General features: G+C 56.2%; 2 protein-coding genes across 6 annotated transcripts; one reads left to right on the forward strand and one right to left on the reverse strand.

The window, feature by feature from the left end:
* Positions 1-3,499: 3,499 nt before the first annotated feature.
* On the reverse strand, positions 3,500-21,727 carry LOC123371368 (RING finger protein 145-like). 5 transcript variants are annotated; one of them, XM_045018905.1, is made up of 11 exons: positions 18,219-19,258; positions 17,594-17,702; positions 17,144-17,235; positions 15,630-15,860; positions 12,834-13,009; positions 12,356-12,496; positions 10,686-10,825; positions 9,923-10,070; positions 7,328-7,684; positions 5,576-5,854; positions 3,500-5,443 (listed from the first exon to the last, which is right to left on the reverse strand). In XM_045018905.1, exons 1-11 carry the CDS (start codon positions 18,478-18,480, stop codon positions 5,246-5,248), a joined length of 2,133 nt encoding a protein of 710 aa, XP_044874840.1. In that variant the 5' UTR covers positions 18,481-19,258; the 3' UTR covers positions 3,500-5,245. The 5 variants fall into 5 exon arrangements, 4 of the variants coding, with proteins under 4 accessions (XP_044874840.1, XP_044874842.1, XP_044874839.1 ...); XM_045018907.1 differs by lacking the exon at positions 18,219-19,258 and adding an exon at positions 21,291-21,727 and having other exon boundaries at positions 3,507-5,443; positions 10,686-10,868; positions 15,630-15,865; XM_045018904.1 differs by having other exon boundaries at positions 3,507-5,443; positions 10,686-10,868; positions 15,630-15,865.
* Positions 21,728-22,777: 1,050 nt separating this feature from the next.
* LOC123371827 (tigger transposable element-derived protein 6-like) lies at positions 22,778-24,261 on the forward strand. Its single transcript, XM_045019684.1, has 2 exons — positions 22,778-22,890; positions 23,055-24,261. The coding sequence occupies exons 1-2, from the start codon at positions 22,778-22,780 to the stop codon at positions 24,259-24,261; spliced, it is 1,320 nt and encodes a 439-aa protein (XP_044875619.1).
* Positions 24,262-69,659: the final 45,398 nt, after the last annotated feature.

Raw genomic sequence — 69,659 nt, forward strand, 5'->3', positions numbered from 1 at the left:
TCCACTGGGGCATAGGGAGCCGCTCAGCTTGTGGGGTGAGCCCCCCCGCTGAGCCCCCCCTGCCCCGGGTACCGCTGCTCCGTGCTCCACTGGGGCATAGGGAGCCGCTCAGCTTGTGGGGTGAGCGCCCCGGCTGAGCCCCCCCCCTGCCCCGGGTACCGCTGCTCCGTGCTCCACTGGGGCATAGGGAGCCGCTCAGCTTGGGGGGTGAGCGCAGATCTTGCAGCAACCCAAACTGGGGAGGGGTCCGAAAGGAGCCCTGGGATGACGGGAGGGTTAGAAAACCTGCGTCCGGGAGCTCTCGGGGGCGACCTGGCCCCGGCCTGCCGGTACCGGCCTGGGGACACACTGAGTGGCAATGGGCTCCTCAGCCCAGCAGCCGAGGGTCCAACACGCTCCAAGCGCTGGAAGCGGAAACTAGACAAACTCAGCCTGGAAACCAGGCACCCGTTTGTAACGGGGGGCGGGTGGTTCTCCAGCACTGGCGCTGTTCCTCTACCAGCTGCTCCGGGGATTACTGGGGGCAGGGCTCTGGCCTGGGCGATGCGGGAGGCCAGCCTGGACCAGTGGTTCTCACCCAGGGGACCGGGCCCCTGGCCGGGGGGCTGTGAGCAGATTTCAGGGGGGCTGCCAAGCTGGGCCGGCATTAGACTCGCTGGGGCCCGGGGCAGAAAGCTGAAGCCCGGGGCCCTGAGCCCTGCAACCCAGGGCTGAAGCCGAAGCCTGAGCAATGGAACTTTATGGGGGCGCCTGTGGGGTGGGACCCCAGGGAATCCCCCTGCTTGCTGCCCCCTAACGCCAGCCCTGGCTTTTACATGCAGAAACCCAGCTGCTGTGGCCCAGGTGGGCCGGGGAGTTTTTATATCATGGGGCAGGGGGCTCAGAAAGGAAAAGGTTGAGATCCCCTGGCCTGGAGCATCCCGCCGGTCCCTGCTGGCCGCGGACGCCATGGAGCCCGGGGCAGCCACGCTCGGCCTCTGAGCCCCGATGGGGACATTACAGCCCTAGCTGAAATGAGCCTGGGGGGACGGAGCCACCATTTCACACCTCCCCCCCCCCCCGGTCAGTCCCTGTCTGCTCAGCCTGGGGCGCTGGGCTGTGGGCACGTCCCACCCGCCCAGGCACAGGCCAGGCAGCCGGAGCCACCCGGGGCCGGGTTTATGGGAGAGCCAGAGGCAAAAGGCTCCGTCCTCTGCGCCTGTGGCTCTGTCCTCCCCGGGGCGGCTGCTCCCAAACCAGAGCCCAGCGTGGGGGGGGGGGGGGGGAGGCTGAGCGCCTGTAGCGCCCCCGGCAGCTGAGCCATCAGCCCCTGTTCGCTCTGGTGCCGCCGGAGGAACAGTTCAGCCCCTGCGCTAGGCAGGGCCACGTGGCCCCGGGGCTCAGTACGGCTGGGCCGGCCCAGGGCCGATGGAGAGGCTGCAGCTGAGGCCCTGCCCTGGGATGCCGAAGGGCTGGGCTGGTTCCCAGCACCCCCCGCCCCCCCCCCCCGAGCACGCAGCAGCTTCACCTCTCCCTGCCAGGTCCCCCCAGCGCCAGGCGAGCCGGGGAGCCAGCCCTGCCCGGGGGAACCGCGGCCTGCGGGCGCCTGGACCTGCGAGTGTCGGGTCACTGGGGACCCAACAGCGCTGGCAGCTCGCGGCCCGGGGGGGCCTTGCCACGCGTGGGGAGAACCCGACGCTCAGACGCTGCCTTGGGGCAGGTCCCCACGGACGCCCAGGGCTGTAACCCAGAGGGGAAGCTGGGCCCACTCTTGCAAGCGTTTTGGAGCTCCCAAGTGCTCCTGAGGCCTTGGGCAACATCCTGTCTCCCCCCCCGCCGGCTGGCGGCCAAGCTGCTGACTCGACTAGTTCAAGTGCCAGAAAAGCCGCCACCCGCAATTCGCTTCCCTCTGTAGCGGGGCCTCTCCCCCATCTAGTGGCAGAAGCCAAAACGACACAAGGCCGCGCTGCTCTGCCCAGGCCTCTGAGGGGCCCGCCGGTGCCCCCCATCTAGACGAGGCCGTTAGCGCTGGGGTGCACCCAGCACTGCACGGGGCCCGCTGGGAGCTGCCGGGAGGCCAGGCAGCCGCCGCGGAGCGGGCCCACGGGGACAGGGGCTCAGAGCTCTCTGGGGCACACAGGACCTAGCAGCCCCCCACTCTCGGTGCCTCCACCCGAGCAGGGCCATGCCGGGGAGCCGACGCTGTCAGAGCACCCCCAGCGCTCTGGCCTTTAGCCCCAGCTGCCAGGCCCAGCCCGTACCCTCAACCGGGGATGGGGGAGACGCAGCAGCACCGGGGGCGGGGGGGGGTTACAATCAGGAGGCTTGGGAGCCAATGCTTGGCCTGGTGGCAGCCCCAGGAGTGACCCACTCACAGCACCATCACCCTGACCTGGCTGCACCTCAGCCCCTGCGGCGGGACAAGGCAGGTGCCCCCTAGTCTAGGTGTGCAGCCACCTCTGGGGTGGAGTGTGGCAGCTGGAACAAGGGACTGAAGGGGGAGATTCCAGAGCAAACCTGTAACCTGGGCAGGACCTTTCACGTCCATGGCGAGCACAGAGGGCCTGCAAGGGTCACACTAGTCATTATTCCCCCCACCGCAGCCCGAGGGGCACGGTCCGGGGAATCCCCGTCCCAGCAACTTGAGTTCCACCCGTTGGGCTCAGAGACCCAAGGAGGCCACTGCCTGCCCAGCCCCTGCAGCGAGGGGCCAGGAGATCTGGCTGCTTTGGCCTTAAACAAACAGCCCCCACCCCCCAGCACAGTGCTGGCGCAGAGGTTTAGCCCAGGTTTGGGGGAGGGGATTCAGGGGGAACTGGGAAAGGAACCAGGTCAGCAGCCGACACCCCCTCGGCAGGGCTGAGGGAGCCGCCACAGAGTCGAGGGGGGGAATCGAACTTGCTCCAAGAAACAAGCAGGAACATGGCTGCAGAGACCTCCCCCCGCCTGCTCCTCAGCATGGCCGGTGGCAGGGAGAATGGCCGCCCAGCGGGGAAGAGGCCAGCTGGACCCCTCCAGCCATCTGGGATGGGGAGGGGGGACCCTGCTTCCCCACTCACCCGGGCAGGGCGAGCCCCACGGGAGGAGCAGGGACAGCGACGGCCCCAGGCGTGTCGGTCAGTTTCTCTGGCCCAGGGCCTGGCCCCACGGGGTGCAGCAGCCCCTCGGCTCGTCCCTCCCCTGAGAAGGGGGATTACTCCGGGACGCTGCGCCAGCTCCACGCCCCGGCAGGAGGGCAGTGCTGTCTCCCCTCCACGGTCCCGCCAGCCAAGAACCTGCACTGAGCCCATTGCCTCTGCTCTCTCCAGAGCCCCGGGCCCGCAGCTCTGAAGCAGTGGCCAAGGCCCGGCTAAGCGACTTCAGCAGCAGGGAGGAACAGGCCCACGCAGGGGCAACCCTTGGCATGGAGCGGGACGGGCGACAGCCTCCACGGCCCCTGCTTCACCCCCGAGCCCATGGCCCTGCGGCTGGCTGAGCCAGGCAGCACGATGGGCAGGGGGACTGGAGCAGATCAGGGACTGGGGCACACGGAAGAGCTGAGAAGAGGAGGGGACCTGGCGAGACCAGCGGTGCCGGAGCAGGTTACCGGCACCAGGCAGTCCTGGCCCCTGGTTTATGAGGGCAGGTGCCTGTTTAGGCTGCAGCCATTCCCTTTGGCTCAGGGTTACCCACGCAGCGGAGCAGGGCCCCCCCAGTTCACAGTAAGTGACGATCCACACAAACGTTCCCTGTGTTTTTAATGGCACTTTCGTAGCCACCCTGTGCTGGTCGCCGGTCCGAGTGCAAACGGCCCACGCAGCACGACAGCTTTAATGGGAATCTGCAAATTCCAGGCGCTTTGATCGGCCAAAGGTACCACGAATGAGGCTGGACGGGTCCCTTCCAAAGGGAAGAGAGAGCTGACGGTGATCGAACACCTCGCTCCAAGCGGATCCGACACGCCGCGCAGACCTGCCCCGCCTAGCTGTGCGAAGGCCCGTCCGTCTCCGGGAGAAGCCACAGCTTCCTTGGAATTACTAATCCCTGAGGCTTTAAAAACGAAAGGGGGTTTCTGTTCAAGTTTCGTCACATTCCCTTGGGGCCTTGCATGGGACCTGTGGTGGATAAATATTTCACAGACGGCAGAGTACAGAATGGGGGAAGACTTCCCGGCCTGGCCTTGCTTTGCCCACCACTGGTATGCAGCCACCTCTGGGGTGAGCCATGGCTGCTGAGTGCATAGTTGTGTGTCCTTGTGTCACAGCAGCAGCCTGGCCCCTCCCGCCAGGGCGAACTCCTCTCAGAGCAGAACTGGCCTGGTACAGGGAGAGGCTCTGCGGGGTGCTGCAGGCTGAACCAGCAGAGGGAACGGGCACTTTGCCCTGTCCAGGGTCCAGTCCTGGGATGGGCCGAGGTCCCGCCAGGAGCCTTGTCATACCGGTGGTGCAGCAGGCCCCTCCGGCCCTGCCCGAGCAGACAGGCCCGGCCTGGAGAGCACAGGGCCCACCCAGATGGGTTCCCTCCCCCTTCCTGCACATGGTCCCAAGCAGCTGCAGGACGCCCCCGTCACCCCAGAGCCATCAGGCCAGTGCGTCTCGGCCTCTCCCACTTCGGCAGGGGGAAGGGAAGGGCGGGTGCGCCCAGCTGCCTTCTGGCTGAGAGCCCCGGCGCTGGGGCCGAGCCCACACAGATCTGGCACCCAGCTTAGCAGCAGCCGCCGAGTGACTAGGGAGCCAGCGGCAACACCCCCTTTCTGTAACCGTGGGCAGCCCAGCCCGGTGGTGCCCGTCCGTAACGGAGCACGAGCCAGCCAAGTGCCTCCCGGTTGTTTCCGTGCAGCCGGAGCAGGGGTGGGCTGGGCCCTGCTGCCTCCCCCCCAGCGCTGCGCACGGGGTGGGCACTGCACTGGGGGCTCCGGAGCTGAAGCAAGTCTGCAGACTCAGGCCCGTCCCGTGGGGCTAAGTGGGCGTGTTCCAGGGCAGCGCAGGGGCAGTTACACTTCCCAGCCTGGCAGCGGCCGTCACGCCGCCTCTGCTGGCACCGACTCGCTGAGCACTCGGGTGGCAGGGATGCCCCAGCCCAGGCTCTGGGGATGGGGGGCCGGCGCTGCAGGCTGAACACTAACAGGGGCAGTGGCTGCCATCAGAGCCCGTGCCGGCCCCGGCTCCTGCCCCATTCCACGTTCTCTGCCCCACTCCGTGCTTCCACCTGGGCGCCGGGCTGGGGCTCCCCAAGGAGCCTGCTCCTCGTTCCTGAGGAGGGCTGTGCGCCCCAGACTGGCACGCAGCTATGGAGTGCAGCCCCGAGACACTGGCGGGGGAGTCCTGCTCCCAGCTGGGTCCATGGGCTCGTCCTCTCTGCTGCACACAGCTTCTGGGAGCAGCCCGGCCCTGCTGGGCTCTGCCAGTGCTGGGTTCTCCTGCTGCTGCCAGCTGGGCTCCCCGCCCTCAGCGGCCCTGCTGGGCGCTGCCAGTGCTGGGTTCTCCTGCTGCTGCCAGCTGGGCTCCCCGCCCTCAGCGGCCCTGCTGGGCGCTGCCAGTGCTGGGTTCTCCTGCTGCTGCCAGCTGGGCTCCCTGCCCTCAGCGGCCCTGCTGGGCTCTGCCAGCGCTGGGTTCTCCTGCTGCTGCCAGCTGGGCTCCCCGCCCTCAGCGGCCCTGCTGGGGCCCGGGGTCCTTGCCCTTCCCGCAGCCTCGGCAGCTGCATCCTCAGGCGGCCCCTCCTCTGGGACGGGCTCTGGCTCCGCCTGCTCTCCCCCGATTGGCTGCGGCCCCTCGGTGGCCGAGGGCTTCACCGGCTGGTGGCACATGGGGCAGGTGTCCTGCACGTACAGCCACTTGCGGAGGCAGCCCGTGTGGAAGAAGTGGCCACAGTCGGTGATCACGGCCACGTTCATCTCCTGCCGGCAGAGGAAGGAGGGTTAGTGGGGAGCTGGGACAGACACCGCTGTCCCGGCTGGCACGGGACGGGAGGACGAAGATCCAGTCTCCAGTTACCCGGGGCAGAGCCTGGTTCAAGAGGCCGTTCCAGGCTCCCTGGTGCCATCAAGGGCAAGGGGGGGTTATAGGGGTGTGGTCAACCCTCACACCAGCACCCCAAGACGAGGCCAGGAAATGCCCCATCACCCAGCACCTCTCTGCCTGCCCACTGGCCCTCGCATTCAGGGACCCTAGGAAGTCACCAGGAGACGTGAGTCACCCATCCTGCTGGGCAGCTGCGCCAGGAGGCACCTGCCAGCCTAGGCTGTCACCTGAGGCCCCCTCACTGGCATCCTTTGTACCGCACAAGTCATGGGTCTCACCACAGATCAGCGAGCTCCTGTTCCAGGCTGTCTGCAGACTCAGGCAGTCGGTGCTGCATTCCTCCCCCTCAGGCCAGGGTTCTAGGTTCCCCTTCTCAACGGTAAGGGCTCGAACCCTTGTCAGCGTGCAATTCTACTGCCCGCCCGTGGCCATGGAGCCTGGAATATGTGGGGCTGGATTCCAGGGCAGGTACGCACATGGCCTGGGGCAGTTACGGGGCCCACGTGGCATAACCAGACTCAGCCGAATCTCATCAAAGAATAAAAGTTTCCTTGGAGCACACATGCCAAACGGGCCCACGTGTAACGGGAGCAGCAGCGTCCGCCTGAGTCTGCAGGCAGCCTGAACCCAGGAAACTCCTCTGCCCCCTAGTGATGCTGAGTGGACGAAAGAACTGAGCAACCAACCGCCCAGGGTTTAGCCCAGCGGGTCCCACACTCTGGGTGGCAGCCCGCGTGGGGTCGGGCCAGCTGGGGAGGGGTCGCAGCAATCACGAGGGGGCGGAGGGTAGCATTTTACACACTGGCATCCTTCGCACATCGTGACCTCGCACCGACGGTGCACGCCAGGTCACGCCGGTGTTCTCCAGGCTGCCTGGGGCCGCAGGGAGCAAGACATCCGACAAGGGGGCCGTGCAGGCGGCAAGCCTGGGGTCTGCTGGGTCAGTCACTGCCCTTGAGCTCAGGGCAAACCCCTCAGGGATGCACTCCCCGGCCCTCGCAGCCTGTTCGAAGTGGATCCACCCCTATCCCTGGCCTAGGGCACGCGGAGGCCAGCTAGGAGCTCGGGTTGTACAACGCCCCGAGAAGCCATCTCCTGGCGCAGAGCAGGCTGGGCCGGGGAGGGGGCCCCTAGGTACACGCAGTGCACTCAAGGGGAGAGGGGTTTCTGAGCTGCAAGAGAACTGGCCCCGTCCCCCGCACACGCTCATCGAGGAGCAGGGGAAGGCGCCCCAGCAGGAGGAGGGCGCTGGAGACCCCCTCTGCCCTGGAGAGGGAGTCCTTGTCCCTGCTGGTGAGCGCTGGCACCACGGCGCCATCCCGCGGGGGAGGAGGGCGCGGCTGGCTCACCTGGAAGCAGATGGCGCACACGTCGTTGTGGTCCCGCAGCTGCCCCCTGGTGGCCCTGGGCAGCGAGTTGATCTTCTTGGCGGCCTCCCTGCGGAGCAGGAAGCTCTTCCAGCCCGACTGGGCCCGCAGCCACACGTTGAAGTAGGAGTGGATGATGATGACGGAGGCGCCCATCCAGCTCCACTCGCCGAAGATGGACTCCCAGGTGCCGTAGGCCACCACACAGACGGCCACCAGGAACTCCAGCACCCGGCTCACCGCGTTGACGTAGTAAATGATCTCGTCCGTCTTCTCCAGGGGCGCATCCTGGAGCAGCTCGATCATGAAGAGCGCGTAGACGAAGAGGGTGCCCATCACCTGGCACAAAGGGTCAGAGAGTGGGGGCGATGCTCCGTTGCCAATGGCACCCAGGCCAGTCGGCCCCACGCCCCTCCCCGTGGGGAGGACCCCCCATTGCCAATGGCACCCAGGCCAGTCGGCCCCACGCCCCTCCCCGTGGGGAGGACCCCCCATTGCCAATGGCACCCAGGCCAGTCGGCCCCACGCCCCTCCCCGTGGGGAGGACCCCCCATTGCCAATGGCACCCAGGCCAGTTGGCCCCACGCCCCTCCCCGTGGGGAGGACCCCCGTTGCCAATGGCACCCAGGCCAGTTGGCCCCACGCCCCTCCCCGTGGGGAGGATCCCCCATTGCCAATGGCACCCAGGCCAGTCGGCCCCACGCCCCTCCCCGTGGGGAGGACCCCCGTTGCCAATGGCACCCAGGCCAGTCGGCCCCACGCCCCTCCCCGTGGGGAGGACCCCCCGTTGCCAATGGCACCCAGGCCAGTCGGCCCCACGCCCCTCCCCGTGGGGAGGACCCCCCGTTGCCAATGGCACCCAGGCCAGTCGGCCCCACGCCCCTCCCCGTGGGGAGGACCCCCCGTTGCCAATGGCACCCAGGTCAATCGGCCCCACACCCCTCGCAGGGGGCAGATGATGGAAACTCAGGTGACTGTCACATGCCCCTTGGCAAGGTCCCACCCCAGGGTGGGTGTGAAGGGGGCGAGGTCAGGGACCGGCCCAGGGACGGGGGACGCGGAGTGGCCAGGTTTCAGGGGGCGAAGGGTTCCCAGCGAGGGCCCGGGGCTCCGTGCTGTGGTCGCTGTTTCACAGAGTCAGCCATGCTCTGCCAAGGGGCTAGCCGGGAAGTCACATTAGCAGAGGGCACAAAAGGTGGGTTGGCCAGGAGTGCAGGAGGCTGCGAGGAAGTTCAGAGGGTCCCATGCCAGCCAGGGCAGCGCCACGGGAGCTGGGATTTGAGGGTGGCAGGGTGCTCGTTACCAGGAGGAACAGATGCTGCAGGGAACAGACTCCAGCTGTACCTGCAGGGAGGGGAGCCCACAGCTGGGGACCCGGATCAGGGGGAGAGGGACCCGGCTGTACCAGTAGGAAGCGCAGCACACAGCTGGGGACCCAGATCGGGGGAAAGGGGACCCAGACATACACACAGGGAGAGGAACACGTGGCCGGGAACTTGAATTGTCTGGAGAGGGACCTGGCTGTAGCCCCAGAGAGGGAGGCACGTGGCCAAGGACCAGGATTGAGGAAAGAGAGGCCCAGCCATTCCTGCTGGGAGGGGCGCGCGGGGTGGGGGGGCGGTACGGGGAGAGGGGGCCCGGCCGTACCCGCAGGGAGGGGAGCGCGCGGCCGGGGGGCGGCACGGGGAGAGGGGACCCGGCCGTACCCGCAGGGAGGTGAGCGCGCGGCCGGGGGGCGGCACGGGGAGATGGGCACGGCCGAACCCGGGAGGACCGGAGCGCCCGGCCGGGGGGCGGCACGGGGAGAGGGGGCCTGGCCGTACCCGCAGGGAGGGGAGCGCGCGGCCGGGGGGCGGCACGGGGAAAGGGGCCCGGCCGTACCTGCAGGGAGGGGAGCGCGCGGCGGGGGGGCGGCACGGGGAGAGGGGGCCCGGCCGTACCCGCAGGGAGGGGAGCGCGCGGCCGGGGGGCGGCACGGGGAGAGGGGGCCTGGCCGTACCCGCAGGGAGGGGAGCGCGCGGCCGGGGGGCGGCACGGGGAAAGGGGCCCGGCCGTACCTGCAGGGAGGGGAGCGCGCGGCTGGGGGGCGGCACGGGGAGAGGGGGCCCGGCCGTACCTGCAGGGAGGTGAGCGCGCGGCCGGGGGGCGGCACGGGGAGAGGGGCCCGGCCGTACCTGCAGGGAGGGGAGCGCGCGGCGGGGGGGCGGCACGGGGTGCGGGGGCCCGGCCGTAACCGCAGGGAGGTGAGCGCGCGGCCGGGGGGCGGCACGGGGAGAGGGGCCCGGCCGTACCTGCTGGGAGGGGAGCGCGCGGCCGGGGGGCGGCACGGGGAGAGGGGGCCCGGCCGTAACCGCAGGGAGGTGAGCGCGCAGCTGGGGGGCGGCACAGGGCCCGGCCGTACCTGCAGGGAGGGGAGCGCGCGGCTGGGGGGCGGCACGGGGGGAAGGGGCCCGGCCGTACCCGCAGGGAGGGGAGCGCGCGGCTGGGGGGCGGCACGGGGGGAAGGGGCCCGGCCGTACCCGCAGGGAGGGGAGCGCGCGGCTGGGGGGCGGCACGGGGAGAGGGGCCCGGCCGTACCTGCAGGGAGGTGAGCATGCAGCTGGAGACCAGGATCAGCAGCCAGAAGTCCATGTGGAAGAAGCGAGCGATCTTGTACGCCATGAAGCAGGGGAAAACCAGCAGGAAGAGGCAGAGGCTGAGGCTGCGGAAGTGCTTCCACGGGCTCCTGGGAGGAGGAAGACGTCAGAGGCCTGGCCAGGCCACAGCTCAGCCTGCAGGGCTCCAGCGCTTGCCCAGAGCCCCCCGTGGCGCCCAGAGTCCCTCCCACCACGGAGGAGGGGGCTGGGGAGCCTGCAGGACCGGCTGGGAGGGAGGGAGACGCCCAACACTCTGCCCATCGCCGCTTGGGCAGGTGGAGCTAAGGGAGGCCTGTGGGCCCAGCCAGTTCTGCCCTCACTGCTCTGCATCCCACCAGCACCCCGGGGTCACTGGGGACTCTCCCTGGAGCCATGGCCCCGGCTCCCAGCCAGGGGTCTCAGCAGCCCCGCGAGGGGCGAAGGCAGCAGTGTCGCTGCGCTCAACAACCGCCTGTCCGAGGGCCTGAGACGTCAAGGGACCCTTTCTGGAGTGGGCCTGAGAGAAGAGGTGCTGCATCGAGCCCCAGGCAGTCCCGAGGGGTGGCCAGGACTGTGCCCGGTCTGGGGAGACCCCCACGCGACGAGCCCCAGCCACGGGGAGCGCTGGGACGGAAGCTGTGCCACACCACCAGGGCAGGCTGCAGGGCATCAGGCAGGGCTGGGTCCTGCTGCCCCCTACGGGAGGCTGGGGGGCCGGGTGCTACCTGTTCTGCGAAGCCCCCAGCGCCAGCACGATGGGGTCGGCTATCTCGATCATGGACTGCAGGGTCGACGTCACCACGATGAAGAGGATGATGCTGAGGAGGAAGGTTCTCTGCAGGATCTGCAGGTCCAGCAGCCCCGTCTGGAGAGCCAGCAGCAGCAGCGTCACGCCCTCCGTCACACCCCTGCCAGGCGAGCAGGAGAAGGAGGCATGGGGCTGCAACCAACACCTGCGCGCCCGCTGGGGGCATGCGAGCGCCACCCGCGATCACCAGGACCCGCTAGTGCGGACAGCCAGGCGCGTCACCGGCTCTCTGAGCAGGCAGCCACGGTGCAGCGACCGGCCACGAACGCACAGGCAGTGCTGCATGCCGGGACTCAGCCCCTGCCCAAAGCAGTGACAGCCAAGCTGCCGTTCACACAGCCCTCGACCCGGGAGAGGGGAGCTCACAGCCCAAACTCACAGCACCCAGCCGGTCACCTGGGGCAGGGCAATCGGCAATCTGCCTAAAACAACATTGGGGGTGAGAAACTCCTACTTGGAACCCGTTTCTGTAGTATCCTCAGCTTAGATTTCACCTTTGTTTTGTTCGCTGGTGATCTGCTTTGATCTGTTTGCTGTCCCTTAGAATCACTTCACATCTATCCTTTGTAGCCAAGAAACTTGGCTTTCTTTTCTCTAAAACCAGTTTGTGGAATCCGTCACTGGGTGGGAGGGGCATAACTTCCTCCACGCTGAGGGGGGGAGCGAATTTCCTGAGCTGACGCTGTACCGTTTTGTGCAGTGGTGGGTTTGCACCCCAGAGGGAGTGTGCACTAGAGTGCTGGGCGATCCCCTAGCTGATTCTTCCCGTGCAGAGCTGATTTCAGCGTCTGTGTCTTTCTGCAGCTGGGCATCTCGCTACCTGTGTGTGCGCTGGCGGAGGCTGGAGGGCCTGGCACAGCAGAACAGGGCGAGGGAGCCCAGGCAGGAGGAACGGGCGGGCTCAGTGGGACCCCAGTACATCGGGTGGCACCCCGGAGTGGGGGTAACCCGTCACCCCCCTCCCTCTCCTGACAGCTGCCCAGCGCTTTGCCTCAGGCCGATAACAAGCTGCCCCAGCTCTGGCAGATGTTTTCTCTCTGCCATGCAGCACTACTGGAGTCACAATTAACCACGCGTGTTCCCAGCGCCAGGGGAGTGTGATCGTGGGGAGGAGAGCGTCAGAGCCAGCTCATGGATCACAGAGACAAGAAGGGAGAGCAGAGAGATCGCCCACCCCTGAGGATGACGGCATGATGCCATCCTGCTGCCCAAGGCAGAGCGGGAAGCCCTGCCCCTGGAGTCGGGCGGCTGCCGGGGGTGTGTCCCGTGATCAGAGCAGTGACTGCCGCATGCGAAGCCAGGCCTGAGCTAGCTCGCATCTCGCTCGCTCCAGTGCCAGTATCTGGGAACCCACGACAGCTCGGGCTGGAGAAGTGCCCCTGGGGTACGTGTTTGAGCGGCTTGTCCATGCTGCCGCAGCTCCACTGCTCGTTACTGGAGCGAGCTCGAGCCAAGCCAGCCAGGGATGTCCATCCATGGTGCCGTCCCCTCGGACTGCAGCGCGGTCACCGGCAGAGCCGCCTGACCAGAAGCCAAGCACGCAGCCTCCCCAGCCCCAGCACGGCAGCCATGCCCGCGCCCCCTCACCTGTGCATGACGTTGCCGTTCTGGAAGGCGTCGTAGCCCAGCAGGTAGAACTTGCAGAGGTTGAGCACGGCCAGGGCGAGGTAGGAGACGGTGAAGGTCAAGCCGAGGAGGGAGTAGGGCGTGCCGCAGCACTCCGCCACGCTGCAGGGCGAGAGCACACGGCAGGGTGGGACCCGGCTCCGTCCCCTAGCCCATGCGCACAGGTCCCAGGGAACGGGCTAGGAGGGCAGGCAGGTACGGCACCGCAGCAGGAACACCGGGGGGAAGTAGGGACCAGACCTGGATCGCTGGGGTCCAAGCAGGCCAGGTATGTGACGTCCCTTATCTCAAGCCCCGGCATTAGACGAGTTCCAGCCCAGAATGGCCTAGATCCACCACCCCCCCGACAGGCAGCCTGAGCCCACTGCTCCCTGGATCAGCCCCGGTGGCCCTCCAGGCCACTCCGCCCCCTGCCCCAGCGCGGGTCGCCCCCTCCTACCTGCTGAGGAAGATGAAGAGCAGCCCCTGCTGGGCGAGGAGGCTGTTGGAAGAGGCCAGGAAAGAGTAGATCTGGAGGGTGAAGAGCACCAGCCAGAAGACAAGGAAGAGCACCGGGACGGCCAGCTGGCTCCAGAGGGACATGCCCAGCGCCACCAGCCTGTACATCTCCAGTCCCTGGGGAGGAGGCGCCAGTTAGCCAGCGCTGGGCCGGGGACCTGCCACGGAGGAGTCACTCCCCCTTTTGGGCAGCCCAGCTCTGTGTGCCGCACCGAGCCCCAGCCCCGCTCAGGGAGGGGTGTATGATCACGCCCATCCCCCTCTGGTATGAGCGACGGAGTCAGAGCGTCGGACACTGGACTGGAGGCACCAGCGGGCTGGGGAGTCCTATGGCCCTGTGACCAGTCAGACTCCCGTGCCAGCTCAGCCGGCAGGTTTCCAGGCACCTGGGGGCAGCGTGTTCAGCTCTGGGCTCACTGCCCTGGAGACAGAACCCTGCTGCTCCCGGAGAGTGCCCTGCCCTGCCCCGCCCTCACCCCAGCGAGCCACCCCCCTGCTCCCCCGGGGCCGGGGGGAGTCCAGAGCCCCAGGCCCTCCCTGGGGACTGTCCGCCCAGTTCTGACGGTGGTTGGCACGAAGGGGCTCACACTAAAATGGACTCAGAGTCATCAGCACCTCCCAGCCACCCGGGGCTACACAGGCCTCTGAGCGGAAAGGCCCCGTGTCCCACCCCCCAGCCGCCCCGCTTTGGGGCCCGATGGGAGCCAGCGCCCCCTAGCGGGGAAAAGGCCCCGTAGCTCCTCTCCCCACACCAGCCAGTCTCCTCAGCCTGGACATGGCCCCTGTCCTGGCTCCTCGGCCAGGCCCCAGGTCTCATTCCCAAGGCCGTGGTTCTGTCAGGGATGTTTTCAGTAAAAGTCATGGACACGTCACAGGCAATAAACAAACCACCACGGAAGCCGTGTCCTGTCCCTGACGTCTACTAAAAACATCCCTGACAGAACCTCTAGGGAGGAGGGTGCAGCACCCTGCCCCCCGCAGCGGCTGGGAGCTGCAGGGACCCCATTTCCCAGTGGCTGGGAGGGGACCCCCTGCGAGCACTGAGCCGCTCCGGGGCTGCTCTGCCGCCGTAGGCTGGGAACTGGGGGGCGGTGTGGGGCTGCTCATAGCGGCTGACCAGCTGCGGGGCCCCCGATGTCACGGAGGTCGCTGGAAGTCACGGATTCCACAACTTCATCTTAGCCTTACTCATTCCCCCCTCCCCAAGCCAGCTAGTCTCCCACCCTAGACCTGGCCAGTCCCCTCCCCTGCAGCTGGATTGAACCAGCGCCCCCTACAGGGGCAACACCCCATGTCCCATTCCCACCCCCTGACCTGCCCAGTCCCCGCCCCTACAGCTGGATTGGAACCAGCGCCCCCTACAGGGGCAAGGCCCCATGTCCCATTCCCACCCTAGACCTGGCCAGTCCCCTCCCCTGCAGCTGGATTGGACCAGCGCTCCTGTGACGTTATTGATATAAATTGGGACCATATAGAACATGGTTTGCAACCAAGGTCCTGTAGTGGCACCAAATCTTAGGTAAAGGGGGTCATATAAGGTGTCTAAGACCAGGTTATGGGTTGCTGGTTAGGATTATGCTGTCTGTATGTCTATCATTTTGTAGTTGACGTTATAAGTATTGGCTCTATACTGTCTGTGTTTTGTATTGTGCTCTGCTTCTGGGTGACACCACAGAAAAGCTGGTGTTAGCCCTGCTTAGCCTGCTTGATGGCCCATTAAGGACCATCAGCTACACAATTGACCCATGGAGAGAAGGCAGACACGCCTTGTGACTAACCAAAGTATGCAGGGACTTGCCCATGTGACTCCAGACTCCATTTTGCTGTAATTTTCCACAGTAAGGACAAAGAGGTTCTTACACCTGGAAAAGCCTATATAAGGCTAATGCCTCATCTCCATCTTGTCTTCAATCCTGCTTCTTACCTCTGGAGGGACTTTGTTACAAACTGAAGCTCTGAACAAAGGACTGAATGACCCATCCCAGCGGGGGATGTTCCAGAGACTTAATTTGAACCTGCAGTTTACTCCAGCACTGCTGCAAGCCTGAACTAAGAACTTTGCCATTACTGTATGTAACTGATTCCATTTAACCAATTCTAGCTCTCATCTCTACCTTTTTCTTTTATGAATAAACCTTTAGATTTTAGATTCTAAAGGATTGGCAACAGCGTGATTTGTGGGTAAGATCTGATGTGTATATTGACCTGGGTCTGGGGCTTGGTCCTTTGGGATCGAGAGAACCATTTTCTTTTATTGGGGTGTTGATTTTCATAACCATTCATCCCCAGGATGAGTGGTACTGGTGGGGATTCTGGGAGACTGGAGTGTCTAAGGAAATTGCTTGTGTGACTTGTGGTTAGCCAGTGGGGTGAGACCGAAGTCCCTTTTGTCTGGCTGGTTTGGTTTGCCATAGAGGTGGAAAAACCCCAGCCTAGGGCTGTGACTGCCCTGCTTGAGCAATTGGTCCTGAATTGGCACCTCAGTTGGGTCCCGCCAGAACCGCATCGTCACAGCCCCCTACAGGGGCAAGGCCCCATGTCCCATTCCCACCCCCTGACCTGGCCAGTCCCCGCCCCTGCAGCTGGATTGGAACCAGCGCCCCCTACAGGGGCAAGGCCCCGTGTCCCATTCCCACCCCCTGACCTGCCCAGTTCCCTGGCCCCGTACAGTGCCCCGAGCTGCCTGCCTGAGGTCACCTCCCCTCACCCGCCCGCTCCCTGCACGCCAGGCACTCACCTGAGCCACCTCCCTGCACGCCACAGCGGCCAGGTGGAAGGGAACCAGCAGGTGGGAGGCGGCCACGTACAGCACCTCCACCACAGTGACGGAGGCGGCGAAGGTGTTGACCACGGGAAGCGCCTGGAGGGGGAGGCCGCAGAGCCGGGCCAGCAGCGGGAGCAGCGGGGCACAGAACAGCCACACCTGCCTGGTCTTCATCAGGAGGGCGCAGAGCACGCTCACAAAGATCTGGCCTGGCGGGAAGGCGAGAGCAGGCCCGTGAGTGCAGCTGGGGTGCGGCCGTGGCTCACAGCCGGCCGCTGCTGGGCCGCTCCCCCATACAAGCAGCGTTCCCGGCATGCACATGTCCAGCCGGCACGATGGCTGCAGCCCACAGCCTAGGCAGCGTCGCCTAGTGCTTAGACCACGGGGCTGGGAGTCAGGACTCCTGGGTGCCACTGTCTCCTTGTCGGGCAGCCACTTCCCCACCCAGATCAGGCCGTTAATGCTGCCCCCCGCCACCAGGGGCCAGTGGGACGTTTGCTATTCAGTGATCGTGGATGGTGCTTTCAGACCCTCAGACGAGAGGTGCTGCGTGAAAGGAGACTCATCAGCAGCTCTCCCAGCCACGGCTGCAAGCAGGCCTGGGCTCACCCTCCTCCCCACGGCCCCCCCACAGCGGCACAGAGGCTGTATGGGAGGGGCTCGACCTGCACCCTGCCTGCGAGGACGTGTTCCCCACTCAGGTTACACATGGCCACCGGAGGGCGCTGCCCCCCTGGGTAGCCATAAGCCCCGAGCTGTGTCTGTGACGCTTGAGGTCCGTTGGGAAGTTTTCGGTCTGCTCTACACGCAGCCTCGCCCTGGTTTACTGACACTGGCACCAACCCCTGTGCAGAGACACCCCTTTCGGGTGTATGCACCTGCCACTCCCTGACAAACTCCGCTGGGAGAAGCCGGACTGAAAGCCGAGCCAGGGCTGCAGCGTGTAACTGAACAGGTGTAACGCCCAAATGGCCAGCTAACCCGGAGCGCTGGGCGCAGACCGGCCCTTACGTCCAGACCCAGCCCCCGTTCGAGGCCCAAAGCGGGGGGGTGAATTCACACGCCCCAGGGTGAGCCGAGATGCGGTCAGGATTGGGATTCAAACTCACTCAAGGTCTGCCGGTCGCCCAGACGTGCTGCTCAGCCGGCAGTCAGGCTGGGCTCCCCCCGCGCTCCCCACTGCGCTGCGTGAGCGGGTGTGCCGTGGTCACACTGAGAGGCCATTCAAGGGCCCCCCGACCCGTATCGGTGCCAGCTGTGGGTCTCTCGGCTCCGCTCCTTGGGGAGTGCTCCCTGAACAGGCGCTGGGGGTGGGGAAAGCGCGCCCTGGATGCTCTGCGGCCATCCCGCTTTTGGTGGGAGGGATCCCATGGGAAAACCCTGAGCCGGGGGCTGGGGGCTTCCATCTGATCCCTGTGCCGAAGGGGAAGATGGGGTGGCCCCGCAGACAGGCGCCTCAGGAAGGGGGGGCCACGGGGCAGCCTCACCTGTCAGGGCGGTCACGAAGCGTCTGAGCACCACAGGGTCCTGGTACACAGCCCCCTGGAACTCATCCTCCATCTCATGGCGCATGTAGTCCCTGGAAGGAGAGGGGTGGGGTCCCCCACCCGCCTGTCAGCTCCACACTCACTCCAGTTAGCCAGAGCCCCAGGTCTGCACCTGCAATCTTCTACCGCGTCCCCGCGCCAGCGAGACCCCACCCACCTTCCTCTCCCGGTCACACCACAGGGGCAAGCGCCACCCCACGGCCAGGAGTCGGAGCCGTGAAGTCACAGCCCGAGAGCACGCGGCTCCAGTCCCCGTGACAGCTTCCCCCGGAGCCAGGGCTCTCCTCCCAGGGTAGCAAGCACTGCTGCGAGCCCCCCCACGTACACTGCATGCCCCCGACAGGGCCGTGGCAAGAGCACAGAGCCCTCGGGGTACGGCAGGGGGCTCACCTGGCCGTCTGGTGCCCCACGAAGAGCAGCAGCAGCGTCAGGCCGTAGAGGTACAGTCTCACCAGGGATCTGACTGGGAGCAGCAGCACCACCACACACAGCACGTGGCCTGGGAAGGGAGAGAACAGATCAGCCAGCCATGCTTGCGGTGTCCCATCACTGCGCTGCCCACCCACGCTCACCCGGAGGGCACAGCCGGACATGGGCCCCAGCCCTCAGCACTAGCCCCGCGGCCGCTCCGGTCTCTCCTCTTCAAGCCTTTCCTTGGGGTCTCTCTGTCCCGGCCCCCATCCTCTTACCTTAGCGACGAAAGAAGAAACCAGTTCAAACTCAGCCACGTGTGTTAAGATACTGCGCTTTCCCAAGCAACTCCATCTATGCGTTACATGCAGCGGGAGCTTCGCCCACCACTGAAATGCAGCCACCTCTGGAGCAGGGTGCGGCAGCTGTTGAACAGCAACACTGAACAACAGGAAGGGGCTATCACATGCAGCTTCATGTAGAGCCAACATGCTCATGGCCTGATGGGGAAATAAGCGACTCCCCCCATCTGAGTGTATCTTGCAGAGACAATTGTGAGCACCCCCCTACGCAGCAAGCGGGAAGGGCGGCTGCTGGAACTCACAGCACTTTCCGTGCTGCCCAGGACAGCAACCGTCTGGGCTGTACAGCGTCGGCCGCCTGCCACGACTGCCTACGGCAGTGCGACCACACCACCGGCGAGCAGGCTGCGCCCTCCGTGCCTTCATCGCAACGCCAGGCTCAGACGAAGCGTGCGCGATTCCAGAGCCTCGGCCCTTCCTCAGCAACCCTGCGCGGGAATAAAACGCAGCACGGCTGCTTCCCGGAACGCTGATGCCAGCAGCGAGCGGAGCGGCTTGGCCCATCACATGTCCCGTCTGGGACACAGGAACACACGCTACCGCAGAAGTGTGGGAGGCGTCTGCAGCCAACCAACGGCGCGGGGTTATTTTTTCTAGAGTGTCACAGGTTGCCGGAGCTTTATAGACAATTCTAGCCTGGTCGATAGTTTTAACTATTTCTGATAAAAAAAATCCCTCCCCACCCAGTGAAACAGTTATACCAGGTAACGGTGCCTTTGACTGCTATAGTTTATACCCCTGCCTATGTGGGACCAAGTCACCCCGGTATCTGCATCTTTGTACTGGTAAAGTGGAGTCCACGTATTTAGCCAAGCCCTTCACAAGACACAGTTCTGCCCAAGGAGCCGGCAATCTACCAGACAGGCAGAAAAGAGCAAGATGAAGATGCAAGAGGGAGAGTGAAGAGATTCACAGAACCGCCTGATTTCACATGAGCACTCCCCAGTGGGAAAGGCGACAGCACGGGCCCAGCATGGTCCAGAGGTGTTGGACTTTGAGGGCTGCGTGCCTACAAAGGAAGCCCTTTTAGGATTTCCAGTCTATTCACTACAATTCTATCACCCTCCAGGACTCGGAGTCGTGTTCATGCTAAGGATTGCCTTGTGACTTACAAGCGCTTGGTCAGAACTCAGCTTGAGAACTGTCTGCTGGATCTGCACAGTAGGTAACATACAAATATTTGCACTGTACTAAGGTTCATTTTGAAATGGATTGGGGGGAGGGGTAGCTCAGGGGTTTGAGCATTGGCCTGCTAAACTCAGGGTTGTGAGCTCAATCCTTGAGGGGGCCATTTAGGGAATGGGGGCTTAAAAAAAACACCATAAAAACACTGTCTGGGGATTGGTCCTGCTTTGAGCAGGGGGTTGGACTAGATGCCTCCTGAGCTCCCTTCCAACCCTGACATTCTGTGATTCTATACTAACATACTTTACAGGCAGGGCCAGATTAACTTTCCTGTGGGCCCAGGGCCATTAGATTTTGTGGGACCCCTGCATACAAGTCTTTCTCCTGGGAGGGAGTTTGGTGCAGGATGGGGCTGGGGCAGGAGATTGGGGTGCAGGAGGGGATTGGGGTGCAGGATCTGGCCAGGAGGCGCTTACCACAGGTGGCCCCTGGCTGGCGGCGCAGCAGGGCTCAGGCAGGCTGCCTGCATGCTGTGGCCCCAGGCTGCTCCCAGAAGCGGCTGGCTGCTGGCATGTCTCTGCGGCCCCATGGGGGGAAGCGGGCAGCGGCTCTCCATGCACTCCCATGCCCACAAGCACCATCCCCATAGCTCCCATTGGCCAGGAACCGGCCAATGGGAGCTGCGGGGACGGTGCTGGAGGCAGGGGCAGCACATGGAGCCGCCTCCTGCCACCACGGGCCGCAGAGACGAGCTGCCCAGAGAGACTGCAAAGCCAGGCCTGGAATAGTGCGTTCAGTCGTGGGCACCTCAGCGTGTGATTCCCTTACCCACTCTGGGCCTCGCTTCCTCTCTCTGGCAGCCTTGGACTCACTCCCAGCTTCTGGCAGCCAGAGGCTAGGGACACCCAGAGCATGGGGCTGCAGCCCTGGCTAATAGCCATTGACAGACCTAGCCTCCAGGAACTTACCTACCCAAACCGAGCTCCCTCGCCCAAGGCGGCATCCACCCTGCAGAGCTCACGAGCCAACAGAACAGCTCCCGCTGGCCCGGGAAGGAGCCAAATGGAGCTAGTTACATGCTCAGACCTGAGGAGGAAAGGGCTATTCTGCAGCAGCGGAGCCATGCTCCCAGCTAACACTCCCGGGAGAACCTGCAAACCAAAGACCTTTATCCTGCTGTCAAACTGCCGGAGACTGGAGCACCCAGGACACGGAGATCCCCAGGCCTGCCAGTCACATCAAAGGTTGTGAGAGGTGCTGCCTAGACAGATAGCTGGGGGCAGGGGAAGCCGGGCTGCCCCCTTGGGTGCCTTTCTGTCCAGGCCCATAGTTAGCTACTGGAATCGGGCAGCGAATGAAGCAGGGTCCCGCTGCGCTAGGATCGATCCACCACCCCTGCAGCCGATCCCCCGGCGATGTGACAGGCAAGAGCTGCACCCAAACGATGCCCCGTTCAGAGCCCTCTCACAAGCCGTGGCCTAGTCTGACGTCTGTATTTGAGGGGATAGGGGCACCATGGGAGCCCCCAGCTGGGAAGTGGAAGGGGGGCGCCTTGGAAGCCACAGCTGGAAACCACCCAGCCTCCAGGAGCTCGGGGCGGGGGCTCCCCACTCCCACACATGGGTTTCCTGCTGACTCAGAGCCAGCCCCGCTCAGTCACATGGGGCCGCTGGGCCCCTCCATGTGTGGCAACTGGCAGAGCCCTGACCTCGGAGGCCAAGCAATCTGTGCCCCGCGGGGAGAGGCTGGAACAGCAGCTGGGCACTGCAGGGAGGGGGAGCACGCTGAGGGCAAGGGAGGGTTGTGCCTGGGGATGGGGGGGTCTGACTGACTTGAGCTGTTGGGGGCGGGGTGGCCAAACCTTTACATTGTGCCCCCCGCTATCCACACATACAGCTTGGGGGGGCAGCGCCCAGTCTCCGCCCAGGACTCTGCGCCCCATACAGACAGTGCCCCGCTGCAGCTGTGGCGCACGCAGACTGCCGGCCCAAGCATGCTGTGCGCCAAGGAGCAATGCATGCTGGGACTCAGTCTGCACCTCCCCGATGAAACACGAGGGTGGGCGGCCCCAGGGTGGCCCCGACACCTCCCCGGGCCTCGCCGTCCCCTCCTGGACGCTCCCTGGGAGGGCGCAGACCTCGCTGCCCGGAGCAGGGCTGCTCCCCCGTGCCCCGTGCCCCCAGCCTCACCCAGGTAGTAGGCATGCCACAGGGCGCGGCGCCGCCACGCCGCCTCCTCCTGCTTGGGCCGGAGCAGCTCGGCAAAGGCCTGGACGTCCCAGCGGTAGAGCAGGTCCAGCAGGACGATGCTGGGCACCCGCAGCACCACGTTGGCCACCTCCTCCAGACGCGGCATGGCCAGGCCACAGGGCCGGGCCGCTGGGGGGCCACCTAGGGGAGCCAATGGGGGGGGGGGGAGGAAGCCGCCTCTCCCCAGGGTGCAGGTGAGGGTCTCAGGGGTCTCCCTCCCCGGGGGTGTGGGGCTCAACCTGGGGGTCTCCCTCCCCTAGGTATGGTCCCAGGGATGGGGGGGTCTCTCTCTGGGGGGCAGGGCTCAACTGGGGGGCTGTCCCACAGGGGGCCCTCCGGGGGGGCTCAGTGGGAGACAGGGGCTCTGTCCCACGGGGGGGGGGAGCTCAGTAGGGGGCGCTCAGTGGGGGGGCCTTGTTCTGCAGGGGGGGGAGCGCTGAGTGGGGGGGTTCCTGTCCCACGGGGGGAGCTCGGGGGCCCCTGTCTCGCGGGGGGGGGGGGCGCTGAGCGGGGGGGGTCCCAGTCCCGCACGGGGGAACCCGACGGGGGGTGCTGAGCGGGGGGTGTCCCTGTCCCACAGGGGGGAGCTCGGGGGGCCCCTGTCTCGTGGGGGGAGGGCGCTGAGCGGTGGGTCCCTGTCCCGCAGGGGGGAGCTCAAGGGGGGGTCCCTGTCTCGCGGGGGGGGGGGGGGCGCTGAGCGGGGGGTCCCGGTCCCGCAGGGGGGAACCCGAGGGGGGCGCTGAACGGGGGGGGTCCCTGTCCCGCAGGGGGGAACTCGGGAGGGTCCCTGTCTCGCGGGGGGGGGGCGCTGAGCGGGGGTCCCTGTCCCGCAGGGGGGAACCCGAGGGGGGCGCTGAGCGGGGGGGGTCCCTGTCTCGCAGGGGGGAGCTCGGGAGGGTCCCTGTCTCGCGGGGGGGGGCACTGAGCTCGGGAGGGCCCTGTCCCGCAGGAGGGAGCTCGGGGGGGCGGCTCTTAGCGGGGGGGGTCCGTGTCCCGCAGGGGGAGCTCAGCAGGGGGGTCTCCCCGTGTCCCCCCGCGGGCTCTCACCTGACGGGTCACGCCGGGGGCGGGGGGGGTCTCTCCCTAACGGGGGGGCGGGGGGCCGTTCCCTGCCCGCGGCGCGGCGGCCTCCCTGTCACTTTCACTTTCTCCCGGTCCCGCCCCCGCCGGCAGCACCGTAGACAGGCCGCGCCGGAAAGCCTGGCGCAGGCTCCCAGTGACGCCTCGTCGGCCATGGCAGGTAAGGGCAGGCCGCGCGCGGGGGCGGGGTTGCGAGGCTAAGCCAAGCTGGAAGCCGCCATCTTTTATAAGAGCACTTGGGGTGGCCATATTGGATAAGGGCAAGGCAGGGAGCAGCCATGTTGAAGCTGCAGGCGTGCGTGCTAAGGAAGCCGCCATCTTGGATAAGGGCAAGGCAGGGAGCAGCCATGTTGAAGCTGCAGGCGTGCGTGCTAAGGAAGCCGCCATCTTGGATGAGGGCAAGGCAGGGGGCAGCCATGTTGAAGCTGCAGGCGATGCTTGTGTGCAGCAAGAGCCTTGTGTAAGAGCATATGAGCACCCCCCCCCGACAGCGCTTTGTAACAACAGCCTGACCATTGGTGGGTTCAAGCCCCATCTGTGCTGTGGGGATGTTGCCCCCGCCACCCCAGCATCGAGTGGTGTGGGGCGAACCCAGACAAAATGCCAATAAGTCTCTTGCGGAAGGAGAAAGCGCAGATCATCCGCGAGTGCCAGAGGCCGGGGGCCACTCAGAGCCAAGTGGCAGTTGCACCAGTCAGTCGTGTGCCGCATCTGGCAGCAGAAGGAAAAGCTGTTGGCTTACTATGAAGCCGGCCAGTCGAATGGCTGCCGTAAGCGTGGCCGGGAAGGAAAAGCCCCTGCTGTCGATCGGGCTCTCTTTACGTGGCTCAAGGAGAAGAGGGCGCAGGGGGCACTGCTGGCTGGACCTGCAGTCAAGGAAAAAGCCCGTCAGCTTTCCGCTTCCCTTGGACTGAACGATTTTAAGGCAAGCGATGGTTGGTTTACCAGATGGAAGAGACGCTTCAATGTCGCTTGTGAAAAAGTGCAAAGTGGAAAACAGTCAGCGGACAAACCCACCGCTGAGCAGTGGCAGTGTGAAAAACTTCCTCGTATCCTTGAAAAGTTTTCCCTGGCTGACATCTACAATGCTGACGAAACAGGGCTTTATCTGAAAGGGCTCTGTGACAGAGGACATGGAGAAAAAAATGAAAAGCAAGAAGGAGGGAAAGTTTCAAAGGACAGGGTAACTGTGCTCGTCTGTGCCAACATGGATGGGAGTGACAAACGCCCGCTGTTCATGATCGGGACATCAAAACGACCCCGATGCTTTCCGGAGGATTTCAGGAAACTTCCCCTCAATTATGTCAGTTCAGCGAATGCCTGCATGACAGGTGAGATTTTCATCAAGTGGCTGAAAAAATGGGATCTTCAGCTTTGCTGGCAGAGCCGTCAGATATGCCTCTTCCTGGCTAACTTCTCCGTACACCCACAAGGAGTGGTTCTCACTAACATTCAGCTCGAATTCTTACCCCCTAATGCCATGTCTTCGATGCAACCTATGGCTCAAGGTGTCATTAAGAATATGAAGGGACATTACCGATCAAAAATCGCAAGCCGGATTAATGTTGCTCTTGATGTGGACCCCAGCACAGATGTTCAGACAGTTCTGAAAACTGTGAACTTGCTAGATTGCATTCATCTTGTTGCTGAGGCCTGGCAAGATGTAAAGCCAACAACAATTTCCAACTGTTTCCGGAAAGGCAGATGTGTTGTGCCAGAGGAAAGTGTGCGAGACAAGGACATTGCAGAGTTTGATGACCCCCCTGAACGATGTTCCACTGCCAGTCAACATGGAAAAAGAGGACTTAGTAGCTGCTGTGGCTGTAGATGAGGATTTGCTGACGTTCGGAGAGCTAACCCATGAGGAATTACTGTGTGCTGCAGCTGCTGCAAGGCCAGAGAAACGAGCTTGTGTTGATGAAACGTATCATAATGCAGAGGATACTCAAGAGAGTGAGGATGATTTTGATGAAGTTCCACCCCTGACAAACTCCGAGCTGTTGAAGGCTTTGAACACACTTTGGCACTTTTCGCAGCTAGAGGGACTTGGGGACAGGGTTTACAGGTCTCTTTGGGACATTGAATCCCACCTTCAAAACAAAATTGTGACTGAGAAGAAGCAGAGCAAATTAACAGAGTTCTTTCACCCCAAATGAGTGTGTTTCTCCAGTTTAGTGTACAGGCTGATACTCACTGTATAAATAAAATACACTGATATGGAACAGTACTTTAATTTAGGTTATTACAGTATTATTAGCTTAGCAGACGTCCTTACCCAGGGTGACTTACAGTGCATACAAAGTATTACAATAAGTGCCAGTACAAAAAATGTTTACAAGAAGTTTTGTTGTCATGGTTGAGGTTTGATCGTTCTTAAAATAGAAACATAAAAGTTGATACTTTTATAACTGTTACTCAATTGATGCTGCTTTCTTGATACAATATGGTTGTAGGCTACAAATGCAGAACAGAGCACATGTTTAAAATGTACCGTATGTACACTAATGCAGTACTGTAGCCATAATAGTAAACATTCCCTGTATTGTTACAACTCTAGATTGTTGTACTGTCGCTGCTTGACATATCAGAAAAAGCAGGCTGCCTTTGGTCAGATGACACTCCCCATAACAGCAACAGCCTCTTAGGAGCAACATAACAAAAGGGGACCGATATGTTGCTACTAATGAGTGTCTACTGTCAGTCTAGCTCTACTACTCAGAAGGCAGCCATCTCGGATGAGAGTGGTTCGCAGTGGCCATCTTTGATGAGAGCAGCCTGAGTAAGACAGATCTTGGATGAGGACAGACCAACTAGTGCTTCAAGGGGCATCCATCTTGGATGAAGGCAGATGCCTTAAGTTCTGAAGGAGTAGCCATCTTGGATGAGGGCAGACCGCCTAAGGCCTAGAGGCAGCCATCTTGGATAAGGGCATCCAGCCATCTTTGATGAGGGCAGCCTGACTAAGGCCTCAAGAGGCTGCCATATTGGATGAGGGCCTCCATGTCCCCATCTCCCAGCTGTGACTGTGCCCCAGCTTTGCCCAGCTCAGGCTTTCAGGGAGGCCAGGCAGGCAGCCTGAGGACTGTGCCCAGGTGTCAGGGAACCGGGTTGGAGCCTAAGCCGCAAGTGGAGGCTGAGCTGGGTGCGGGGAGGCCCAACAGAGCACGTGCAGCTGCAGAGCTGAGCCTGCAGGCCAGAATGTGGGACCAGAGCATGGCCCAGCAGTGTTGCCTGGTTTTAGGAGGTTAATAATATTGTTTAGATAATATGGGTGATAGGCTCACCGATTAATCTGCTCAGAAGATAATAAGGTTCTTGTCCAAGAATCAGACTACACAGAGTTTGCAAGGACCCTCGGGATGTACGACAAGGACACTCACACAGAGAACAAAATGTAGCCTTAAAGACTTTTATTGAGGCAAATGGAATAGTAATCAAATAGTAACCAAACAATCAATCAGTTATGAAGCCATAATATTGTTCTAGCCATACATGTGGTATTATATACGATAAAGGTTTCTCAGTTAACACACTCACACCCTTCCTTGATGTAAGCGGAGTCAGGATGAGCTCTACCCTGACATCTGGTGGTGAACTGTGGCGAGTTGTGGAAAAGAACTTCAGTGGCTGATCTTGTTTGCATAGGCACACCCACCCCACCTAGCATGAGCCCACGGCAGCCCAAATGGTCACTTTGGCTGCTGTGGGATCCCCAGTTTCTCTGTTATTGGGGCAGGAGGAATAAAGTGTTGTTACCCTGATTATGTGAATCAAGGACAGTGGAACTGTTTTATAACAGAGGGATTCACTACCAACTAAGTAGCACTCGCTAGACAAAGGACATGGGTTCCAAAACCCAGTGAATTGAGAGAGGCCAGGATAGGCATTTGTACCTGATGGTATGAGTTCCCCTTGAGAGCCTGAAACACCAATTGCACTGCTGCCTCTCTCCACTGTAGACTATCAGAGCTAATTTTGATTCCATTAGGCGTCTACTTGCAGGCTGCTGAGCACAATTCACTTTGGGCCAATAGTGCACCAGCACTGAGGCTCCCCTATTATAAGCTGAAATCACTAAAGAGCTAAAATTACTAAGCGTGAAGTCACTGAGTGCTGTGTTAAGTAGTGTGTGGGAGCGGTGAAGATATATTGCTGAGCAGCTGGTGGAGCGGCTGGCGGAGTGGAGCAGTTTCTGGGACGGCTGGAGCGGCTCATGGGCCAGCTGGTGGAGTGGAGCGGCTCACGGTGAAGGCTGCAGCAGAACCCCAAGGAGAGGCAGGGCAGTCGGCCTCCGATCACGTGAGGTGCCCCTTAAAACCCCTGTGCTCCCCCCCATTTCTATCCAGGCTGGGAGGTAAAACTCTGCAGATAAACTTTTGAACTCTGGGGCTGCACTAACCAGGGACAAGTATCAGAGGGGTAGCTGTATTAGTCTGGATCTGTAAAAGAAGCAAAGAGTCCTGTGGCACCTTATAGACTAACAGACGTATTGGAGCATGAGCTTTCGTGGGTGAATACCCACTTCGTCGGATGCATGACCAGGGACAGAGACTTTTGGGTTGCTGGACTCTTGGGTGATTTTTGGGTTGCTGAACTCAAGAGCTTGCCTGCCGGTGGGTGCAGAGCACCCACTAATTTTTCCCTGTGGGTGCTCCAGCCCCCCAGTGGGCACCCATGGCTCCCTGGGTCACAACAGCCCTATGATCATAAGTGCTGGAACTAAGCATGCTGGGCGGGGGGGGCTGCCGCACCCCCCGGCTGGAAGCGGTTTCCATCACATGCAGGGTTACAGTTCTGTTCAGTGGCTCTCAGCACCCCACTATTCACACTGTTCCAGCCCCCCTGCCTATGATAGAGAGATAGAAACAGAAGGGTGGAGGAGAAGGTGCTGGAGGTAGAGGAGTATTCGTGGTCTGGGAGAGGGGGCTAAATTGGCAGCTTGGCGATGCTTACAGGTGATGTGAAGTTGGAGAAGAGAGACACCGTGGAAGGGAGAAAAGTAACAGGTGAAACCTCCACAGAGGTGGCAGCAAACACTGAGGCGAGCCGAGGACAGAGATCACACGGGCGAACTGAAAGCAGAACCAGAGGGGAGTGCTTAGCTCTGGGGTTCTAATGTTGGGACGTGGAGTCACCTGTTCAAATCTGGCACAGATCAGTGGTAACCAAAAGGCACCATCTTCTGGTGGCTGAGAGTGGCCTTTGTGGAACGAGTTGGTGGGTCTCAGTCCCGGTCCGAACAGGCCAAGTGAAGCCACAGTTCCACTAGTGCCGTGCTGGAGAGTCTCAGCACAGATGCCAGGGGAGGAAAGGGCATAGAGGATGAATCCCTATTTTAGAGAGAGTTCCGGTGAGGAAAGGGGGTGGTGTGTGCGTTGAGGAGGAGTGGGGGGTTGTGTAGCAGCTACCAATGCCACACCTGCTCCATGCTGCAGTGCAAATCCTGTTTGGGGCTAAACAGAGGCACTTCAATATGGAAACTTGTTAAAAACACCATGGCAGAGACTCAACTAAACATATTCCTCCTCCCCTAAATAGAACAGCAAAAAGTCCAAAAAATGCTGCCATGGCTAAACAACAGAGTAAAAGAGGAGGCTAGAGACAAAAAGATGCTCTTTAAAAACTGGAAGTCAAATCCCACTGAGGAAAATAGAAAGGAGCAAAAACTCTGGCAAAGCAAGTGTAATTAGGAAGGTCAAAAAAGAATTGGATGAGCAACTACCAAAAGACACAAAAGTTAACACCAAAAATATTTATAAGTACATCAGAAGCAGGAAGCTGCCAAACAACCAGTGGGGGCCACTGAACAATGGAGGTGCTAAAGGAGCACTCGAGGAAGATATGGCTGTTGTGAATCACAGAATATCAGGTTGGAAGGGACCTCAGGAGGTATCTAGTCCAACCCACTGCTCAAAGCAGGACCAACCCCAACTAAATCATCCCAGCCAGGGCTTTGTCAAGCCTGACTTTAAAAACCTCTAAGGAAGGAGATTCCACCACCTCCCTAGGTAACCCATTCCAGTGCTTCACCACCCTCCTAGTGAAATAGTGTTTCCTAATATCCAACCTAAACCTCCCCCACTGCAACTTGAGACCATTGCTCCTTGTTCTGTCATCTGCCACCACTGAGAACAGTCTAGATCCATCCTCTTTGGAACCCCCTTTCAGGTAGTTGAAAGCAGCTATCAAATCCCCCCTCATTCTTCTCTTCTGCAGACTAAATAATCCCAGTTCCCTCAGCCTCTCCTCATAAGTCATGTGCTCCAGCCCCCTAATCATTTTTGTTGCCCTCCACTGGACTCTCTTTCCAATTTTTCCACATCCTTCTTGTAGTGTGGGGCCCAAAACTGGACACAGTACTCCAGATGAGGCCTCACCAATGTCGAATAGAGGGGAATGATCACATCCCTCGATCTGCTGGCAATGCTCCTACTTATACAACCCAAAATGCTGTTAGCTTTCTTGGCAACAAGGCACACTGCTGACTCATATCCAGCTTCTCGTCCACTGTAACCCCTAGGTCCTTTTCTGCAGAACTGCTGCCTGGCCATTCGGTCCCTAGTCTGTAGCAGTGCATGGGATTCTTCCGTCCTAATTGCAGGATTCTGCACTTGTGTTGTACAGACAAAGCTACACAGGATCTTTTCAGGGGGCAAGACAAAGATGCCACATTTATTATGATAACAATTTGATTTATGACCAATAACTAATATCTTAATCCATATACACACACATTATACCTAATACCTATACACACACACACACACACACACACACATACATCCATCAGACATTCTGCAGCTGCTGCATAGTTCCCAGTCCTGGACATAGCTTGAGTTCGTGGCTTGAGTTTGCAGCTTGGGTTCGTAGCTTGTGGCGGTAACTGGCCGGGAAAGCCGGGCACAAGGACGAGCTGGGTCTCTGTTGGGCCTGCACCGATGACCTTCCATGTTGGCAGCAGATGGTTACCCTCCAAAGTCTCCCATCTCACCCATCCTTTTTGTAGGCTTTAGTTTGAATCCAGAGTCTATAGGCTTTGCTGTGTCACGCTGCCTCTGGGTTTGGTGATTGATCACCCGTCAATTGCAGGCGACTTTCAGCCTCGGACCTGGCTTTGATCTTTCTTCTATTGCACCTTTTCTTTTTAGGGTGGACTCTGCTTACTTTGTTAGGGCTCTTGTCTGCATCTTCAGCTGTTGGTGTTTGAACTTTATTTCATCAGGACAGGGTGGGGCTGGAGGTTGATTCCATCATTCATACATGCCTCATTCACACATCTAAACTAATAAGATTACAGCAGGATTTGCAAAAATGAAGCTTGGAGGAAGCTTTTACAAAATGGAGTGAGCGTTTTAAAATGGGGTTTGAATTACAATGTAACCCTTCTGCCAGGCTGAATTGATAGCAGCAAGGCCCGGGTTCAATACATAGGGGTCCCTTCTCTACAACGTAATGCAAAACCAGCTCGAGCCCCCACCCAGTGACCTGGGAAAATCTTACACACACCCCTGGGCGCCTCGAGGAGGCAATACTTCCCCTCTCGCAAGCACAGAGTCTTGGTGTAGCAGAAAAGGTTTAATTACATGAGATAACAACACGCATTAAATTGGGAAAACACCTCAACTAGAGTTCATAGATCAAACCGTGAGCAAAGACCCACCCCAGGAAATTGGGCCGTGTCCTTCTCCCTGGGCTCCTGAGTCCAGCAACCCCCAAATCACCCACAGTCCCAAAAATCCCACAATCCAAAAGTCTCTGTCCCGGGTCAGTGCAGCCCCAGAGTTCGAGAGTCTCTCTGCAGAGGTCCCCCTCCCCCAGCCTGGGTAGAAAGGGGCACCTTACGTGGTCCGGGGCCAACTGCCCTGCCTCTCCGTGGGGTTCTGCTTCCGCCTTCCCCACGAACTGCTCGGCTCTGCTTGCTCCGTGGGCTGCTCCACCCATCCCACAGCTGCTCCGCTCTGCCAGCTGCTATGGTCTACCAGCTGTCCTGTGATCCACTCCAGCTGTCCTCACAAACTGCTCGGCTCCATTCACTCCATGGCCCCACAAACTGCTCCACTCCACTCTGCCAGCTGCTCTGCTCCACGGTATTACTTCAGGCTCCCCCACTCATTAGCACAGTACTCAGTGCTCTCAGCTCAGCAAGTCCAGCTCTTCAGTGATTTCAGCTCACAGTAGGGGAGCCCCAGTGCTGGTGCACCATTAGCCCAAAGTAAGTTCAGCTCAGTAACCTGTATCTAGAGTCTTAAGGGAATCAAAAATCAACTCTGATATTCCACAGTGGAGAGAGGCAGTGGTGAGCTCCAGCCGGTTCGCAGCGGTTCGCGCGAACCGGTTGTTAAATTTAGAAGCCTTTTTAGAACCGGTTGTTCCAGGACAACCGATTCTAAAAAGCTTTTAAATTTAACAAAGGCTCGGGCAGCTGTCTGCCCGGCCCCGGCCCCAGCTCACCTCCCCCTCTCCCCTGAACGCTCTGCCCTCCTTCTCCTTCCCTTCCCCTGCTTCCCGCGAATCAAATGTTCACGGGAAGCCTGAAAAAAGGAGCAGGCAGGTAAGCCAGGCGTGTGGGGGAGGGGGCGGGATGGCTCCTCCTGGCCCTGGCCGAGCGCCCCAGCCCGGTCCCAGCCAAGCACCCCCGGCTTGGGCTGGTCCCGCCTACGCTGCTTGGACCCGGCCCAGCTCGGGCACCACGGCTGCGGCTCCGGCTCCAGCTCCGGTGCCGGCCCGGGGCCGGGGAGTCGGGCCCCGCGGCTGCAGCTCCGGTCCCGGTGTCAGCCCGGCCTGGGGAGTCGGGCCCCGCGGCTGCGGCTCCGGCTCCGGTCCCGGTGCTGGCCCGGGGAGTCGGGCCCCGTGGCTGCGGCTGCGGCTCCGGTCCCGGTGCCGGCCGGGCCCGGGGAGTCAGGCCCCGCGGCTCTGGCGCCGGTCCCGGTGTCGGCCGGGCCCGGGGAGTCAGGCCCCGCGGCTCTGGCGCCGGTCCCGGTGTCGGCCGGGCCCGGGGAGTTGGGCCCCGTGGCTCTGGCGCCGGTCCCGGTGTCGGCCCGGCCCGGGGAGTTGGGCCCCGTGGCTGCGGCTCCGACCCTGGCCCCGACCCCGGCAGGAGTAAGAGGCCAGGGCCAGGGCCGGGGCCGGGACTGGGGCGGGGGAGGAGGGGTTGGATCGGGCAGAGGTTCTGGGGGGGCAGACAGGGGATGGGGAAGGGGGGGTTGGGTAGGCGCCGCGTGGGAGTTCCTGGGGTCTGTTGGGATGGTGGTGGATGGAGTCGGGGCAGTCAGGGGACAGGGAGCGGGGCAAGTTTGGCAGGGGGTGGGGTCCTGGGGGGGAATTAGGGTTGGGGGTCTTGGGAAGGAGTGGTCAGGGGACAAGGAGCAGGGCAGGGGGGGTTATGGGTTGTGGTTTCTGAGGGGGGGCAGGATGTGGGTGGGGGGTGTACTCACTGGGCGGTTCCCTACCGGGCCTTCGGTGGTGGGTCCTTCAACCGCCGGAGCCGTGCCGCCGAAGACCCAGTAGGGAACCGGTTCCTAAGATTTTGGCAGCTTATCATTGGAGAGAGGCGTAGGTGGAACTGGTGCTTCTGGCTCACACAAGGAGCCTGCACCACCAAGTACAGATACCTGTCCCCAGCCTCTCTCAATTCATTGGGTTTTGGAACCCATGTCCCTTGTCTAGCAAGTGCTATTTAGTTGATAATGAAACCCTTTATCATAAAACAGTTTTGTTGTTCCTCGTTTACTTAATCAGGGTAACAACATTTTATTCCTCCTGCCCCAATAACAAAGAAATTGGGGATCCCACAGCTGTGAAAATAACCATCCCAGGCTGCTGTGAACTCTACTAGGTGGGGTGGGTGTGCCAATGCAAATGCCTGAAATTCCTTTCCTCATAATTTACCACCAGATGTCAGGGTAGAGCTCATCCTGACTCTGCTTACATCAATATGGCAAACAGTGAACAGAAGTTACAATGTAGGCAAGTATAGTGAATGGTGAACAGAAGTTACATTAATAAAGTGAACAATTAAAAACAATTTCATTTATCAGTTCTACACTTGTCCTTGTTGAACCTCATCAGATTTCTTTTGGCCTAATCCTCTAATTTGACTAGGTCCCTCTGTATCCTATCCCTACCCTCCAGCATATCTACCACTCCTCCCAGTCTGTGTCATCTGCAAACTTGCTGAGGGTGCAGTCCACGCCATCCTCCAGATCATTAATGAAGATATTGAACAAAACCGGCCCCAGGACCGACCCTTAGGGCACTCCGCTTGATACTGGCTGCCAACTAGACCTGGAGCCATTGATCACTACCCGTTGAGCCCGACGATCCAGCCAGCTTTCTATTCACTGTATAGTCCATTCGTCCAGCCCATACTTCTTTAACTTGCTGGCAAGAATACTGTGGGAGACCGTATCAAAAGCTTTGCTAAAGTCAAGGAATAAAACATCCACTGCTTTCCCCTCCTCCACAGAGCCAGTTATCTCCTCATAGAAGGCAATTAGATTAGTCAGGCATGACTTGCCCTTGGTGAATCCATGCTGACTGTTCCTGATCACTTTCCTCTCCTCTAAGTGCTTCAGAATTGATTCCTTGAGGACCTGCTCTATGATTTTTCCAGGGATTGAGGTGAGGTTGACTGGCCGGTAGTTCCCCGGATCCTCCTCCTTCCCTTTTTTAAAGATGGGCACTACATTAGCCTTTTTCTAGTCATCCGGGACCTGCCCCGATCGCCACGAGTTTTCAAAGATAATGACCAATGGCTCTGCAATCACATCTACCATCTCCTTTAGCACCCTCGGTTGCAGCGCATCCAGCCCCATGAACTTGTGCTCATCCAGCTTTTCTAAATAGCCCCGAACCACTTCTTTCTCCACAGAGGGCTGGTTGCCTCCTCCCCATGCTGTGCTGCCCAGTGCAGCAGTCTGGGAGCTGACCTTGTTCATGAAGAAGCTACATGAATTCTTTGCATCAGTCTTCATTGCAGAGGATGTGAGGGAGATTCCCAAACTTGAGCCATTCTTTTTTAGGTGACAGATCTGAGGAACTGTCCCAGACTGAGGTGTCAGTAGAGGAGCTTTTGGAACAAACCGGTAAATTAAACAGTAATAAGTCAGCAGGACCAGATGATATCACCCAAGAGTTCTGAAGGAACTCATGTGAAATTGCAGAACTACTATCTGTAGTCTGAAACCTATTGTTTCAATCAGCCTCTGCACCAGATGACTGGCAGAGAACTAATGTAATGCCGATTTTTAGAAAAGGCTCCAGATGTGACCCCGGCAATTACAGGCCAGTAAGCCTGACTTCAGTACCAGGCAAATTGGTTGAAACTATAGGAAAGAACAGAATTATCAGACACATAGATGAACACAATATGTTGGGGAAGAGTCAACATGGTTTTGGTAAAAGGAAATCCTGCCTCACTAATCTACTAGAATTCTTTGAGGGGTCAACAAGCATGTGGACAAGGGGGATCCAGTAGATATAGTGTACTTAGATTTTCAGAAAGCCTTTGACAAGGTCCCTCACCAAAGGTTCTTAAGCAAAGTAAGCTGTCATGGGATAAGAGGGAAGGTCCTCTCATGGATCAGTAAAACTGGTCAATAGACAGGAAACGAAGGGTAGGAATAAGTTGTCAGTTTTCAAAGCAGAGAGAGGTAAATAGCAGGATCCCTCAAGGATCTATCTGGAACAAATTCTGTTCAACATATTCATAAATGATCTGGAAAAGGGGACGAACAGTGAGGTGGCAAAGTTTGCAGAGTACAAAATTACTCAAGATAGTTAAGTGCGAACAGTTACAAAGGGATCTCACAAAACTGGGTGACTGGGCAACAAAATAGCAGATGAAATTCACTGTTGATAAATGCAAAGTAACGCACATTGGAAAACATAATCCCAACTGTGCATATACAATGATGGGGTCTAAATCAGCTGTTACCACACAAAAAAGGGATCTTGGAGTGTCCTTGGATAGTTCTCTGAGAACATCAGCTCAAAGTGAACAATGTTAGAAAACATTAGGAAAGCGGAAGATAAGACTGTAAATATCGTAATGCCACTATATAAATCCATGGTACTTCCATCCCTTGAATAAAGTGTGCAGTTCTGGTCACCCCATCTCAAAAAAGAAATATTAGAACTAGAAAAAGTATATAGAAGGGGAACAAAAATGATTAAGGGTATGGAACGGGTTCCATATGAGGAGAGATTAGAAAGACCGGAAGTGTCAATCTTAGAAAAGAGACGACTACAGGGGATATGATGGAGGTGTATAAATCATAACTGGGGTGGAGAAAGTCAATAAGGAAGTGTTATTTACCCCTTCTCAAAACACAAGAACCAGGGGTCACCCAATGCCATTAACAGGCAGCAGGTTTAAAACAAACAAAAGGAAGTGTTTCTTCACACAACACACAGTCAACTTGTGGAACTCCTTGCCAGGGGATGTTGTGAAGGCCAAAAGTATCACTGGGTTCAAAAAGGATCTAGATAAATTCCTGGCGGATAGGTTCATCAATGGCTATTAGTCAGGATGGGCAGGGAGGCAATCCCACACTCTGGATGTTCCTAAGCCTCTGACTGCCAGGAGCTGGGACTGGACGACAGGGGATGAATCACTCGCCCTGTTCTGATCATTCCCTCTGGGGCACCTGGCACTGGCCATTGTCAGCAGACAGGATACTGGGCTAGATGGGCCATTGGTCTGACCCAGACTGGCTGTTCTTATGTTCTTAATAAGACCTTTTTCATGGGGACTACATTTCATTAAAAATTGGGTCTGCTGAAAATCCCAGAAGTTAGACAGGTTTCAGAGTAGCAGCCGTGTTAGTCTGTATCCACAAAAAGAACAGGAGTCCTTGTGGCACCTGTGACGATGCTGTTCTGGCGGGACCCAACTGAGAGTGCCAATTCAGGACAAATCGCTTCAAACAGGTCAGTTACAGCCCTAGGCTGGGGTTTTTCCACCTCTAAGGCAAACCAAACCAGCCAGAGAACTTTGGTCTCACCCCACTGGCTAACCACAAGTAACACAAGCAATTTCCTTAGACACTCCAGTCTCCCAGTATCCCCACCAGTGCCACTCGTCCTGGGGATGAATGGTTATGAAAACCAAAATCCCAATAAAAGAAAAAGGTTCTCTCGATCCCAAAGAATCAAGCCCCAGACCCAGGTCAATAAACAAATCAGATCTTACCCACAAATCACGCTGTTGCCAATCCTTTAGAATCTAAAATCTAAAGGTTTATTTGTAAAAGGAAAAAGGTAGAGATGAGAGCTAGAATTGGTTAAATGGAATCAATTACATACAGTGATGGCAAAGTTCTTAGTTCAGGCTTGTAGCAGTGATGGAGTAAAGTGCAGGTTTAAATCAAGTCTCTGGAACATCCCCCGCTGGGATGGGTCATCAGTCCTTTGTTCAGAGCTTCAGTTTGTAGCAAAGTCCCTCCAGAGGTACGAAGCAGGATTGAAGACCAGATAGAGATGAGGCATCAGCCTTTTATAGTATTTTTCCAGGTATAAAAACCTCTTTGTCCTTACTGTGGAAAATTACAGCAAAATGGAGTCTGGAGTCACATGGGCAAGTCCCTGCACTTTGCCGAGTTACAAGGCTTATCTGCCTTCTCTCAATGGGTCAATTGTGTAGCTGATGGTCCTTAATGGGCCATCAAGCAGGCTAGGCAGAGCTAACACCAACTTGGCTGGGATGTTTCCCAGAAGCACAGCACAAATTTGAAATACAGACAGTACAGAGCCAATACTCATAACTTCAACTACAAAATGATAGATACATACAGACAGCATAATCATAACCAGCAACGCATAACCTGGTCTTAGACCCCTTATATGACCCCCTTTACATAAGATTTGGTGCCCCTATAGGACCTTGGTTGCAACCATATTCTATATGGTCCCAGATTATATTAATAACGTCACAGCACCTTAGAGACTAACAAATGTATTTGAGCATAAGCGCACAAAAGTCTCCAAGGTGCCACAAGGACTCCTGTTCTTTTTGTCGAAGTTAAGACAGTGAATGTAGGGATCAGCATGGCTCAGACCATCCAGCAGGTGGCACTAGGTCTCCAGAAAATTTTTCTGGAGGGCGACAGAAATGCCAAGAACCCAGTATTCCTTGTGCATCTCACCCCCACTTTGCACCGGTGTCAGCGACAACACGGGGGGAGAGTGAACCCCTGGGTCTCCCAGCCCCGGCCTGAAGCACAGCAGCAGCAAGGCTCCAAACACAACTCTCCGGACAGCAAACAGCACCACCCTGGGTCGCTGGGGGCCAAATCTCCGTTTATTTCAGCAGCATTACGCCGGCAGAGAATCTGGCCCAGGGACTGTTACGCCTGAGTCTAACAGGGCTGGCTAACAGGGCATGCTGGCAAGAAGCCAGGGGATCCTGTTGTGCTATAGCGGCTCATTATCAAAACCCAGCCCAACGAGGAGCACAGACTGCCAGGCTCTGCCCCAGCCAAACACAGACACCCTGTGAACCGGGAAAGACACCAATGATGGAAACACTGAGTTAAATAACACCCCTCCCCCCAGTACACCACACGGCCTTACCTCGCCCCTTGGATCAGCACCATGACAGGAGAACCTGAGAGAACTCAGTGCTCGGCTGGGATACCACTGAGCTGTGCAAGCCCGAGTTATCTGAGAGCCTGGACCTGCTGAAGCCGGACGAGTGACCCTTGAGCCAGAGATCGCCCATTCATCAGAGACAATTACCTTCCGGGCCTGTGATCGCCCCCACGCCATTCAGCCAGGGCTCAGCCAGTCCACAGGCAAGGGCCCACCCAGATCACCCCAAGGTGGTTATATAGGCTCCTGAGAACATAAGAACGGCCAGACTGAAATTAAATGCTGCAGTGTTGGGCTGCTGTGGTGTTTTCCCTGCCACAGGGATGTTAAATTTAATTATATTATGGTCACTATTACCAAGCGATCCAGCTATATTCTTGGACCTGATCCTGTGCTCCACTTAGGGCTGGTCTACACTGGGGGCAGGAGGTGTGTCGATGTAAGTTACGCAAGTCGACGTATCTTATTTCGACTTCCCTCCCGTCCTCACGGCGCAGGATTGACGGTCGCGGCTCCCCTGTCAACTCCGCTACCGCCGCTCGCCCTGGTGGAGTTCCGGAGTCGACGGGAGCGCGGTGGGGATCGATATATCGCGTCTAGATGAGATACGATAAATCGATCCCCAATAGATCGATCGCTACCTGCCGATCTGGCGGGTAGTGTGGACGTACCCTTAGGACTGAATCAAGAATTGCCTCTCCTCTTGTGGGTTCCAGGACTAGCTGCTCCAAGAAACTGTCATTTAAGGTGTCAAGAAACTTTATTTCTGCATCCCGTCCTGAGGTGACATGTACCCAGTCAGTATAGGGATAGTTGCAATCCCCCATTATTATTGAGTTTTTTATTTTAATAGCCTCTCTAATCTCCCTGAGCTTTTCACAGTCACTAACACCATCCTGGTCAGGTGATCAGTAATATATCCCTACTGCTATATTCTTATTATTAGAGCATGGGATTACTATCCATAGAGACTCTATGGTACAGTTTGATTCATTTAAGGTTTTTACTTCATTTGATTCTACACTTTCTTTCACATATAGTGACACTCCCCCACCAGCACGACCCGTTCTGTCCTTCCGATATATTTTGTACCCTGGTATTACTGTGTCCATTGATTATCCTCATTCCACCAAGTTTCTGTGATGCCTGTTATATCAATAGCCTCATTTAATACGAGGCACTCCAGTTCACCCCTCTTATTACGTAGACTTCTAGCACTGGTATATGAGCACTTTAAAAACTCGTCACTTTTTGGCTGTCTGCCATTACATGATGTAATTGAATGGGTCTCTTTTTCGTTTGACCGTTTCTCATCAGATTCTATCCATATTTTATCATCTTCCCTCCTCTCCTCCCTACTAGGACATAGAGAATCTCCATTAACAGATCCTCCCCTAAGGGATGTCTCTGTCTGAACCACGTGCTCCCGCAGCCCTTAGTTTAAAAACTGCTCTACGACCTTTTTAATGTTAAGTGCCAGCAATCTGGTTCCACTTTGGTTTAGGTGGAGCCCATCTCTCCTGTATAGGTTCCCCCTTTCCCCAAAGTTTCCCCAGTTCCTAATAAAGCTAAACCCCTCCTCCCTACACCATCATTTCCGCCAGGCATTGAGACCCTGCAGTTCTGCCTGTCTAACTGGCCCTGCGCGTTGAACTGGAAAGTGGAAGTTCCCACAGCCATGAAACAGCCCCGTGCCAGCCACAGGTGTCTAGTTGCTGTGTAGACAGACCCAATGCATTCCCAGGCTAGCCAGCCCCTCCTCCAGCCTGCGTCTGCTCCAGCCTCAGCTGGCCACCCAGCGATTCTGAGCCGGATGTGTGGAGGAAGGCGCAGGAGAGAGCACTAGTGAGGCTGGCCAGGTGACTCCTTATTAGAGCTTCCCATTAAAACTAGAGGGAGCCAGAACTTTTTCACTGAAACGTTTCTTCAGCGAAACATGCCGGGTTTGTCAAAGTCGGAATGTCTCAAAGAAGGTGTCAGGAAAGGAGCAGAGTTGACTAGATCTGGGAAGCTGCTAGGAGCAGGGACCCCTGGGAGAGGTGGCCCTGAAGCCTGAGAGAAAAGGAGAGTTCAGAGACTGGTTGCTATTGGTTGGCTTGCCTGTTTGAAGAGCGTAACCTTCTCAAAGGAGACTGGGTGTGGAAGCCGGGGTGAAGCCCTGCCTGGTGACAGCACCCTAGCGCCATGCTGTGGCATGTGTGTGTGACAGGTCGGCACGCAGTGTTTGCCCGACACACTCCACCCTGTTAGCAGGGGCTGACTCTGCTGGGGAAGGGACGGGGGGCTCTGCTGACTCACTGACTCTGCCACCCAGATGGAAGGGCAGTGGGTGTGGCTGTCTGGAGAGAGGATCTAGGGTGTGGGCAGAGCAGTGCTGAGTGAGGATCCCCAGGAACAGCCAACCCAGGGCAGGTCTGAGCGAATGTTGTTGCTGTGTTGTTGTTTGAGCCCTATGGAGAGTGTGTCTGTGGAGCAGAGCAAGAAAAGCCAGCACTGGCTCAAAGGGAGAAGCAGCCTCTGCTGAGCACCTGGATTTTCCTTTCCATGTGTTTCCTCCTGTCTGTGTCCAGCTTTGTAGGAGGAGAGGATGATGTTCTCTGTCTTTTTTTAATTTTCTCCTCTTGTCACCTAAACTGTCATGGAGCTGCCGATCTGTGGGCGGTGAACCCATCTCCATTCCAATTACGAGCCAGCCCCGTCCATGGTGAGTGAGCATTACCGGCACAATCCATCAACGGAGTCACCCGTGAGAAGAGAGGCCAATGCAATTAACACCCCGAGGAAGAGTCTGATCCTGTGTGAGGGTGGGGGGCCGGTGGGGGAGCCTGTCTTCGAGCTCACACCAGGCGATGCTGTTGCTCTGAAGGCTGCGTGCTGGACTATCTGCCAGGTGTGTGACCCTGGGCTGAGGCAGAGGAACGCAGAAGCGATCGTCACAACAGTGCATGGTGCCTCTTAGCCAGCCGAGGCCCCAGCAGGAGGGACGCAAGGCGGGAAGCTCAAAAAACCGGGTGGCACTTCCCATCAGTAGCGCTCGCTGCTTGCTCAGAGTCCTGGTGCATCCGGGGCAGCCAAAGGCATCGGCTCGGCTAGTACCATGGGCCCGCTGCAGCATCCCAGCAGCAGCCAAGGACTGAGCTCCCCGCTCGTCGGTGTCCTTCCAGCGCAGGGCTCTGCCGCAGGGCAGGGTCTGGAGGCAGCGCGGCAGCTCCCAGTGGGACCAGTGTCACTGAAAAAAATTAAAAATAAGTCACGTGGAAGGCCGAGAAACAGCCTGTTAACAGCCCCTGGCTTTGTACTGCCCATGAGCGCTGTCTGCTCGTGCTCTGCAGCCTGCCACGCTATGGCCTGTCTACACCAGAGACCAGCCCCACTTGGACAGAACCAGTTTAAGCCCAACGGGTTCGGTGCGTCCACACCCGCCCTGCAGAATCCGTGTACGTTTTGCCCCACGACAAGCGCTGGCCTGGAGCAGTGCAATGGCCTCTGGGTAGCTATCCCACAATGCCCGGCTTGGCTCTCCAGAAGCAGTGCACCCTGGGCGATTCTGCAGAGCCACTGGTGCAGGGGAGGAGCAGCTGACCTGGTGCAGCCTGTAGCCCTAGGCTGTGCAGCCTGCCCTTGGCATGCCACCAGCCACTCGCTGCCAGGGCTCCGTCCCTTCCGGGCCGGTTTTCCCCACCACTGCCATTAGAGCAGTCCCTCTTGGCAGCACGGGGACAGCCAGCCAGGCACTGTGGAGAGGCGCCTCTGTGCCGAGTGTTTCCTCTTGTCCCCAGAGCTCTCTGGACTGGCACACGTATGGGTCACCGAGTGCTGGCCCGGGAATCCCAGCAGTTCCTCCAGCAGCAGCCTGGCTCGGGCTGCCTGGCGCCCACAGCACCGCACTGACAGGTGGGGGGTGCCATTTACACAGCCTCCCCGCCCCCCTTTTCCACCCAGGCAGAACACTGAACCCAGGTCTCTGGCTAAAGGCCTAACCACTGCCCTGCCCTCCCTCTCCACCCACCTCTGCCCTCTTGTCATGCCCCTCCCTCCTTTCCCCTGTGCTCTTGCTCCTATTCACTCACCTCCTCCTTCCATTCCTCCTCGCCCCGCCGTGATCCCAGAATAAATAAATGCTGCGCCTGCAGCAGAGCCTCCAGGCCCAATAGGAGTGGGTGCCATCACAGCAGCCCTGGAGGACAGCACAAGCTGCTACTACTTGAGCTAGAAGGAGAAATTCCATTGGCCAGCAGTGGTAGCAGGTTGTTATCCTCTAGGGAAGGAGATGACATACCTTTTGCCAGTTGACAGCAATTAACACACTGTAAATCATAGCAGGCCAGCTCTTCAGCTGATATTAATTGGTGTAACTGTTGACTTCAGAGGAGCTGGGCCTCTTTCCACAAGCTGAGGATCTGGCCCAGTAAAATGACGAAGGAACTGAGATCTGAGGAATGACTCAAGCGCAATGTTCCGGGTGCACAGTGAAGTCTGGGAAAGGTTAGGGGTGCTTAGAACATCCGTTACCTGGGCCACGTGGCACATCTCTACAACTCCACATCCCAAGGAGTACAGGGAGAGACATTCCTGTGCCTCCCTGGCCTGTCGGACCCTTGGCTTTCACACACCTTAGCTTTTAAGCCTTAGCAGTCAGCTGCCCATCACTAATACCTCCCTGCCTCGAGGAGAACAACCTACCACTGATGCCAGCCTGTGGAATTCTCTCCTTCAGCTCACCTGGGAGAGCTTCGGTGCTGAAGGCTCCATGCCCAAACCTGGGGGTTGAGCCAGTTAGGTGGTACCTAACGTCGCCTGGTTTGGGAAAGCAACAGGCAAACCAGCACCAATGAATATGGCAAAGATTTTCTCAAACACTTTGCCTCGAAAATGCCTGGCGTAAACCACGTCCCCCATGCCTGAGGGTTTCCAGTGTCTTTCAGTGTCACACAGGCTCTGATCTCAGCTGGGGCCTTGAAGCGTTACCATAATACACCTAATACATCACCTGAATTATTGACCTCAGTTTGAGATAGCCACATGGGAGCTGGGAGCAAAATTGGGCACATCAATTGCACAAAACCGAACGCCCCCTCTCCGCCCTTCCCCCGAGGCCCCACCCCGCTCGCTTCATCCCCCCTCCCTCCGTCGTTTGCTCTCCCCCACCCTCACTCACTTACCCCGGGCTGGGGCAGGGGTTCCTGGCAATACGAGCTGCGGAGCTGCTCCTCGGGGCAGGGGCCGTGTGCAGAGCCTCCCTGGCGGCTCATGTGTCTAGGGGCCGCAGAGACCTGGTGGCCGCTTCCGGGAGCCACTTAGAGCCAGGGCAGGCAGGGAGCCTGCCTTAGCCCCAGGCCCCTGTGCAGCCCAGCCAAATTCCAACTCAGGGAACTGGACTTTGCCTCTCTGACTTCTGCAGTTTCAGCTCGACGTGGATCATTTCCACTTCCTCTCCAGAGCAGATGGGTGGCTCTGCTGGGCACAGTTCCAGCTTTACTGCTCCAATCCAGAGCTCGCTATGATGTAAAAGCTAGTGAGGGATCCCTGTGCATAAGGGATAAAGTGCTTTAGGACAGAGGGTGCTGTGGAGACATAACATAGGGCATTCCGGGCCATTCACAACTTCATGGCACTACCGTCTGAGCGATAGGAGAATCTCTGCTAGCAGTATGGGGTGTATGACACATTCGGCAGCAGTTCTAATTCCATCCAGCAGAGGGCAGCAGTATACAGAGGAGAGCATTTTAAAGAGTCTTCAGCCATGGGGCCATTGGTTGCAGGTTCACACCCACAATTGGTCAACTCTGTCTGTAGTTTAGGAGGCTCTTGGATTCCTCACTGAGTAGTATCCATGAGTAACACTTTCTACCATCTCTGGTTGCTAAGAGACTCCATGCCATTGAGGCAGACGATGACCTAGCCTTAGCTATCCACACCTTCCTCACCTTGTGGCTGGACTCCAGCACTGTGATACACCTGGACAGCAAACCCTCAGTGCCTAGGAAATTCCAACTAATACAGAATGCCGCAGCATGTCTCGTCAGCAACACATTCCCTGCACCCTACACTGGCTTCCCAGAGAATATCGGGGAAAGTCCCAGTTCTTGGTCCTTACCTGCAACATGCTTCACCACCTGGACCCAGGGGATTCGGTCCAGTGGCTCTCAGCCTCTCCAGACTACTGATTTGTCTTGTGTATCCCAAGTTTCACCTCACTTAAAAACTACTTGCTTACAAAGTGAGACACAAAAATACGAAAGTGTCACAGCCACACTGTTACTGAAAATTTGCTGAGTTTCTCATTTTTAGCTTATAATTATAAAATAAATTGATTGGAATATAACTATTGTACTTGCATGTCAGGGTATTGTATATAGAGCCGTATAAACAAGTCATTGTATGAAATTTTAGTTTGTACTGACTTCACTAGTGCTGTTTATGTAACTTCTTGTAAAACTAGGCAAATCTCTAGATGAGCTGATGTCCCCCCTGGAAGACCTCTGTGTACCCCCAGGGGTAGGTGTCCCTCTGGTTGAGAACCACTGATCTAAAAGACCCAGGAATCTGGGATGGCAACACCTTTTCTCCTGTGGCCCAGTGGGACTCTCTACAGTCAGGGTAAAGCTCATCTGGGATGAAGGCAGAACTTTCTCAGGGGCTGGTCCAAGGCTGCAAAATGAATGCCCCCAGGAACATCCCAAACCCACCACTGTCTAATCTCAAGCAGAGACAACTCCCAGGCTAAGTGGGACAAATTCCAGCCTTCATGCACATGGTGTGGAAAAAGTCATCTCTCAAGAGATGATGCATGTCCAGCCAGAGGCACATGGTGTGATACATGCATGAAATATGGACATTTTGCATCTGTTTGCAGCACCAAAGCAGTCATGGAGCTGACACATATTACAGGCATTCAAGAGCCATTGTTTCTGGGATCTATCACCTGTGAGGACACAGAACCTGCCTGGAGAGTGAAACTGAATATTCCTGGTAAAACTATCAACTTTAAAATTAACTCCGGAGCTGATGTGCCAGTCATCTCAGAAGGACTTACAATCGCCTTCAATCTCTAGCCCTGGATGTCTCTGAACTGCATGGACCAGTCCACCACTGAAACAACTTACAAAGACAAACACTTTTCATTCAGAATGTATGTGATCAAAGGACCAACAGCCTTCTTGGCTGCAGCCCGGCAGCCATGATGGGTCCAGTGAGAAAGGTGGAAGATCTCAATGAAATATGTGGTAGTACTGGACTGCTGAAAGGAGATCCAGTACAAATTACTGTAAGAGACCGCCCTGAACCACCTAGTGTGCACACACCTGGAAGGATTCCTACCCTTTTAGTTCGTAAAGTGGAAACAGTGTTAAAGAGAATGGAGCACATTGACACAATTGAGAAAAGCTCTGAGCCAACAGCAAGGTGTGCCCCAGTGGTGCTGGTTATACAGAAAAATGGAAAAATATGAATTTGTGGCGGATCTCTATGAATCACCCTAAAAACTCACTGTCTCATGTGTAGGACAGTTTAATCCCAATTCTCTACCATCCTTGGACTAAAACCAAATTGGGAACCTTCAAACCATGCTCTACTCCTTGTATACTCCATGAGTTACCCAGATTCCTGGGCATATGGATCCCCAAGGATGATAAACTAGTCAAGTTAAATAATAAATCCATCAATCCTCCAAACTCACTGAAATCTGGGCCTAGTTTCTGCTTTCAGGCCCTTAAAATGGCCACTTTTTCTAAACTAATGTCTCTCTTCCAAAATACATTGCTGGAGCAGAGTGGCCCGTGCCCAGAGCTTGACATCAGTCTTAAATAGTTAACAATAACCAAACTCAAGAACTGGCTGCCTGTGCCTCTAACTAAGAAACACACACAAGAGTTGCTAGTTGCAGGATTTAAGTCAGGCTCCTGACCTGGCCCTGAGTTCTGGGCTAGTGTTGGGGAGCAGCTCTGCTGTCCTAGCCTCACTCAGAACTGCCCTTCTGAAGAAGCTGGAAGCCTTCTTAAGTGGCCTGCTGGCTTCCTATTGGTCAGTGTCTGCTCCTGGCCCTTCTAGGCCTCTGGAGGACTAAGTGTCATTGGTATCCTGGTCTGAGCAGGCTTCCCTTAAGCAGGGGTGTTGGGGCACTGATAGTCCCAGTAAGGGGCAGAGAAGTGCTCTACATTCGATAGTCCCCATTAGAACAGTCCTGCCCTTTAAGATAGGGTGGAGTGGGGAGGGGGTGGGGAACATTCCATTGATTGCATGAATCCTGCCTGAAAAAATGGCAATTATTTTTTATAGGATGGGTTGGTTTTTTAAAGTAACTTTTTTGTTTTGTTTTCATTGAAATTTCCAGTGAAAATTTCAGAACCCAAAATTTATAGAAATCTGTTAACAATTGGTTTTGAGTATACATTTTGTAAAGTTGTACTGACCATTTTTACCAGAAAATAAAATCATTTTATGTTTTTTCCATTGAAAAACTAGAACGTTTCATCAGCAATAATTTTCTTTGAAATTTTTTTCCAATGAAAAGCCATCTTTTGTTGCTGAAAATTCTGTTTGGACAAGCTCTAAATAGCACCTTTTCCATGAAGGAAAAACCTCCCCACTTCCCCCACTGCACAAAAGGAGGAATTTCAAAGAGCCAGTGACCCACCATTATCCTTCTTCCACAGGACCCACCCTGTCATGGGATCATAGGAATCAATCGTGTCGATGATGCAGGAGCAGGATGGGAACCTGGTTCACTCTCCCAGAGCAGGGCAGGCTCAGCAGAGCTAACACGAGTAGCAGTAAGGAGCGGACTTATTTTTGCCATTCAAGTCCGTGGATCTGACTTTGCTCCAGCCAGGAAGCTGATCCACTGGGTAAGAAGAGAACATAAGAACACAAGAACGGCCAGACTGGGTCAGACCAAAGGTCCATCTAGCCCAGTATCCTGTCTCCTGACAGTGGCCAATGCCAGGTGCCCCAGAGGGAGTGAACCTAACAGGCAATGATCAAGTGATCTCTCTCCTGCCATCCATCTCCATCCTCTGACGAACAGAGGCTAGGGACACCATTCCTTAGAGGCCGTTGTTACAGTCAGTAGAGTGCACGTCAGGAGACTTCACCTGCACGAAGCAGGAGAGCAGAGCCCTGTGGAGTGGGACTCCTTCTTCTTCGTATGGCTGATGGAAATGTACAGCACTAACTACAGTTTTACATTCAGATGGTTAAGCCAGATAATTGCATCTGGAGTAGCAGAGTGTATAGCTGTGATGCCTCCTTCGTATTTGTGAATCAGGCATTGAGCTGTTCCATGTTCTGTTCTGGCTGACCACAGCTGCACGCTGCAGAGTCTTTAATTTTCCATTTGTGCAGCAAGGATCTGCATCTGTCCTGGTTTGTGTGACTGCACTTTAGGGCTGCCCATGAGCTTCGTGGGAGATTGAAGCCAGGGATCTTCTGTGTTGGGTCTTTCACGAGGGGTTTATTTGTGACTCCTTGTGAACGCCATTTGGCTCTCCAAGCTGCCTCGGGGTTGATGTTGCATTGCTGAAGGTTCAGTGCGTGGGTCCGAAAGGGCTCGTGCGACGTTGTGCGTGCTGAGGGACGTTGTTAAGGTCCCAGTGGAGGGGAAGACGTTTGTTTCCCAGGATGCTCTGGGATTCCAGAGGGGCTGCAGCACCGCGGTGAATGGATGGGGGAGCAACGTGCGACTCCTGAACAAAGTGTGTCAGTTACAGCTCTAGCCCCAGAGTTAGCGCCTCTGCTCCGAAAGCCGTGATCTGCGAGACAATAAGGCTCCGGCGTGGAGGCCACGGGGATGGCCGGTCTTTGGTGAGCAGAGCATTCGGTTCCCTTCCATTTAGCCATGAGAGGCTAACCTGTGTGGAATCAGGATCCTGTTCCCAACAGTCCCTTGAGAGAATCAGGGACTCCAGGGCTGCTTGTCTCCAGTGCAGGAATATTAATACAATCGCTGCCTCCAGCACCAGGGGATAATTCCAGTGATTAGATCAGGGCTCTGCCTGATGGGCCTTGACACCCAGCCCACAAGTCAGCCAGGCAGATCAGATGCAGGCCGCACATGGGGTGCAAGGAGGTGTGTCTGCCCTGTGACCGTGTGGGCCAGCCCTGAGGGGAGCTCTGCTGGCTTGTCCAGGCCGTTCCCTCATGTGGGTAATGACTCCATCACAAAAACATTGCACAGGTTCTGTGCCACTGCTGGGTGCGTCTCAGATCGCGTCTGTGCAGGGGCAGGACCCGCCCTCACCCCAGCATGCAGAACCTCTGCTGGCTCAAACACCAGCGTGCAAAGGGCCTTGCACCAGGCAGGCGGCTGCAGGAGCACGTGCAATGGAGGAGCCAGGAACCATTAGCAGCTAGTGACCCTAACTCAGCAGCAGCTGCCTCAGGACCATGCCACCGCCGTGGAAATGCAGCCTCCCTCCAAACCAGTGACGCAGCTCCAGATTTACACCAGGGTCAAGGACAGCAGCATCGGGCCCAGGGAGCAGGTCCACTGAATGGGAAGGAGCCAGTGGCACTAAACTCCAGCACCTGCTGCTCATTGCCCTCAGAAATTAGCTCTTCCAGCATCCAGAGCACCCTCTACAGGCCAGTGACCTGCCTCACCCCTGGCCCACATCCCTCCCAGGACCCAGGGCCCCTTTCACTTGGGGTGCTGCCCCTCTGGTAGTAGCCCCTCACAGCCTCAGGGTCTCCCCCACCCACTATCCCCACTTCACCTCAGTGTTCAGCTACTGCCAGTCCCCAGCTAGCCCCACTCACTGGGGCAGGCTGCAGTGTCAGCCGCTCATCATAGGCCCAGCGGGTTGGGACCTGCTGCCTCTGCAACCCAGTACCTAATAGGCCTTATCAGGCCTGCAGCCTGGGGCTTTCCTAGGCCAGAGCTCCCCAGCTCCCCAGCCCTGCTCCAATCTAGGTTCCCTGCTTGGCACCTTGCAGCCAGGCCCTTCTCCCTCTGCAGGCCCTTCTCTGGCTCACAGGCTTTTATAGGGGCCAGCTGGGCCTGCTGTCCCCAGTCAGCCCAGGCTCCTTGCCCCAGCCCCAGCCCCAGCCCTCTCCTGGGCTCTTTCTAGCCCCGCAGGGCAGGAGCGGGGAACCACCCCACCACACTCCATAGCTGCTCACTGCCCTTGGCTGTGGTACCTGCTGATCCCCACAGACACTGACCACAAGCTCTGTGGGGCGGCTGGGGAGCATCTGGTCATTGTAAGGGAGGAAGCATCTGGCCCCACAGGGCCCCACCCCCTGCCTGGGGCTGGCCAGTGCTCCTACAGTGATAAGAGTCACAACAGAAACCCTCCCCTCTGGCCTCGGACAGACACCGTCCCGCTCCACTCGCCCATTCAGAAGGCTGCTGCGAAGATCATTTCCCAGCCGGGCACGGTGACCACGTCACCCCTCTTTGCGTCCCTCCACTGGCCCCCCTGCTCTGTCGCATCAGAGCGGGGCCGCTCACCTTCCCGTTCGATCCCCACCCGACCTGTCGTCTCTCATACGCTAGCGAGAGACCAGATCAGCCCATGGCACCAGCCCCAACCGCCCGCTTGTTCCATTTCAAACAAGCCCCTTTGTGCTTTTCCCACACTGCCCCTCCCGCTGTCAGCACCTGCAAAGCCCCTTCTCCTCCTCCTCCTCCCAACCCCTTCTCAGAACTCGCCTTCACCATGAGGCCTCGATAGCGGGGTGCAGAGACCACAGCCGACCACCCACCTTAGCTCCCTGTTTCCTTGTGCTCCTGCATCTGTCTGTATCCACCCACTGTCAGACTGGGAGCTGTCTGGGGCGGGGACTGTCTCTGCTCTGTCTGTGCAGCGCCTGGCACAACGGGGACTGTCCCTGCCTGGGGACGCTGGGGTAATACGAGTGTCTCTAACTCGGGGTTCCTGCCCCAGGGTTCACTCTGAAACAGCCCTTCAGACTCGGCTCTTCAGGAAAGGAACTCGGCTCTTCAGTACATGGCAACATGAAGCAGTTCATTCCAGTTTCCCTTTCTGCTGGTCCCCCACCCGGTCCAGCTGCAGCTCTTTCTGCCAAGCCGCCAACAAAGGCCTTCGCCACCCGCAGTTATTAGATAAGTGCCATCCCCCGGCTGGGGACCACAATTAAACTTCATTTCAAAGCACTAATCTGAGGCTGCCGCGGCCACTGCTGGCAGTGGCTCCATTGTTCTCCAGCTCCTGTCAAAAGCTTGAAAGACTTTTGATAGAGACGTGTCTCCTATTCATTTCCGGCGCCCTGGGGCTCCGTCCAGACAAAGTGCCGAGGGGGGAAGGAACAGCTGCTGGAAGCTAGTGCCTTGCGTAGCTCTGCATTACGGGGGCAGGCATGCAAACAGGGACTGGAGACAGGAATGGATTTTATTCTGTGGAGTCCAGATCTAACATGGCTGACAATCTCAGATAGAGCTCATAGGATTTACCACACTGGATCCGACTTGCCATCTGCCTAGCTCAGTAACCTGTCTCCGACACTGACCAAATGCTTCAGAGGAAGGTGCAAGAAACTGTGCAGTAGGCAGATGTGGGATAACCTGCCCTAGGGAAACTTCCCTCCTGACCCCCGATAACTGGAGGCTAGCTCATGACCTGGAGCATGAGGGTTTATATTGATCCCTGCCAAAACATCGGATTGTTTCGTAATCCTTGCTATTCCCGCTCTGGATGCTCTCATTATCCATGTGTGTCCAATCTGGTTCTGAACCCTGCTGAGCTCCTGGCTTCAGTGAAATCTTGTGACAGTGAGTTCCATGGGCTACCTATGCACTGCGTGAGAAAGTCTTCCCTTTTATCAGTTTTAAATTTGCCACCTTTGAATCCCATGCAGCGTTCCTGTTATCAGGCAGGGTGAACAGAAGATGGGGTGATATTTTCAAAGCCACGTTGGCGCGCAGTTAACCCAAGCTCTTACCCATGTTTTAGTCTTAATCCCATCATAGGCTCACCATTCCGGAGTGCCTCCTCCTGGCAAGACCCAGGGGTGCAGTCCCTCTGGCTCGCCCTCCTCCTCCGGCGGTCTGTGCGCTGACTCACCCTCCAGCCCGTCACACGAACAGCTCCGCCCCTTCCAGGGTGACGCTGTCCAAATTCCAAACAGAAACTTTCCCTCCTTCCCCGGCTCACACCTCCGCAGGCTCCTTGCCCCTCTCCCAGGCCCTGCACAACTCTTCATGCGGGGAGGGATAACTCAGGGGTTTGAGCATTGGCCTGCTAAACCCAGGGTTGTGAGTTCAATCCTTGAGGGGGCCACCTAGGGATCTGGGGCAAAAAAAATCAGTACTTGGCCCTGCTAGTGAAGGCAGGGGGCTGGACTCAATGACCTTTCAAGGTCCCTTCCAGTTCTAGGAGATAGGCTATCTCCATTTTTTCTCCATCATGCAGCACTGCCATCATGCAGGCTTCCTCCCTGGCCACCCAGCTCCTCCTGAGTCACTGACCCAGGGCTTCTTCCCCGCAGTCTCACTTCTCCCTGGCTGCCCTCTCCCTGCAGGGACAATCCCAGGCACCGGCTCCTTCCTGCAGGCCCCTCAGTGGTTCCTTTCCCAGAGAGAGGAAACTCTGAACAACCCGGATCTCCTCTTCCTCTTGCTCTATAGGAACTGCCTGCTCTTTCCTCCCCAGCTGGGTCCAGCCCTTAATTACCCATTGCCCTGCCAGGTGTCGCAGAATGGGCTAACTGGGCTCGCCGGCCCCCCTGAACCCTGCCACTGCCAGGGTGGGGTTTATATCACACCCCATCACATCCCCCTTCTCTTCACACAGAACGGGTTGGGTGGTGCTTCCACCCTGGTCTAGCAGTCCCAGGTGAAGGGTGGCGAGAGCCTGAACTCCGCTCTGCAGTGTGGGCACCCGTTAGAATCACTTGAGCGACAATAGTCCTCCAGGGCTTTCCCACAATTCCCCTGTAGAGACTGGGGCGTAGGCAGTGATGCTGAGTGACCAGAGCTGGGGTCAGACACCAGTGGGGCCGGACCCCTGCTCCAATCAGGAGCTTCATAGGTGGAGTCTCTGCCAGGCCAGAGTTCCACCGGCTCCCCTTTGGGCTGGTTCTGGAGAGCTGTCAGGTGGCAGTCACACCCTGGCACCATTGGGGGACCTGCAGGCCCAGGTTTGAGACCTGTGATCACCACCCACCCTGCAGGGCACCTTCTGAGCGTCAGTGGGCCAGCTTTTTCCAGGATGGCTCTCATGGAAGGTGTTTTACGAGGTCAGGGGTGTGGCCATTCTCTGCCAGCTCCCAGGAGCACTCGGCAGGACTGCAACCTTCCCCATCGACGAGATACCAGAGCCTGCCCTGCCTCATCCTACAGTCGAGGGTCTTCTGGACAGGATATTCACCATGATCCTGAAGGTGTACTGGCAGGGGGGCTGTTGGGACCAGTGAGGGAACGGATCCTGCACGAGGGGCTGTGGGAGTGATATGTGAAGAACAGTGTGTATCCAAAGGGATTGGGGTAGGTGGAGTACAGTGGTGACCGGGTTGGTTTGGCGGTGAACTCCGTAGGGGCTGAGGAACCGGTTGTCCAGTTTACGAGATGGCCTGTCCATAGGTAGGTGTTTAGATGAGAGTTGTACCATCTGGCCTACTGAAGGGGTGGGCCCCTCCAGTTGATGTGAATCTGCATACTGTTTGTGGTGTCCTCCCGGTCAATCTTTAGGCCATCTTGGGTCTGATGGAGTTGTTGTTCACAGTCCAGGGCTGTTGGGTTGGGGGAAGTTGTGGGTAGAATCCACAGTTCAAAAAATGGGGCTTTGCCCCATAGAGGCATGTACTGCAAATGAATTGACTTTTAAAAGATTCCACAATGGCAGACTGTACTGCAGTGTGCCATTTTTGTCAGGTTGTCCACCACCACCATCACAATGGTTGTGAATCCATCATATTTGGGTAATTCTACTATAAAATCTAGGACAATGACTGATCAGGAGCTAGCTGCAGTCTCAGGGGGTTGTAGGAGTGGAGTCTGAGTGGTTTATTGTGTGGCATTTTGGAGTGAGCACATACACTGCAAGAGTTGACACAGGCCTGCACCATGGTTCAGATGTGAGGACACCGGAAGAGACGAGAGATGAGGCACTGAGTCTTGAACTGGTTAAAATATCCCGGCAGGGGTGAGTCATAACACATTTACAGAGTTGTAGTTCTTGGAGATTTGGGGGGAATGTATGTTTGCCCTTTCCACTTAGACTATCCCATCCTAGACATTGTGGGGTTCCCTACCTATGAGCTCGTGTTTGTTGGGAGGGTCCCCTTAGGTTTTCCCCCCACGAAAGCTTATGCTCAAATAAATTTGTTAGTCTCTAAGGTGCCACAAGTACCCCTGTTCTTTTTGTGGATACAGACTAACACGGCTGCTGCTCTGAAACTTGGGCTGAGGCTGATCCTATAGGGTGAGTAGTCTTGGCAAGGAGCTGTGCCCAGGAAATTATGAGGCTTGAGGATGCAGGAGGTTTCAAGGTTCAAATCCACTAGGTCAGCGAAACGTTCCCTTTTTCCAGACAGGTTTGTGGGCTTTGCTATTTTTGACTCCCAGGTGATAGGATATTATGAAACTGAAGCGTGAAAAGAACAGGACCCACCAAAGTTGTCACAGGTTAAGGGCATGGTTCACCTGGCTGGAGTACCGGGACCCCTCTAGAGAGTGGCACCACTCTTCAAAGGGATTTTAATTGCCAGGCGTCCCTTGTCCAGACTCTCATAGTTCTGCTCTGTGGGTGTGAGTTTTCTGGAGTAAAAGGCACGTGGATGTAACAACTGTTGGGGACCTTGTCTCTGAGAAAGCTCTGCTCCGATCACCACATTGGAAGAATCTGCTTCAGCGATGAAGGCCTGTGTAGTGTCTGGATGAACCAGAATAGGAGCAGTGGTGAATGGGAATTTGAGCTGCTTGAAGGCCTGTTGGACCTCGGTGGACCAGAGATACTTGGTGTTTTTGCAGAGCAGAGCGGTGAGGGGGGGATTATGTTAGCAGAATCTGTGGATAAACCATCAATAAAACAGGAAGGCCTGTAGTTCATGAACGTTACATGATGCTGCCCACTCAAGGAGCCCTTGCGAGGATCCAGCTCAATACCATCGGGCGATAAGACAAACCTTGGGAATTCTACTGAAGGCTGGTCAAAGACAGATTTCTCCAGTTTAGCATAGAGGCCATATTGATGTAGTGTCTTCATGATGGAACAGCGTTTTCTGAAAAATAAGCGTGTCATTCAGGTTTGCTACCATGCATTGGTCCAGAATGTCCTGTTGTTAATAAAATGGTGAAACGTGGTGGGTGCGTTCATCAAACCAAAGGGCATCATGAGATACTCACTATGACCGTAACGAGTTTGGAGGGCAGTGTTCCACTCATCCCCAGATCTCCTATGGACTACGTTGTACACCCCTCAGAGGTCTAACTTTCTGTACACCTGATCAGCCCCCACGTAGTCCAATAGTTTGGGGATGAGGGGTAGTGGTATCGGTTACTAATAACGACTTGATTTAGGGCCCAATTGTTCACAAAAAGTTGGAGGCTGACGTCTTTTTTTTGAGCCAGGGGGAAGGTGGGCTTGTGAATAAAGCCCTTGGCTAGATTCTCCTGCAGTTGGGAGTGCAGAGCAGCTAGTTCGGGCTCAGACACGGCATCAATGTAACTGCACTGAATGCTCGCCCCTGGCTGTAACTCTGCTGGGCAATCGTAACCCCTGGGTGGGGGCAAGGTGTCTGTGTTTCTTTTCACTGTCATTGGTGTCGTCGTTATATTTGGATGGGAGTCGAGAATCGGGGTCAGTGCTCAGCTCTGTCGGCCCCGCTACCCCAGCTGTACAATCGCTGCGGGGACCTACCGCGTGCTCCCCGTTTCCTGGGGTCCAGCTGTGCTGCAGGCAGAGCCCTGAGGGAACGCTGACTGTTCCTTCATGCCAGTGGATAAGAGGATTGTGAAGGCCAGCCAAGAGATATCTCGGATCAGGGGAAAACATGGGAACGTGTTTCACTGACCTGTAGTGTCTCTCCTTGCCCTTGCAGGGTAACCCACTGGGGAACTGGCCTGGAGGAGAGAAGGGACCTGTCAGTTGTCTCTATTGAGTCTGGAACGGCTTGGACCACGGGGACATCGTTCGTCTCTATGTCGATAAAGTTATCTGCTGTGCCTGAGCTGAGAAAGGTCCATTGCAAAGGGGATGGTCGGGAATGGCCCAAGGATTTGTAACTCAGTCAGTATTAGTAGATGGGACGCTGGTTGATGGGAATTGGCTTTGCACTGGTTCAGACATCAGCTCGGGACTGGGGAACACTTTGTCAGGGTGCCCCGGCCAGCTCCCTTCACTAGCCTGGTCTGGCTCATTTCCCTGATCCCTCCCAGGCTGGCTTCCTTATGGAACAAGCAGAGATGGCGGGACCCAGCTTGCCACAGTAGAGAACAGGTTAAAGCGTTCCCAGTGCTCTCTTTCCTCAGGGGCGAGTCCCCGGCAAGCTAGGTCTACCGGCACCGGCTCGACTGGCAGAGAGGAATCTGAGAGCGGGCGCTTGTGACCTCTCTCTTCTTTCTGACCGTCGCTCACCTAGCCAATTGTTGATCCAGAGGACTAGATTGACACAGGTGTCCGGACTCGTTGGGGTCTCCACTCGGGCCGGCTTGTCCTTGATCTCATCCCACAAGCCCCATTGGCACTGGGCTTGCAGCTGCAGTTGAACTTACATAGAAGCGTCACAGCAAGGGCCAGACTCAGGAGGAGAAGGACAGCACTGACGATGCCACCCTCCCTGTGCCGCCAAGGGACCGACGTCTTGAGAGGATTTCCTGTTGGCCTTCACGGCCGTGCTGAAAGAAATGGGCACTTCCTGACCATGTCTGTAAAGGATCAATTGTGCTGGCTGCTGCAGATACAGAGACAATTGGATTTCAAAGGCAGCTCCCAACGCCCCCTGTCCTCCTGTCATAACTATGAAGGGAAGGGAACAGCCCTCCTGTGCACAATGCTCTAAAATCCCTCCTGGCCAGAGACACCAAAATCCTTTCACCTGTAAGGGGGTAAGAAGCTCAGGTAACCCGGCTGACACCTGACCCAAAGGACCAATAAGGGGACAAGACACTTTCAGATCTTGGTGCGGGGGAGGCTTTTGTTTGTGCTCTTTGGTTTGGGGGTTGTTTGCTCTTGGGACTCAGAGGGACCAGGCATCAATCCAGGCTCTCCAAATCTTTCTGAACCAGTCTCTCATATTTCAAACTTGTGAGTAACAGCCAGGCAAGGCGGGTTAGTTTTATCTTTGTTTTCTCAACTTGTAAATGTTCCTTTTGCTAGAGGGTTCACCTCTGTTTGCTGTAACTTTGAACCTAAGGCTAGAGGGGGTTCCTCTGGGCACTATGAATCTGATTACTCTGTAAACTTATTTTCCATCCTGATTTTACAGAGATGATTTTTACCTTTCTTTCTTTAATTAAAAGCCTTCTTTTAAAGAACCTGATTGATTTTTCCTTGTTTTAAGATCCAAGGGGGTTGGATCTGGACTCACCAGGAATTGGTTGGGGGAAAGGAGGGGGAATGGTTAATTTCTCCTTGTTTGAAGATCCAAGGGTTTGGATCAGTGCTCGCCAGGAACTTGGTGGAGGAGTCTCTCAGGGCTATCTAGGGAAGGGTTCTAGTACTTGGGAGGGACATATTCTCGGGGGGAGGTAGACAGAGTTTCCCAAATAACTCAAATAATTTGGGTGGTGGCAGCAAAACCAGATCTTGAGCTTAGAGGTTCGCATGCAGGTCCCCACATCTGTACCCTAGAGTTCAGAGTGGGGAAGGAACCTTGACACCTCCCCACTCCCAGAAGGAGGAGGAGCTGCCACTTGCCCCTTCTATCTGGAGCAGCAAGACCCACAGGGGAATGCCAGTGCCCTGCCCTCTCTCTTCCCTCCTGGAGCATGGGGAGCTGCCAGGCATCTGAATTCCTTGCCCCAGAGGTGCCACACCCTAGCCCCCGCCCCCGCCCACCATGAACCCTCTTCCCTCAGCCACGGGGTGGGAGTGGGAGCCAGTAGCACCCAGCAAATCTCCATGGGCCTGGAGCCCAGACGTCACACTCTGGAGCCTCCGCCCCGTCCCCTCCCACCACCTAGTGTCTGCAGGGAGAGCAGGACGGGGTCTTGGGGGAAGCCTGGTTTCATAAGCTCCAGCGAGCGGGGACCAAGCGACCCAGAAAGGCTGGGCCCAGAGGGCTCCACCTGAGGAATAAGTGAGGACTGAGCATTGTGGAGAGCGACAGACCCCCCGCCCAGCCCAGAATTGCAGCTGGCCCCGCTGCTGGGCACGGGGTGGGGAGCCGCAGGAATGTCCCTGGCTGTGCTCAGCAGCAGAGGAGGTTCTCGGGGGACCGTCTGTCTCATCTGGAGCTGCCAGGCCGGAGCTAATTCTAATATGCAAGGCCAGAGTCAGTGCACGGGGGAAGAAAACAATTTGTCTTAGCTCAGCACTGGCGGCGGTGACGAGAGACCCGGAGAGAGACAGCCGGGGGCTGGGCAGGAGGACAAGGAGCTCGGGGGCTTGCAAAGGGGGGGACTAGACTTAAAATACTTTTCCTTGACTTTAGCAAAGCTTTTGATACCGTCTCCCACAGTATTGTTGCCAGCAAGTTAAAATACTAGGCTGTATTTTAAAGAATCCTTACTGAGGTTGCAGGAAAAAACCATCCCAATGTGTAGGAAGAATAGTAAATATGGCAGGCGACCAGCTTGGCTTAACAGTGAAATCCTTGCTGATCTTAAACGCAAAAAAGCAGCTTACAAGAAGTGGAAGATTGGACAAATAACCAGGGAGGAGTATAAAAGTATTGCTCAGGCTGCAGGAGTGAAATCAGGAAGGCCAAAGCACAGTTGGAGTTGCAGCTAGCCGGAGATGTTAGGAGTAACAAGAAGGGTTTCTTCAGGTATGTTAGCAACAGGAAGAAAGTCAAGGAAAGTGTGGGCCCCTTGCTGAATGAGGGAGGGAACCTAGTGACGGAGGATGTGGAGAAAGCTAGTGCACTCAATGCTTTTTTTGGCCTGTCTTCACAAACAAGGTCAGCTCCCAGACTGCTGCACTGGGCAGCACGGTATGGGGAGGAGGTGAGCAGCCCTCTGTGGAGAAAGAAGTGGTTCGGGACGATTTAGAAAAGCTGGACGAGCACAAGTCCATGGGCAGGGCCGGCTCTGGCTTTTTTGCTTCCCTAAGCAAAAAAAAAAAAAAAAAGGGGTCAGGGGGGCGGGAAATGGCGCGGCTGGACAGCAAAGTGGCGGGGGGGACACGGCGCGGCTGGAGCGGCAAAGCGGGCGGGGGGGTGGGGTGGGACACAGCGTGGGTGGAGCGGCAAAGGGGTGGGGTGAGAAACAACGGCGCAGCCGGCAAAGCAGGGGAAAAACAAAACAAAAAACCCTACAGGGCGGCCAGAGCCAGGGGACTCCCTGTGCTGCAGAGCGCGCGCCCGGTCTAGTGTGGGGGGGAAGGGGAGGGAGCGGGGGGGGGGAGAGAGAGCAGGGGGTTGGCCAGGGCTTCAGCGGGGCGCTCACCACGCGGCCATGAGCACCGCGCCGCCTGCCGGGAGGGCTCTGTGCCGCTCCGGTCGGCGGGGCGGGAAGGACGCGGGCTGCTCTGCCGAGTTTGCTGCAGGGCGCTCCCCTCCTCCGCGCCGCCGCCCCCTACAGGACGGCCGGAGCAGCGAACAAAACAAAAAAAAAAGCGGCCGTGCCGCCCTAGGTTTGCGCGGAAGCCGCCTCGTAGAATCTGCCGCCCCAAGCACCAGCTTGCTCAGCTGGTGCCGGCCCTGTCCATGGGGCCAGATGTGCTGCAGCCGAGGGTGCTGAGGGAGTTGGCGGATGTGATTGCAGAGCCATTGGCCATTATCTTTGAAAACTCCTGGCGATCAGGGGAGGTCCCAGATGACTGGGAAAAGGCTAATGTAGTGCCCATCTTTAAAAAAGGGAAGGAGGAGGATCCGGGGAACTACAGGCCAGTCAGCCTCACCTCAGTCCCTGGAAAAATCATGGAGCAGGTCCTCAAGGAATCAATTCTGAAGCACTTAGAGGAGAGGAAAGTGATCAGGAACAGTCAGCATGGATTCACCAAGGGCAAGTCATGCCTGACTAATCTAATTGCCTTCTATGAGGAGATAACTGGCTCTGTGGAGGAGGGGAAAGCAGTGGATGTTTTATTCCTTGACTTTAGCAAAGCTTTTGATACGGTCTCCCACAGTATTCTTGCCAGAAAGTTAAAGAAGTATGGGCTGGACGAGTGGACTATACAGTGGATAGAAAGCTGGCTAGATCATCGGGCTCAACGGGTAGTGATCAATGGTTCCATGTCTAGTTGGCAGCCGGTATCAAGTGGAGTGCCCCAAGGGTTGGTCCTGGGGCCGGTTTTGTTCAATATCTTCATTAATGATCTGTAGGATGGCGTGATCTGCACCCTCAGCAAGTTTGCAGATGACACTAAACTGGGAGGAGTGGTAGATACGCTGGAGGGTAGGGATAGGATCCAGAGGGACCTAGACAAATTAGAGGATTGGGCCAAAAGAAACCTGACGAGGTTCAACAAGGACAAGTGCAGAGTCCTGCACTTAGGATGGAAGAATCCCATTCACTGTTACAGACTAGGGACCAAATGGCTAGGAAGCAGTTCTGCAGAAAAGGACCTAGGGGTTACCGTGGACGAGAAGCTGGATATGAGTCAACAGTGTGCCCTTGTTGCCAAGAAGGCTAACGGCATTTTGGGCTGTATAAGTAGGGGCATTGCCAGCAGATCGAGGGATGTGATCATTCCCCTCTATTCGACATTGGTGAGGCCTCATCTGGAGTACTGTGTCCAGTTTTGGGCCCCACACTACAAGAAGGATGTGGATAAATTGGAGAGAGTCCAGCGAAGGGCAACAAAAATGATTAGGGGGCTGGAGCACATGACTTATGAGGAGAGGCTGAGGGAACTGAGATTGTTTAGCCTGCAGAAGAGAAGAATGAGGGGGGATTTGATAGCTGCTTTCAACTACCTCAAAGGGGGTTCCAAAGAAGATGGATCTAGACTGTTCTCAGCGGTAGCAGATGACAGAACAAGGAGTAATGGTCTCAAGTTGCAGTGGGGGAGGTCTAGGTTGGATATTAGGAAACACTATTTCACTAGGAGGGTGGTGAAGCACTGGAATGGGTTCCCTAGGGAGGTGGTGGAATCTCCTTCCTTAGAGGTTTTTAAGGTCAGGCTTGACAAAGCCCTGGCTGGGATGATTTAGTTGGGAATTGGTCCTGCCTTGAGCAGGGGGTTGGGCTAGATACCTCCTGAGGTCCCTTCCAACCCTGAGATTCTATGATTCTATGAAGGTGCTTTCCTGCTCTCTGCTACACATAAAGCTATGCAGTTCTGGAGGCCACATTTCAGGAAAAATGTGGAGAAATTGGAGAAAGTCCAGAGAAAAGCAACAAAAATGATTAAAGGTCTAGAAAACATGACCCACGAGCAGTGGCGTAGCCAGATGGAGGGAACAGGGGGAGCAATAAAAAAAAAATGGTGACACCCACTGCAGCACTTTTACTCACCCGGCGGCGCTCCGGGTCTTCGGCGGCATTTCGGTGGCGGGGCCTTCGCTCACTCCGGGTGTCTTCAGCGGCACTGAAGGTCCTGCCGCCGAAGTGCTGCCAAAGACCCGGAGTCAGCGAAGGCCCCACCGCCGAAATGCTGCTGAAGACCCGGAGCGCCGCCGGGGGAGTAAAATAAAAGCGCTGCAGTGGGTGGGGCCTTTTTTTTTTAATTGGTCCCTCGGCTGAGTACAAAGGTGCCAAGAAATTGACAAGGTGCCACTCCCCCACTCCCCCCCAGCTACGCTACTGCCTACGAGGGAAGATTGAAAGAACTGGGTTTGTTTAGTCTGGAGAAGAGAAGCCTGAGAGGGGACCTGATAACAGTTTTCAAGCAAGGAGGAGGGAGAAAAGATGTTCTTCTTAACCTCTGAGGACAGGAGAAGAAGCAAGGGGCTTAAACTGCAGCAAGGGAGGTTTAGGTTGGAGATTAGGAAAAACTTCCTGTCAGGGTGGTTCAGCATAAATAAATTGCCTAGGGAGGTTGTGGAATCTCCATCACTGGAGATGTTTAAGAGCAGGTTGGACAAACCCCTGTCAGGGATGCTCTAGATGATCCTTAGTCCTGCCATGAGTGCAGGGGACTGGACTAGACGACCTCTCGAGGGCCCTTCCAGTCCCATGATTCTATGAAATACTGTGAGAAATGGCCTGATGGACGTTAAGTATCAGAGGGGGAGCCGTGTTAGTCTGTAAAATCAGCCGTTAATCTGTAAAAGCAGCAAAAAGTCCTGTGGCCCCTTATAGACTAACAGACGTTTTGGAGCATGAGCTTTCGTGGGCAAATACTCACTTCGTCGGATGCATGTGATGTTGTCATATGAACATAAGGATTGCTACCCTGAGCCACCTAGTCCAGCATTCTGGCTGTAACTGCAGCAAGTACCAGACACTTCAAAGGAAAGGGCAGGATCTTTCCCACCTCTGCCACAGACTTACTTCCTAATCCTGGTCAAGTCACCATTTAAACTACCTCGTGCCTCAGTTTTCCCCATGGAAAATGGGGATAATAGCTCCCCGTCTCCGAGGAGTGTTGTGAGGCTAGCATCCTTTGCTGATTGGGGCCCAGTTCTTATGGAGGGGAGGCGCACACAATAGCTAGACTGCATCCTCTGCTTCTGTTCTTCACTTCATGTTTCTTCCTTACACTGTGTAACTTGCTTTGTCCTTTCCTCTGTCCTTTCACAGTGTCTCCCCCGCCCCACTTCAGAGAGACGCTGCCAAGTTATCGACTCCAAATGCCTCACTTACATTACAAGCCGCACGGAGACAGCAGTGACAAATTACATTAAAAAAAGCATGTCCTATTTCATTGGGGGAAATCCCTCAATCACTTATTTCTACAGTTCTCCAGAAAAAAGTGCGTCTGTGCGCAAAATGAGGGGTTTTCTCTACTTTCTAATGCCCCTCCCCACTTTTTCAGTGGGAAAAAGTTAAAATATAGCTCGGGACAAAGCTCCTCCTCTACCTTGGTGGGTCCTGCACTTATTGGCGATTTGCTCGCCTCAGAGATCTTCCCCTCTGGTGGAACCCACACTCCAGGTCAACTCCTCCTGTGTCTGATCAGGAGTTGGGAGGTTTGGGGGGAACCCGGGCCCGTCCTCTACTCCGGGTTCCAGCCCAGGGCCCTGTGGACTGCAGCTGTCTAGAGTGCCTCCTGTAACAGCTGCATGACAGCTACAGCTCCCTGGGCTACTTCCCCATGGCCTCCTCCAAACACCTTCTTTATCCTCACCACTGGACCTTCCTCCTGGTGTCTGATAACGCTTGTACTCCTCAGTCCTCCAGCAGCACAGCCTCACTCTCAGCTCCTTGCGCCTCTTGCTCCCAGCTCCTCACACGCACACCACAAACTGAAGTGAGCTCCTTTTTAAACCCAGGTGACCTGATTAGCCTGCCTTGATTGGCTGCAGGTGATCTAATCAGCCTGTCTGCCTTAATTGTTTCCAGAAAGTTCCTGATTGTTCGGGAACCTTCCGTTACCCTACCCAGGGAAAGGGGACCTACTTAACCTGGGGCTAATATATCTGCCTTCGATCACTCTCCTGTAGCCATCTGGCCTGACCCTGTCACAATATATAAAAATGGGTTTCCCCTCCCACACATCCAAAAAATTCATTTTAGTGTGATAATGTTCGCTTTCTTGTTTGAAAAGATTTGGCTGAAAACTGAATATGTTGGGCCAAAATGAACATTTTTATTTTGGTCAAAAAGGCATTTTTTTCTCTCTTTTTTTTAAGTTTTGTTGGAAAGTTTTAAACCAACTCTGCTGAGAGGGTTTGGGCTTAGAGCCAGATCTTGTGCCTCCTTCACTTAGGACAATGACCACAGGATAGACAGGTTCCCTTAGCTCTGGTTGGGGAGCTCGAGCACCATGCAGACTCCATACCAGGGGCATTTCATTTGCGTTATGGTTTTGCAGCAAATTCTTACCCCAGCACTAGCCGTAAGCAGAGAGTAGAGGATGGGGGTGGGGGGAATTACCTCTCTACCATAGCGAAAGCTGTTCACTCCTTGGATTTAGTTCCTTTCCAAGGTAAATGAACCTGCATATTAAGATGTCAAATTCCTACACGTAAATAAACATAATTTGGATGTTTAAGGCACACCTGTAAGGCCTTTTTTTTCCAAATTACTGTTTTCAATGCATCTGCCTCCACATGGCTCCTCAATAACAGGTATCTGGGACTGACTGATTCTAGGAATTTGCACATCACGTTCAGACACTGACATCCTGAATCATGTTAATTGCTCACTTAAAGGAATTTAAAGTTTTTGGGGGTGGATGGGTGGGGGGACATTGGATTAAAAAAATTGCATTTGCAGATTCAGCCAGACCTAGCTGTAGGTTTCAATCCACCAGGCACAGAACAGAGACTAAATCCTCAACATTTTCTCGTACTGAAAAGCTCCCTGCACTGTATTTCACTGCACGTGCCCATCAAAGGGGGAATGAACAGGCTAATTAGTTCTCCAAGTTGGCTTGGAATCAACCTGTGGCTAAGGAGGTTTTAGAAGGTGACATTTGCACCTGGGCAGATAACTGGCTCCTAACAGTGAGACTTCTCAAATCTTACCGTGTCGTTTTAATAATGGACCCTGACTTTATAATGGGTCAAACTGAGACTCCCAGATGCAAACTTTCCCACCCTGGGGTGTTCAAAATCCAGATAGAGAATTGGTGGCACGGGCCATTTCTAACCATCAAGGACTTATTGCCTCCTGAGGAAGAAAGTGAAAAAAAAGCCTCAAGAAATCAATTCATGTCTGTGGAATTGTTTCCCAAGGGGAGCGGCATGAGCTCCATCGCTTGGGACAATTAACAACAGCCTGGCAAAGCCCTGGAAAATGGACTGTCGGGGACACGTCTGCTTCACCCTTGGAGGATGCACTGGATGGAACTCATCAGGTCTCGTCCACCTTTACTTGGGATGATTCTCTGGTAGATGGCCCAGAGGAGGAGAGGTGTCATTAGCAGCTGGCCCTCTGGGACACCTTGAAGTGTTATGGTGCCACCAAACATCACGAACATCAAGAAGGCTTTCTATCAAGGTGCAGCATGCACCGTTAAAGCAGATGCAGGCCTGAAGAAATGGTTTAACATAGACACAGGTGTCAAACAGGGATGCAGTCTCTCACCTCTCCTATTTGGCATGGTCTTTGACTTTGTTATGAGCAAACGTGCAGTCGGATACAACACAGGCATTGCATGGCTCAACAAACAGTACCCCGGAAGATCTAGATTTTGCTACAGACATAGCTCATCTAAGTGACAGCTCCGCCATGATGGATGCAGAGACAGAGAGACGGGGCAGATTCACAGAAAAGATGGGGTTCACGATCAGTTATGAAAAAGCAAATCTACCATGAACCCCATCAGTTCCCAGCTCCAGCATTGCGTTAGAAGGCCAAGAAATGCAAGAGGGGAGTCGATTGACATTCGTTGGCACTGACGTGCTGGCCAGTGGGGATGGCCAGAAGGAAACAACCTCACAAATAGGCAATGCGGCAGCTGCATTCACCAGCTTGAACAAGATTTGTTCCTCAAAAGCCTACAGCCTGAAGCCCAGACTAGGAACCTGCAACTCAGCCTTCAAATGCAGAAAGCTGGAAGTCCACCAAGGTACAGACGGACTCTAAACGCCTTCAAAAGCAAATGCCGCAGGAACATAGTAGGTAGTAAACGGAATAACAAATGCCGAGTGTGACGGGCTGGATCACAGAAACCCCCCTGGGAGCTGCCAACTGATGTGCCAAGACTGCCACTGCTCCTGCTTTCCCTGCCAGCTCAGGACTCCAGCACCCTGTCTTGCTGAGCCAGACACGCCCGTCTGCTCCAACAAAGACCCAGGGTCTGAATTACCTGCCCCAAAGCTGCAGGTTTACCTGAAAGCAGCTCACAGAAGTGTTCTTGTCTTTAACACTCAGATGCCCAACTCCCAGTGGGGTCTAAATCCAAATAAATCCGTTTTACCCGGTATAAAGCTTATGCAGGGTAAACTCATAAATTGTCCACCCTCTATAACACTGATAGAGAGAGATGCATGGCTGTTTGCTCCCCCAGGTATTAATACAGACTCTGAGTTAATTAATAGGTAAAAAGTGATTTTATTAAATACAGAAAGTAGGATTTAAGTGGTTCCAAGTAGTAACAGACAGAACAAAGTAGGTCACCAAGCAAAATAAAACAAAATGCGCAAATCTCTGTCTAATCAAACTGAATACAGATAATTGCACCCTCAGAGATGCTTCAGTAAGTCTTTTCCTCAGACTGGACACATTCCAGGCCTGGGCACAATCCTTTCCCCTGGTACAGCCCTTGTTCCAGCTCAGGTGGTAGCTAGGGGATTCCTCAGGAAGGCTCCTCCCCTTTGTTGTGTTCCACCCCTTTATATATCTTTGGCATAAGGCGGGAATCCTTTATCTCTCTTGGGGTTCCCACCCCTCCTTCTCAATGGGAAAAGCACTAGGTTAAAGATGGATTCCAGTTCAGGTTGTCGGACCTTGCTGGTGTTGCCTGTCTCTCTGCGGTCAGACAACAAACTTTGCTGTCGGGGTTCAAGTCCCTGACAAGGTCACATGATCACATGGCACTGTAAGACCCCAAGCCTTCATTCCTCCCAGCCTGGCTCACCGGAAGGCTGCCTGCAAACAGAGCCCCAGTCAATTGCCCTGGCTGATGGGAGCCATCAAGATTCCAAACCACCATTAATGGCCCCCACTTTGCACAATTACAATAGGCCGTCAGGGTTATATTTCATATTTCTAGTCCCAGAAACAAGAGTGGTACCTTTATACAAATAGGATGGTCACACTCAGTAGATTATAAGCTTTGTAATGATACCTTACAAGAGACCTTTTGCATGAAACATATTCCAGTTACATTATATTCACTCATTACCATATTTTTATAAAACCATATAGACCGCACATCACACCGAGATTCATCAAGAAGTTCACCAACACCTTATCTCCAACATGATCCAGAAAGATGATGGAAATATCTGTAGGCTGTGTTACGGATGAAGCCAGTATGTCTGCCACGGCAGGTGTGCCATTGGGAGGGACTGAAAGAATCCCTCCATCAAAGAGCACAGAGAGGGCAAACATATGGGGCATGCAAAGAGCGGGCCAGGATAGACAGTGAGGGCAAAGCCGCAGGCATCCATAGCAATGTTTGGAAGGATTCATACTCAGGCCAGCCTCGACCAGTGAGTAGGAACTGAGGGATGGGTAGGAGCTGAAGAAAATTAAGACTTGCATCTGAAGAAGTGGGTATTCACCCACGAAAGCTCATGCTGCAAAACGTCTGTTAGTCTATAAGGTGCCACAGGATTCTTTGTTGCTTTTACAGATCCAGACTAACACGGCTACCCCTCTGATAGAAGAAAATTAAGTCTCTCTGATAGGGTTAGGGGGAGGAAATTCAAATGAAAAACCATGATTCTCCTGTGTCTCCCCAGCAGGGCACTTCTCCAGAGCTTCTGAGATTCCAAGGCCACTGTGATCATCTGATCTGACCTCCTGCCTAGCCCAGGCCAGAGACCAGCCCACAGTAATTCCCAGAAACAGCCCGTCTTGATTTAAACATCGCCAGTGATGGAGAATCCACCTGGGTAAATTGTTCCAATGGTAAAAAAATGACAGCTTGTTTCCAGTCTGAATTGGGCGAGCTTCAACTTCCAGCCCCTGGATCTTGCTCTGTCTTTATCTGCAGGATTGAAGAGCCCACTGCTACCCTCCGATGCACACAAACACACGTAGCAGAGGGGAGCCGTGTTAGTCTGGATCTGTAAAAAGCAACAGAGTCCTGTGGCACCTTGTAGACTAACAGACGTATTGGAGCAGGAGCTTTCGTGGGTGAATCCCCACTTCGTCAGACGCATGTCAAAATAGATTTCCATTCCATACGGCTAAATGCAGTGCCTTGCACGGTGTCATGCGTCTGACGAAGTGGGATTCACCCACGAAAGCTCATGCTCCAATGCCTCTGTTAGTCTACAAGGTGCCACAGGACTCTTTGCTGCTTTTACACAAACACACGCACATATATTCACAAACACACAGATCCACACGCACGTCTAACACACACACACACGTGCAAGCAGTCGCACACACACATCTCAAAGGCAGCTGCCGGCTCCGGTCTCTGCTGCTCCCCCTCCGCCCCCGGCACCGGGCAGCCGGCCCGTTCCTGCAGGTGTGGCTCCCCCGTGCCCTCAGGGCTGTCACTCTGACAGCAGCCGGGGCGAGCACACGGCTCTCAGCAGTCCCACCTGCCAGGCCTATTTTAGGAGCCTCTTTGCCTCCCTAACACTTGGCTCTGGGCTCCAAGTTCCACCCACAGCCTCGGCCTGGGGATGATTCTTGTAGTTTGGGCTGGTGCTGCCGCTGGCTGCCTGGGTTAAGGGGACTCCTTCTGAAGGCACTTCCTGGGGCCGTGAGACCGAGAACAGCCCGGATTGGCTGAAGCTGCAGCTGGCCCACGAGGCCCCCAGGTCCTGGCTATTAACCCGCCCACCTCCGACGAATGTGTAAAGTTCTTTTAGTGAATTTAGGGCCCGGCCTCTTTGATCTGGGGGAAGACTGGGGCGGGGGGGGGGGGGGTGTTCCAACTCCCACATAGAGCCAGCAAAGCCTCTCCTGAGACACAGATGGCAGCTAATCCAGGGGTCATGCAGAAATGGGGCAGGGGCAGGGGCAGGGGCTCAAAGAACAACACCTGCCGCTCCGAGACGCTGGGAATGATGCCAGAGCCCTCGGTCTCCATAGAACATGTCGACGTGTCTACACAGGCATCACCCAAACACCACAGAGTCGGGGCTGACAGTGAGCACTTGGCATCTCCGCAAGGCCATTTCCAGGGCCGCAGAAAAGCCGGGTTCTGGCCGGCAGCTGTGGGAAGAGGCGGACCCAAGAGCGGAAACAGGGTGTGGCTCCAGCAACCAAACCTCAGCTTGAAACTGCAGCCTACGCGATGTACCGGCTGTGCTGGGTTTCACTCCACCAGAGACTGTGGGTCTGGAGGGGCGAATCAACTCCTAAGCACAGGATCTTAGCGTCCTGTTTGTGTGCGTCCTTATTATTATTGTTACCCCCACCCTGAGGTGCCATGTCTGGGTAACACTGACGGAGGCACTGCCTCGCCGTGCAGCTCGGACAGGCTGGAAACTTAGAATCCTAGAATCCCAGGGTGGGAAGGGACCTCAGGAGGTATCTAGTCCAACCCCCCGCTCAAAGCAGGACCAGCCCCAGACAATCCCCGACTTCCGGGGGTTCACTGGCTCTCCTGGGACATGGCCGGTATTTGGTAACGTACAGGCTGTAAGACGTTTACCTTTGTAATTTTTGTTTGTTTCTTTATGCAAATTAATAAAAAAATCACAACCCCTCCCAGCGCCTCCCCTTCCCACACACGTAGTGTTAGCAGGCTCTGTAGGGGGAGGTGATGCAGGCAAGTGGGGGAATGCTGGACCAGCAGGCCTGGCACGTGGGGTTTTGTTGGGGGAGATCCCACCGTTACTTCCCAGGCCTGGACTCGGGGGCAACTCACCCTCACCTGGGAGCAGGTCTCACCTTATCCAGGAGAGGGCAGTGGGCTCACATCCTGCTGTGCACACAGAGTGCCAGCGCCTTCAACGACTGCAGCGTCACCCTCCCCGGCCGTGGCCAACGCTACCCGTGGCTGGCGGCTGAGAGCTGGCCAGAGCGTACTGATTTCTGCAGCACCAACCCTGCTAACCTACTGTGCATCCAGCCCGAGTCATTATTGCTGGTGGCCCGCAGCTCCCCTACTTTGACGGCTCCTCCTTTGGGATGGAACCAGAACACCCGGGACAACGGCAGGGACGCCCAGCCGGGGGCACTTCCAGCCACGGTGCCCCTGAGGGACCATTAATCAAGCTCTTCCTCATTCTCATCAAGCCACGTGGCCAGCCAGAGCCGCGGTAAATGGGATGGGTGATCCCTCCCCGCCTTTTGTCATTATTCTCTGATAATTCTCCACTGGCTGGACGTGCTGGAGGGTTTAATTGGAAAGGGGACGAGGTGACCGGCTCCTCTCAGAACCTGGTAGGAGCCGTGGGAGTCTGCAGGAGAGCAAGCGGAGCCCGGCATTTCTGGTTTCCTCCCCTGCCCCTGAAGCCGGGCCGCAGCCAGTCAATTGCGCTGATGGCTGGTGCTTGTCAGCGGGACTCTGGGACAAACAATTACATCCCTCGCAGGCTCATTAACCAGGATGACAGGCAATTAAGCTCAGGCTAGAGGGTCAGAGCCCGAACGGTGCCCATTAGCATATTAATACAGAAGGAGACGTCTGATGTGGGCAAATGGAAGGAACCGATGGACTCACGAGTTACTGGCTATTTCTTTTAGTCTTGGAGCAGTGAGAGTGGCAGCCAAACAGCCAGCAGGGCTGAATCCTCTGCATGGGATTTTCAAAAGCCCCAAAGTGATTTAGGAGCACAGATCCCTTTGGGGCTGTGACGGAGCGATTCTGGCGGGACCCAACTGAGAGTGCCAAATCAGGACCAATTGCTCAAACAGGGCAGTCACAGCCCTAGGCTGGGGTTTTTCCACCTCTAAGGCAAACCAAACCAGCCAGACAAAGAGGACTTTGGTCTCACCCCACTGGCTAACCACAAGTCACACAAGCAATTTCCTTAGACACTCCAGTCTCCCAGCATCACCACCAGTGCACTCGTCCTGGGGATGACTGGTTATGAAAACCAACACCCCAATAAAAGAAAAAGGTTCCCTTGATCCCAAAGGACCAAGCCCCAGACCCAGGTCAATATACACATCAGATCTTACCCACAAATCACGCTGTTGCCAATCCTTTAGAGTCTAAAATCTAAAGGTTTATTTACAAAGGGAAAAAGGTAGAGATGAGAGCTAGAATTGGTTAAATGGAATCAATTACATACAGTAACGGCAAAGTTCTTAGTTCAGGCTTGCAGCAGTGCTGGAGTAAACTGCAGGTTCAGATTAAGTCTCTGGAACATCCCCCGCTGGGATGGGTCAACAGTCCTTCGTGCAGAGCTTCAGTTTGTAGCAAAGTCCTTCCAGAGGTCAGAAGCAGGATTGAAGACCAGATGGAGATGAGGCATTAGCCTTATATAGACTTTTCCAGGTGTAAGAATCCCTTTGTCTTCACTGTGGAAATTTACAGCAAAAATAAAATGGAGTCTGGAGTCACATGGGCCAGTCCCTGCATACTTTGCTGAGTCACAAGGCGTGTCTGCCTTCTCTCCATGGGTCAATTGTGTAGCTGATGGCCCTTTAATGGGCCATCAAGCCAGCTATGCCGGGCTAACATCAGCTTTGTCTGGGACACTTCCCAGAGGCAGAGCATAATACAAAATTACAGACATTACAGAGCCAATACTTATAACTTCAACTACAAAATAATACACAGACATACAGACAGCATAATCATAACCAGCAACCCAGAACCTGATCTTAGACACCTTATATGACCCCCTTTACTTAGGATTTGGTGCCACTACAGGACCTTGGTTGCAACCCATGTTCTATATGGTCCCCATTTATATCAATAACGTCACACCCCCAACGCAAAATTG

Source organism: Mauremys mutica, chromosome 5 (genome assembly GCF_020497125.1).
Source record: "Mauremys mutica isolate MM-2020 ecotype Southern chromosome 5, ASM2049712v1, whole genome shotgun sequence".
NCBI classification, from domain to species: domain Eukaryota; kingdom Metazoa; phylum Chordata; order Testudines; family Geoemydidae; genus Mauremys; species Mauremys mutica.

Bases quoted from the DNA above. Each gene is read 5' to 3' on its own strand.
- LOC123371368 (XM_045018904.1), bottom strand. From the start codon at position 18,480: ATGGGCCAAGCCGCTCCGCTCGCTGCTGGCATCAGCGTTCCGGGAAGC. The intron at 10,869-12,355 runs GTGAGGGGGCGC...CTCGCCTGGCAG, and splicing joins AACGGCAACGTCATGCACAG to GGGTGTGACGGAGGGCGTGA. The intron at 5,855-7,327 runs GTGAGCCAGCCG...CTCTGCCGGCAG, and splicing joins TGTGCGCCATCTGCTTCCAG to GAGATGAACGTGGCCGTGAT.
- LOC123371827 (XM_045019684.1), top strand. From the start codon at position 22,778: ATGTTGAAGCTGCAGGCGTGCGTGCTAAGGAAGCCGCCATCTTGGATG. The intron at 22,891-23,054 runs GTAAGAGCATAT...CTCTTGCGGAAG, and splicing joins GTGTGCAGCAAGAGCCTTGT to GAGAAAGCGCAGATCATCCG.